Source organism: Bos javanicus, chromosome 27 (genome assembly GCF_032452875.1).
Source record: "Bos javanicus breed banteng chromosome 27, ARS-OSU_banteng_1.0, whole genome shotgun sequence".
NCBI classification, from domain to species: domain Eukaryota; kingdom Metazoa; phylum Chordata; class Mammalia; order Artiodactyla; family Bovidae; genus Bos; species Bos javanicus.
Window position 1 is genome coordinate 31,992,437 of NC_083894.1, and position 72,089 is coordinate 32,064,525.

The 72,089-nt window shown below is 41.4% G+C and overlaps 1 long non-coding RNA gene across 2 annotated transcripts; it reads right to left on the reverse strand.

Moving 5' to 3' along the window:
- Positions 1-4,677: 4,677 nt before the first annotated feature.
- On the reverse strand, positions 4,678-57,127 carry LOC133240143 (uncharacterized). Of its 2 annotated transcripts, none has more exons than XR_009734130.1 (4): positions 56,978-57,127; positions 55,410-55,515; positions 29,126-29,185; positions 4,678-4,947 (listed from the first exon to the last, which is right to left on the reverse strand). It is a non-coding gene; the product is annotated as an uncharacterized LOC133240143 (long non-coding RNA). The 2 variants fall into 2 exon arrangements; XR_009734131.1 differs by having other exon boundaries at positions 56,928-57,127.
- Positions 57,128-72,089: the final 14,962 nt, after the last annotated feature.

The window sequence follows — 72,089 nt, forward strand, 5'->3', positions numbered from 1 at the left end:
TCACTCAATTTCTAAAAGAGATATAAAAATTCTCAGTAGCAGTTCTTTATTTCTCTTAACATGCCATCCAGTTAATCCTTAATACATGCAGAGTCTATATTGTAAAGTGCATATTGTATATAAAGCTGTTGTAGAATACTCAGTTTAAGAACATAGTGTCTTCTTTGAACATTATTCTGCTTTTGTCTTAAAGGCTATTTAATCAGATCCTATGAAAAATCTATTTTCTTTGGTGTGTTTTTGTTTGAGATATCACTTTATATCCCCTCCTTTTTAACTGTTTTCCTCTTATTTTAAGTATGTCTCCTGTCAGCAGATTTTTTTGTTTAGTTTTTAATTAAATCTTAGTCTTTGCTTTTTAATTGATATATCTAGTCTGTTTACAATTACTGTTGTTATTTTTATAATAGAATATTGTTCTATCGTATGATTTCTTATTTTTCATTGACTCTCTTTTATCATTATTATTATTATTATTATTTCCTGGGTCAAATGAAAAATGAATTCAGGCTTAAGTCAAAAGAGTTTTTACTTGAAAAGACTATGGCAATAAGGGGAGAAGGACAGTTGCAATAAAGAGAGTTCTCAGGTCATGAGATCTGCTAGCATCTTAAAGGCAGAGAGGAATCTTCTTTCATAGAGAATAGTAAGCAAGCCTATAAAGAACCAGGCATGGGGGAGCGGAGTGGGATAAACAGTTGAGCAGGAAACTTTCAGCTGATACTTGGGAAGGACCATTAAGAAGGAGTCTTGTAGCCACATTGTGATCCTGGAAGGGAGATTTTCATTTGTCCTGTGTGCTTTGTACAATGACACTGTGCCCTTATATTAATTAGGTGATTTTTAAAGTATTTTTCCTTGTCAAGAACATATTCATTGGTATATTGATTATGGTTTGAAAAACAATTATCTGCTTTTCAAACTGGTTTATATCCAAACTTATTCAATTCCCCTTATTCTACTCTCTTCCTCAAAGTCACAATCTTCAAATTGAGGGAAATTAAAATTACTCATAGCTTATCCAAACCCAGGATTCTTCCAGAGGAATTCTTAAGGCCAGTAGTGTATCCTGTGTCTCATCATCTGGATATGGTGATTTCCACTGTGGGCTATGGTCCACGGGGTTGCAAAGAATCAGACATGACTGAGGGACTGAAAAGTAACAGCATTCAGCACTGCCAAAGTGTCCAGCCTCTCTTGTTTCTTCACCAGTCTCCTAGTATCCACACTGCTGGCAAAGTCACCTGTCTACAGAGCACGTCAGAGAACATCTCTTCCTTACTTATAATCAATGCGTCCCCTATGGATACTTGCAGATATTTCTCCAAACTTCTCTTCCCTACCATACTTAACTGTAGTAACTACCATAGTTACTTGCTGCCCTCTCCCTTCATCACTTACTGCATTAAATACTTTTCTCCTCCTCAGACATGGATAAAAACCAAGAGGTCTTTTATACATGCTCTGGCTCTTCTCTTTTCCCTATCCATTATGGTGCAATAAAAAAAAAACACATAGATGTTGGATAAATCACAACTGAATTCTAATCCTAGCTCTGCCAATTACAGGTTATATAATTGCTTGCAAATTACTCAGTGTAATTGACCTTTAATTTCTTCATCTATCAAATGAAAATAAAAAATACTTAATTGAATGTCTGAGAAGATCAAATCAGTTAATAGATAGAAATCATTTATTATTATGGTTACCCTACTAAGTACTCAATCAATATTTGTTTAATCAGATCACACCGTAGAGAGCAATAATTCCTGATAATCACTTCATCAACATCTACCTGTTTGCTGTTATTCCAAGCAATACAATCTATTCATCAATAATTTACTGTTTTGTTGAATTATTGAGCTTTCCAAACACATGACTTATATCAGCACTGTATGTACATAAATACATATATATATATTATATCCTTTCATATTTTTTAGAGAGCATTAATAAAAAAGTAGGTAATTAACATCTGTTAAGTGTTTATATAATTATCCCCATCTGCACTGCTCCCTAGACTCTGTTTCTCAGCCTCCATTCTCTAAGAATTTAGTTCTGGACATTATTTCAGATAAACTATTTTGTTCACTAAATACATCCATGGAAGTCATAAAACAAGGTTTTAAATTATGCCACTTTAAATGCACACCTTGTAGAGAAGAAGAGAGACTAACTTTGATAGCATTTCACTCCAGGACCCTGTGTCTTGGTGAGCAGCCGTTTTTAAAGAGCCTAACGATTTCCCAAACTGTTAAGCACATCCACTGTTTATCCATTCTGCAAATAATTGCTGGACCTGGGAATAGAAATGATTGACACAACCACCTTGATTACTAGACCTCTTTAAGCTCACAGTCTGGCATCGAAGGTACACGTTAAAGAGTTAATTTCAACAAAGTATGGGAAATGTTGGGAGAAAGTGTGTCCCAGGTCAGGGGGAGCACAGAGCAGAGGCATAGACCGGAAAAAGACAGCATTTGGGATTTAAGCCTCTCTTGGGGCTCTTTCCTGAGACGCTCCTCCAGAAAATTGCATGTTTATTGCAGTTAAACTACTCCAAATCCTGAAAAAGGAAAGATGATTTTTTAAAACAAATCTCTTAATCATTTAAAAACATCATCTCCACCATCTAATTCTCCCTCAAACTCCTGGTAATTACAGCACATTTTATCCCTCAATTGTCAGCGAAAAATTCCTTTTTAAGTCATCACTGTCCTATTGTTAGACCAGGATTTTTTTTTTTTTTTTAACAAATGAGCCAAAACAAAAGCCTGCTACAGCTTAGGTCCTGCAGAAGATACTTTCTGCCTGGTCCAAGCTGTTGTCAGCAGAAAGTCAAATTTACCTGAAAAAGGCAGGCTGCTTTGGAGATGGCAGCAGTGACGGAAGGAATAGAAGTGATTAAAGTAGAAACAGAGAGTCCATGCTCAAGGAGTCAAGGGAACAGAATTATCCACAGAATGGGCAGTTGAAAGAATGATTGGTCCCTAATGACTGCAGCCGTGCAAATTCAGATATAAATTTATGTATATTAAATAGTTAACATATTAAATATTATATATGTAGGTATATAAAGTGTGTTATGGGAATTATGAAAGCCTATTGGAACAAAAGATTAATTTTCATATAAAGGTGATAGGGAAAACCTTATGGACGAGGCATATTTGACCTATACATAAAAGTTATGAAAAAATTTTAGTGATGTCAGAAAAGAAGATACAGAATATAGAACTGTTTAGATCTTCCTGGTCCCTTCCAGCCTGAGCAGAGACTACTGAAGTTTTCTTTAGCTGAGATAAACATAGAAAGAAAAATTTAGTTGTAAAGCCACTCAAGTAAGGGGTAAGATTCTCTGAATTTTTCAAAAGAATCTGATTCACCTTCTATCCTGATTCCTTCCAGAGACTATTCATTTGGTCTAGAGCTAACAAGTATTAATTTGGGAACTGAAACTCTTTCTACGTTGAAATGAGTTCTTCGTAGGATTGAGGACTCGAAATCTGCCCTAAAATCGATTCCATACACATGAGCAGGTATTTCCTTCATATATCTGTCTCTGTGAGTTTTCACGCATCATTAGAGAAGACCCGATACACAACACTGTCCAGTCTCTTTAGCATCCTGGATGGAGCAAGACCAAAGTGGCTTATAACCAGAAGGGACAGATGTCCTCTGCTTGAACCTACCTGTCAGTAAACCTGTCGGCACGGGGCTGGGGACAGTGTAAGCCCAAGAGGACATCACACATTTCTACACTTATTGCTCTCCTGGAAGCAGATACCAACTAGAGCTACCAGGTTCTACTGGTCCTTTACCAACAGTGTCAGTAGGCCTGCCTGAAAAAGTTTTTTAAATGGGGATATATTTTCTAGAATATCTAAGATCTGCAGTTTTTTTTTTTTTTTAAACCAAACTTAAGCCAATATGGCTAAAAGAGACCTGAGAATTTAGAGTCCCATTATATTTGTACAAACACATGATATTTCATACAGTAATCTTTCAGTAGCATGTCTTAGAGCAACTATGAAAAAATAAGTTGAATTTATTGACAATAAATTAACAAATGAAAACCCAAAAGTGGAACCCAGAGCATAATTGTTCCACATTATTGAAGTGATGAGCAAGAGAGGGCTGAATAATCCGGAGACTTGGTCTCCTCAGAATGGCAGATGCAGTCTTGATTTTTAATGTTTTGGAATGGATGATAAGTATAATGCATTTAACTCACCCAAAATACTTATTGAAGCATTGCCTTGCACACTGAGAATACAGCTGAGGAAAAAAAAAAAAGAAACAGAAATTCTCTGCCCTCATGAAACTTACATTCCAGTGTGAAGCCGTCAGCAGTAAATAACACAGGCCAGTAAAGAGTAGGTCAGATGGTGATCAATACCTGTGGCGGATTCATTTTGATATTTGGCAAAACTAATACAATTATGTAAAGTTTAAAAATAAAATAAAATTGAAAAAAAAAAAAAAGCTACAAAGAAACAGATAGGGTAGGGTGCTGCAGTGGTAAAGAATCCTCCTCCAATGCAGGAAACCTGGGCTGGTGCAGGTTTGATCCCTGGATAGGGAAGATCCTGTGGAGAAGGAAATGGCAACCAACTGCAGTATTCTTACCTGGAAAATCCCATAGACAGAGGAGCCCTGTGGGCTACAGTCCATGGGGTCGCAAAGAGTCAGACATGACAATAACTCAGAGGCGAAGATGGGTGGAAACTGTTTTCTCATGTAGGGTTGTCAGGTCAGGCATTACTGATTTAATGACACATGAGCTGAAAGCTGGAGGAACCAAGCAATGAAATCAAATTACAGTTGATTCTCGAACAAATGGAGGTGCCAATGTCCACAATCCACATATAACATTACAGTTGTTCCTCCTTCTGCACAAAGGGGCTCATGCAATCCAAACCCATGTTGTTCAAAGGCCAGTCATATTATCTATAAGGAGAGAATACTTGTTAGAGGACACAGCACACTCAAACATTCCGAAGTAAGGATATACTTGCCAGGTTTAAGAAGCATCAAGGAGACTAGTGAGGCCAGAAAGAATGACTAACAAGGAGAGATGAAGGAGGTGAGATGAATAAGGTTGCAGGTGAGCCAGTTCCCCTGGGCCCCTACAGCCATGGTAAAGCTTAGCTTTTATGCTGAGTGGGATGCGGGGGAAGTCTCAGGGTTTACAATAAGGAAGGACATGATCCTACCTGAGTTTTGAAAAGACAACTGCGCCTGATACACTGAGAACAGACTCTGGGTGAGGATCAGGTATTGGGAAGGGCAGAGGCAGGAGGATCCATAAGGAAGCCATTGCAATAACACAAATGGAAGATGATGGTTTCAGGCAGAGAATAGAGAAGAAATGCAAGCATTAACCAGATTCTGTACCTATTTGGTGACATGGCTTTGCTGCATATTGCATGTCAGTCATGATAAATAAGAGGAGTCCAGGATGGTTCTGCCTTAAGGATAAATTTGCAACTAGCTGAGATGCTGAAGACTGGGAGAAGAGCATCTTTGGAGAAAAGGAAATCACAAACTTTGATGGGAGATGTGTCAAGTGTGAGGTACCTGTTCCAATATCAGAATATATATGTTGGGTAGCAAAGACAGATGGAGAAGGCAATGGCAGCCCACTCCAGTACTCTTGCCTGGAAAATCCCATGGATGGAGGAGCCTGGTGGGCTACAGTCCATGGGGTTGCTAAGAGTCAGACATGACTGAGCGACTTCACTTTCATTTTTCACTTTCATGCATTGGAGAAGGAAATGGCAACCCACTCCAGTATTCTTGCCTGGAGAATCCCAGGGACAGAGGAGCCTGGTGGGCTGCCGTCTATGGGGTCGCACAGAGTCGGACATGACTGAAGTGACTTAGCAGCAGCAGCAGCCAGGACAGAAACATTAAAAATTAGAAGTAGAGTTCATAGCCAGAGGTGTAACTTTGAACACCAGCAAGAGGATGGCATTTAAAACTCTGAGACCAGATAAATCATCAAAGAAATGGTGTTACAAAGAAAGGAAGTGTGGCCAGGAGAAAAGGAAAAACTCATCAAGTTGAGAAAGACGTTCCCAAAGTATATATGAGCACAGTAGACCTTTGCAGTCATAGTCTTTCTGTTTAAATAACATATTTGTTATTCCCAGTAGACACTCCTGATGCCAATGACTCCTGGATGATTTATTCACTCTGGACAGATTCTTAAGCATCCACTGTGTACAACGCTTCTTATTCCTCCACCAAAACAGAAATCTGCAGATTCTTTAAGACTGTTGGACAAAGATGGGGTAATGCACATAGGCAAAGATTCATTCTTATCGAAGTTGAGTCTTTTAATGGCTCAATTTTTTTAAAGACAATACTTAGTTCAGTTTATTTCTCTTGGGCTGCACGGGGTCTTCATCACTGTGTGTGGGCTTTCTCTAGTTGTGGGGAGTGGGGGTACTCTCGGGTTGTGGTTCTCGGGCTTCTCATTGGGGTGGCTTCTCATGTGGAGCACAGACTGTGGGCACACGGGCTTCAGTAGTGGCAGCACACGCTCCGTAGTTGTGTGCCTGGGCTTTAGTTGCCCTGAGGCAGATGGGATCTTCCCCAACCAGGGCTGGACCCAGTGTCCCCTGCGTGGCAAGGCAGATTCTTAATCACTGGACCACCAGGGAAGCCCCTGGTTCAATCTTCGTACTAGGTTAATGTATGATAGTTAGTTTGTTGAGGAGGGGAGGGGAGAGTATGACCACACTTCAGAAAGCAAAGCACACAGCCCAAATAATAGGATAAGGAGGAAGGCATGGATGGGTAAATAAAGATTAATCTCTAAGAACCAAGATCCTGCCTCTCCATTCCTCCAGCAGCATGCTGTGGCAGGCTGATTTTCTTTAGACTCTGGAAACATTAATTGAATAAATTACTTCTATTCATTATTGTAATTACAAATTCATGACTTTAATTTTGAAGTCATCTTTTTTCTACCCTCTGCTCCAGTGACATCTGAGTGCTATTGATTATAAATGTCAAATTAAGTTTCTAGGCATATTTTCCTTGTGTTGGGATCAATACATAACTTGAAGAGGTCCTTTGATAGGACCACTGAAAGTTATTCCTTACCCATGTGACATTTGGGCTGTTTTCCCTCCTGAATATTTTAGTTTGCTATTGACAGCTTTCACTTCCTAAATGTTTACAGGGAAATAAGATCCTTCCTTCTTCGTAAACCTGAACTTCCTAACTAACAAAAAACGATACCTTGATACATTGATACACATGGGATCTTGAGTCACATGTGTATTAATTTAACTTTGGGTTTATGAAAACCCAGATTAAAAAAAAAAAAAAAAAACTGATTAAGGTGCCCCAACTGTGTTAATTATTTATTGAATTCTTTTTACCAAAGTATTCTTAGGTTTTTCACTTTTCAATAATTTAATGTAGAATTCCTTCAGCCATTGGAAACTGCTTTATTTACAGTTTTGCAAGGACTCAGGTTTTACACATAGTTTTTCTAATGTCATAAAGTCATAAAGTTTAAGGAATTTAGAAAAAAAAAATATTTGCCTAAAATATTACTTTCATATTTAATCACTTCATTCATTCATTTACTCATTTGATCGTTTATCTGTTAATTGATGCAGCCAGTGCTGTGGAAAACATGTAGTTTCTTCAAAAACTTCAATATAGATCTACCCTATGATCAGCAGTCTTGCTTCTGGGTATATATCCAAAGAAGATAAAATCATTACTAGAAGAGATACTTGCACTCCCACATTTCTCTTCAACATTATTCACAATAGTCGATATAGGAAAACAATCAGGAACCCACTGATAGATTTAGTGAATATATACACACACACACACACACACATACATATATATGAGTAAGAAATGGCAACCCACTCCAGTGTTCTTGCCTGAAAGATTCCATGGAGAGAGGAGCCTGGCAGGCTAGAGTCCGTGGAATTGCAGAGTCGGACATGACTGAGTATATATATAGGTAGAGATAGATAGATAGATATATCACAAAGGGAAATTATTCAGTTTCAAAAAAAGAAGAAAATCCTGCCATTTGCAACAGCATTGATGAACCCAGAGGACATTATGCCAAGTGAAATAAGCCAGACACAGAAAGACAAAAAGTATGACTTCATTTATATTTCAAATTTAAAATAAAAACAGATTCGTAGTAATAGTAGAATAGTGGTTACCTGTGGCTGAGGTATGGCAGCAAAAGGGATATTTTAAAAGAAAGAAAGAAAGTAGACTGGTGAGGGCTAGGTAGCTTTGGTTCCCTCCATGGGCACGGTTGGGGCTTCGCAGATGGTGCAGTGGTAAAGAATCTGCCTGCCAATTCAGGAGATGCAAGAGATGAAAGTTCGGTCCCTGGATAAAGGAGACCCATTGGAGTAGGAAATGGCAACCCACTCCAGTATTTTGCCTGGAAAATCCCAGGGACAGAGGAGTCTGGTGAGCTACGGTCCACAGGATCACAAAGGATCAGACACGACTGAGCGCGCGCGTGTGCGCGCGCACACACACAGGCGCTGTTTGGCACCATGGTGGATGGGGCGTGCTCTCGGTGACACTCAGGGAGCGATACACAGCAAACCAGAGGCTGAGGCAAAGAAGTTCATGGAAACCATTGAGGATAACAACCGGAACTGCTTGAAGGAAAAAAAGGAAGACACCGCCTTTATTATCGTATGGCTCCTCGTCTTTTCTTCCCACCCGCCACAATCTTCTCCCTTCTCTCATGTCACAGTGTTTTGGGTTGCTCCTCCCAGTGAGTCAGTGGACATGAAGGGTATATTTGAGCCAATGTGTGTCAAAAATTTGTGTGGATGAAAAATAGACGGGTTCTAATAAACAGCCATGGCTTGTGTTCTCATCGAAAAACAAAGATACAAAAATCATGCCTAGTATGCCTTTTGCTAAAATGGGACATTACAGTTTTTAAAGACTTCAGATAATTCTAAATTAAATTCACACAGCAATTTTTTTTCAGGTACAAGAGGCAGAATAATGTAACACAACGAAAATAGAACTGGATTCAAAAAAGAGATGGAGGGTGTATCCTAGCTGACTACATATTAGGTATGGGGCCTTAAGCCCTAGACATATGACTGCTTTTAAATCTTATTGTCTTCATCTGTAAAATAGGGATTAAAAAGATCTTTCCTTTGTAGAGTAGGAATTAAATAAGAAACTGCCAAACTCCATAAAAATGTTGACCATATATTCATTCAAAATATTTATGGAGCATCTACTGTATGCCAAGCAGTGTTCTTGGCCCCACGATACAACAGTTAATAAAAAAGTGAAAACCTGTATGCTCCTAGGGTTTTTAATATCTGCGTGTAGGTGTGTATGCAGATAAATAAACAAAATGTAACTTTGGCCACCTCATGCGAAGAGTTGATTCATTGGAAAACACCCTAATGCTGGGAAGGATTGGGGGCAGGAGGAGAAGGGGACAACAGAGGATAAGACGGCTGGATGGCATCACCGACTCGATGGACATGAGTTTGGGTAAACTCCTGGAGTTGGTGATGGACAGGGAGGCCTGGCGTGCTGCGATTCATGGGGTCGTAAAGAGTCAGACACGACTGAGCGACTGAACTGAACTGACAGTATATAGTATGTCAGATGTGTTAAGTATGGAGGAAAATAAGTCAAGAAAGGCAGAGGAAGAGAGCGGGGAAGAAAGAGGAGCTGTGGTTTCAAATTGGATGATTTAAACCTGCGAGGACTTGTGGACAGTTATCAAACCTTCAGCTTTAACTCTGAGAGGGCAGATATATGAGCAGAGGAGTTACATGATGGCATGTGTAGATTAATTCACTTTCCCCCATTTTGCTGGTTAGAGAATTGAGTCCTGGGGAAGTTGAGGAAATGTCCAAAGATTATGGGTTTGATTTAACCCAAAGCTGAAATCAAGAAACTTTCTACCTCTCATTAAGAAGAAATGAACAGAGAAAGGTCTGTTCACTTTTGTGTGAATTCAAGTCAGGCAAGTAGACGGTATAACAATGCTTCAGCAACCAAGACCCTTCAGAAGGCATATGCCAACACCATGTGGGCGCCCATCTATGAGAATTGCACTCCAGTGAGAAGAAAACAGCCAAAGGGTTGGTTCTGCCCTCATCCAGTTCAATCACACTACCGCATACCTCTCAAACCATCAATCTAGCCACTAACAGCGTCTTACTCTTCTGTGCAATTCTGTATTATGGAAGCAGTGAGCTATTTCTTAGTACTCAAAGCCTAGTTTCAAATAGTTATAACTATAGCTCCTGACACCCGTCAAGGAAGGCATTTCTAAAGTGGCCATCAAAAATACATATTCATTTAGTTATTGAGAATGTAAAAGCAATCCCTTCCTTCTGCCTGTGGGGAACATCATTTCTCCTACTGCAATGTGTTCATAAAAGAGCAATATTTGTGCCTAGAACTCAAGTGAAACAAATGTCCTTCTTGATGGGAAGTGTCCACACTAATTTGGAGCTGTAAAATAAGAATTTGAAATTCACCTTTCTGTGATATGACATTTGCAACTTCTACATAATATAACTCATGTTGAGCTACATGAAAGGACTCAGTGGATGGCACTACACGATAAAATACCAGGCTGATGCTCAGAAATTTCCTCCGTACCTTTTCAAAGGTGCTTATTTCTAGAGTGTGCTCTTAGGTATCTTCTCATCCTTCTTGCTTTGAAATGTCACCCTTGTTCCATCAAAGGCTCCTGTCTGTGTGTCTGACTCGCTTTGCAAATGTCTGACAGAAAATTGTCAGAGCAAGCTATAAAGGGAGATGCCTTTTGTCTCAAAGTGGAGAAGGTGGTGAGTTTTGCATGACACCAACCCGCTGAACAAATGCTAGGCGAGTTCCCCAGCTCTTTGAAAAGGCATGAAGATAATGCCAGAGGGTTGAAGAGTTTCCCAGCCCTACTGTCTTCATGTACTTCTCTTCACTCTCCCCGTCTCGAGCGACTCCAGACAAGCTCTCTAGAACTTGCCAGGACTCTGCCAGCTTGTGCTCAAGACTTCCTGATACTGTACCAGACAAAAGAGAGCCCTGCCAATGAAGAAGATTTCCAGCACAAATAGACTCCGATCTTTAACACAATCATCTGGAGTTTAGTTTGCAGACTTTGAAGAGAAGGCTCTAAGTTGGCAAATCCAACAGCCAGGATGGAAAAATCAAAAGCGCCTCAGTGCTCTCAGAATTCTCATGAATTCTGTGGAACCACCGAGCAGCACCACAGGAGTGAAGGTTGCCAGCCTTTGAGGAGCAGCACAGAATCTCCACCTTGGAAGCAAGTGACCTATGGCACTGACCTACTCGTTCTAGGCTTTGGACACCTATGACCTCCCTGCTGAGTGGTTGCACTTTCCACATAGAACAGCACAGCTCAACTCACAGTTTAGAACACTGCTTCTCCACATTAGTAAGAAAATGATGCTTCAAGGAGTACTAGAAGGACTTGACAGTTTCTGGTTCCGAATGGAGAGAGCTTATAAGTCACCACTGCTTCCTAACAAGTAAAAATCTGAAGGGACTTAAAAAATCAACAACTCTTCTTGGATCCACAGAGAGAGCAGGAACACGGGGCAAAACACTGTCCCCCAAGACTGGAGACAGGCAAATACAGGATATCACAACTCACTGAAACAGAAATTCCCTGGCAGAAACCACCAAAGTGTTTTCATGGCCGGAAAACCTGAACTGCAATAGCTGAATTCCCAGAGGCTCAGTGTGGACAATTCTGAGAATGAAAAATTCCAGGGGGATGCAGTCATAGGGAAGACCCTCACAACACCATGAAATTTATCTCCAGACTTGACCATATTCCTATAGTCAATATCCAGGAAAAAAGCCCCCTGTGATTCTGAAATATGCCACAGCACTCTGTTTTCAATGGCACCCCACTCCAGTACTCTTGCCTGGAAAATCCCATGGACGGAGGAGCCCGGTAGGTTGCAGTCCGTGTGGTCGCTGGGAGTCGGACAGGACTGAGTGACTTCACTTTCACTTTTCACTTTCATGCACTGGAGAAGGAAATGGCAACCCACTCCAGTATTCTTGCCTGGAGAATCCCAGGAACGGGGGAGCTGATGGGCTGCCGTCTATGGGGTCTCACAGAGTCGGACGCTACTAAAGCGACTTAGCAACAGCAGTACACTTTTTTTTTTTTAATTTTTATTTTTTAGATGTGCAGCATGTGGGATCTTAGTTCCCCAACCAGGGGTCAAACCTGTGCCCCCTGCATTGGAAGCACAGAATCTTAACCACTAAAACAGCAGGAAATTCCTGTTCTTCTTAATAAGACTTGTCCTTGGGAAAGTAGGTAATCACAGTCAAACTTACAGGGGTATTATTAGAGCCTAATGATCTGGGGAAGAGAAATAACCACTGCCAGCCTGTTCTAGCCTTCCACGTGGGAGAAGGGAATTACCAAACTCTAACCCATGCTAGCCATCTTACCCCACACAATGGGGAGAGAAAACACCTGAGGAACACTTATGAAGCTCACAGGCTGGAGGCACAGATTCATTTAGAGACTGAGACCCAACCACAGTACCAGAGAACACTTCACTCCCCCATACCCCACCACCACATTAATAAAGGCCTGTTAACAGCAATTCATTCACCATTTACCTGATACATCATGCCCAGCACTCAAAAAAAAAAAAAAAAATGACAAGGTATCCCAAAGGGCAAAAACCGCCACTTGAAGAGACAGAACAAGCAGAAGAACCAGACAGGGAGTAGATGTTGGAATTACCAGGCCAGGGATTTCAAACAACTGTGATTACTATGCTGAGGGCTCTCATGGATAAAGCAGACAGCATGCAAGAACATATGGGCAATGCAGGCAGAGAGGTGGAAATGTTAAGAAAAACTTCTGTGTGTCTCTTTTACTTTCCAGAGCCATGGAATCTAAAAAAGAGATGAAGCAACTTTGAGCAATGCTGTCCTTTCCTAAATGTGGCAGAGTCTAGTTTTTCACTGCAGAGCAGAATATTGCTTTCTGTTCATTCATTCAAAAGATATTATGGAGTGTTTGTAACATGCTCTGCACTGTGTTTGGAAGCTGGAGAGGCAAGAGAAACTATGACCCTACATGGGAAGGGCTCATAGTGTCATGAGGGCTGTCTTACCAATGGCATTTATGTTGGTTGATGTCAAAATGTCATGGTTCCAGAGTCAGGAGTGATATTGGGATTAAATTCCAAGGGGAGGTGACATTTGAGCAAGATTTTATCAAGTAGGATTTTATCAATAAGGTAGCTTTGCCTTTGTCTGTCTGGGGGTAGCAGCATCTGTGTCCTGGGGAAGAGAGAAAGAGGGCAGTCCTGGGGGACAATTCCAAGCCAAAAAAAAGAGCAGATGAAAAAATGAAGTAGTTGGAGTGAGGACTGACATTCCATTGTGACGCTAGAGATAAGACAGAGGAGAAACCCTTGCTGGGACTGAAGCAGTGTCTGCATTTCTACAAACCAGCAAGATGTTTTGAATCCAGTCGTGTGGCATGACTTCCCTGAGAGTCAGAAGTGGCTTTTGGCCTCAACCTTCACCAGCTCCTCCGAGATCTCTGAAAACATTCAGGGAAATATGCAAATGTGGCATTTCCAATTCAGTATAAAGAGTGCTGTCATGGCTCTCAGGGAATGGAATTCCCATCAGAACATTACCATTCCATAGAGAGGTATTGCTCTGTTGCTTATGGCTGAAGATGAGTCGTTTTCTTGGTGTCTTCCATCCTCACCATTAAGCACATAATGAGAGAAAGACAGAGGGGCATAGAATTTTCTCTGTGTTTCCAATGCTTCAATACATGAGAGCAAAACAGATGAGTCTATTTGAATATCTAGTTTTCCTTTCTACCTGTCTCAGAAAAGTGATTGTTTCTAGAAACTGACATCAGCTCTGACATACACAAAATAAGAGCTTTCTTGTCCTATTTTATGTATGAATCCAAGCGTAATCCTCTGGGTTTGTCTGGGAGGCTAAGTCAAATATTACAAGGGACCTTTAGATTGTGAACAGAGTCAGAAATGAGTACAACACAAACATATTAAAGGGAGGCAATTAAATGCAAACAAACACTATTGCCGTTTTCTCCTAAGGAAATATAATTAGATTGCCAAGTAGATTGCTTTTGGATTATTTGGATTAAGTGCTGCATTCTTGAAAGCTTAGTGATTTTCTGGCATTTCATTCCCTTGGAAACTGTGAGCTTCCACTGTTACAAGCTATGCAGATTCTCTCATGTGCTTTGGGCATTTTTCGACTGTTTCTAAGACAGAATCACAGCATTTGTAAAAGGACATCGACGAGCATGAAGAGCAAGGATTAAGGTCAAAGAGTTCCGGCTGATTGGGTAAACAGGCAAGTGGCATCATTACTGCAGCCTCAAAATATACAGACAGAGCCCCACAGATCAAAGAGAACAAACATTCATTCTTGCTTGTAAAGTGACTTTGAGTATTTAATAAGCTGTGCCACGACACTAAACAGCCTCTGCAATAGTTACCTCAAGACCTGTCCCTTCAGTCTCATTTATGCCCACTTTCCAAGCCCAGGAGACCTTGGAAAATAACCTTTATTTACCATGTTCTTAGTTTCATACTGAGTTGAAAGTCACCTCCCAAGAGGAAACCCTCCTGAGATTTCACCTGTGTCTTATTAATAAAGTTTTCCATTTACAGAAAGAAGATCAGGCATCTAAATAAGGAACCACGCTGCAGCCACAGGAAGAGATGAAAAAGGAGAAGTCCAGGAAGATGCCAGTGCTAAAGATTTATTAGAAAAGCAAAAATGAGCGGCTGTTGATTTTCCGGCTGAACTACCCAAATCCCCCAGAGAGTTGGAACCTCAGCTAGAACACAGACTTGATGGAGTCAAGAGTCACCTGTCAAATACATGGACATACAGCCACCAACTGGGTGCAGACATCCTGACCTAACCGCTCTGATTTAAGCTGGAAGTGTTCTTTTAAAACTCTGAGTCTTCTGGGACTGATTGCTGTAACTGACATGCCCTGGGAGAGCAAGCAGTCTGTCTTCTTAACAAGGTTGGTCCTTAGTGAAATGATGACATGGGCAAGTTGAGATTGTCTTCCTATCCACTTCCCTTATAAGTTGACCACCAGGCTCAGGCATCCATTGATCTTTTTTTAAGGGCCCAGGGAAGTCTGTCCAACACAGACTGAACTGATGAGATTTGAACTGACTAGTTAGCATCCTGAACATCCAGCACCCACTTCCTCTTCTGCTTTATTTCTCCAAGCTTTGTTCACTAAGTGAATGTAATGAATTTGTTGAATGGAATCACACCAATTGCTTTTCATGTGAATGTGTAAACCCTGGTGGTATATTGGTACTTTTATTACATGATTTCCAGAAGCTTACCTTAATCTCCACGTGGGGTTTTCAGAATTGCGGCAAAACACTCTGATGAGTGAGCGATTAGTGGTAAGACGATGTTGTTCTGTTACCCATCTCTGATCACCAGAATGCAGTGTTGGGAGATGTCTGAAGACAGTTTTGAACTGTACCAGACAAGAGGACAGCCTAAGGTAGAGCTTTATGCCAGAGGCAGCAGACGTTGGCAGTAAATTGAGAGATGGTGAACATTTTAGGCTTTGAAGGCTGCATGGTCTCTGTAAGTACCCAACTCTGCCATTGTGGTGGGAAACTACCATCAATGATACATAATACATGAAAGTGGCTGCATTCCAAGAAAACATTTTTTTACAAAAACAAGCAATGGTCCATATTGAATCCACAACCTATAGTTTGCCGATCTCTGTTTTATACAAGTCAAAGAAAGACACCCATTACCCATCTGCCCCAGCTGAGAGATATTCAACATCCAGACACTTAGGAGGAAATAACAAAGTTATTTTTGAAGCAAGAGACTCTTTGTATGTATATGTGTATATACATATATATGCAAATTTAGAATATACATGTGCATGTATACATACATAAAAGTGACAAACACCTTATATACAAAACTCTCTATAATCTTTCCATCTATGATAGATTTGTGCTTTCAACTTAGCTAAGCCAGAACCATGTTTCCCAGAACCCCCATCTTTGTCTATTTCTGGGTAAGTATAGGTCACAAATGACACATTGCAGGAAGTTAGGGAGAAGGCAGGCTTGGAGAAGCAGCCACTTTTTTACACGCTCAAGGTTGGTGTGGGGCATTAGGTGTGAGGGTGCAGTCCCTGCATGATGCTGCTGATGTGCTGGCTCACCTTGTTGACATGTGACCAGGGCTGAGCCCCCAGCTTCCCCAGCACCTGCCAGACCTTCTCCTTCAGTTGTTCCAAATCCTGGCCAGGTTCGTGTGCAGCTCTGTGGAAAAGGACCCCAGCTCTTTCTGAAAATCTTGCATCAGTGAAGCTGGGGACTTGGAGGCAGGGAGAGGCAGACATAGTTTCAACTTTGTCCTCAGAGGCTGCAGCTCACATTGGGGGTTCCTGTTTATCTCATTTTATCCATACTGCAACATCTCTCCTTCACAGTTGTCAGCCATGCGGATTTCAGGCCCAGCTACAGATGTAGAGATAACTGCCTAATATGGACTCTTTAACCAGCTTCCACAATTTCATCAGGGAAGACTCAATCACCTACTTCTTTTCAGTCCTAGTGATTCTGTCTTTCTCATCAAATTCTAATTCTTGTATCATCGCAAACAAAGAAATTTCCCATTCAGAGAAAGGAAACCCAAAAGTTAACAATAGAAAGTACTACCAATACAATATTGTAAAGTAATTAGCCTCTAATTAAAATAAATAAATTTAAATTAAAAAAAAAACAATAGTACTGTATTTTTAAATATCATAATTGTGATACTCATTTCTACTTTGTGACGGTCGCAGGACTCCATTTGCCCCTGAAATTCTGTAAATGTTGGACTCTATAATGATGTTGACCTGTTTGTTCACATATGGCACGGACTCTGATTTATTTTTTTCTCTTCTGGGACCAATGATTCACATTAGTGAGGAGGCTGATGGAAGCCCAGCATAGCAGCCTCTTGCCCCAAAACTAAGCAAAGCCATCTAGCCCTTAGAGGAATTGAACCCATATCGTTGACTTCAATTAGCACCAGACTTTAACCAACTGCAGAATTAAAAGCTGTCATTAATCCAATTGTCCTCTCTCGGGTTATTCCCAATTGCAATATTCTGTTCTTATTGACCTCCTAAAACCCAAATGTTCATACTCTTGAGCAAGCAACATTGAAGACATAATATAACAGTGTCATCACTGTTATAGCAGTAAGGATTGCAAGAGATCATGTTTTCAACTGCCTCTGCCTGCCTTCACTTCAGTCATGTCTGATTCTTTGTGATTCCATGGACCATAGGCTTTCAGGCTCCTCTGTCCATGGGATTCTCCAGGCAAGAATACTAGAGTTGGTTGGCATGCCCTCCTCTGGTGACTCTTCTTGATCCAGGGATTGAACCTGAGTCTCCTGTGGCTCCTGCATTGCAGGTGGATTCTTTACCACTAAGCCACCGAAGAAGCCCTTCAATAGTCTCATTGTAACTCTATCTCCCCAAACCCACGCCACATTAGATAGGAAAGGACGTCTCAAAGATGTGAAGTTACACACTCATTTAGTGAATGGGAATCCATGTCCATGACCTCTCCATGCTTTTTTGGAGAAGGAAAACCTCCTTTCAGTTACATTTTGCTTATGTTCAGTGAATTAATTTTTTGGATTCGATGATAATTTTCAATATAAAGTATACTCATTCATTTGAGTCACTGGGCCAGTTCCATTTTTTCCCGTACTTTCTGTTGTTCTTAATTTCAACTTTGATAACTTAGAAGCTAGAGGGAACTGTCTCACTGTAAGTAACAATCCTTTCAGCTACCTGACGGCTTCTGCTGGCTGTAATGGTTTGTCTCCTAGATTCAGGGCATTGACTGTGGATGATTCTCAACAAGCACCCCACACATCTGCTTCCTGATGGATCAGCTCATTTGTGTTTGTTTCTACTTTCCTGTAGACCAGCTCCGATAAGAACTACATCTTAATGGATAAAGGTCACAGGAGAAAGATTGTTTGTTGTGTCTAAAGTTTCTTTTTCCATTTTAGCTCATGTAATGGTATACATCTCTATTAAAACCAGCAGCGCTTCTAGTTGAAAGCCGTGGCGGGATCCATTTATAGATATAGACAAATGAGTGCCAGTCTGAAGAGTGTACGGAATGATGTGTCAACTGCTGGGATTTTATAAATGGATTTTTCATAGTATGGTTGGCTAAAAATGGCCCCCAAAGGTATCGGGTTCTACATGGCCTTGAGATAGACATGTGGTGTTGAGAATATCCAGGCCGCATGTATGACTGAACCTGGGCTTCCCAGGTGGCACCAGTGGTAAAGAGCCTGCCTGCCAATGCAGGAGATGTGAGAGACATGGATTCTATCCCTGGGTCAGGAAGATCCTGAACCACCAGGAAAATGCCAAAACAATTGCCTTTTAAAAACACCTGATGAAAGCAGAAATGCCAGCGCTGGACACAGCTGGACAGCACTGGACAAGAGTCACACAGAGTTAGACATGACTGAGCGACAAGGCAGGCTCGCACGCATGACTGAATCCAGTTAAGTCTTTGAGACAAACTTTTAAGATTCTGATAATGAAGATGTACTGTCTGGAGATGAGATCCACTGTCTTGAGGCAGTAGATGGCAAGCCTCATAAGTAATTAAGCCTGCTATCTACTGAAAAAAAAGATATTGGGTCCTGATTCCTGGAACCTGTAAATGTTACCTTATTGGAAAGAAGAGTCTTTGCAGCTGTAATTAAGGATCTCAAAGCTGGGAAATCACCTTGGCTTAACTGTGAGGACCCTAAATACAATCACAAGGGTCCTTATAAGAGAGAGAAGCAGAGGAAGATTAGACACAAAGAAGAGAAGGTGCTGTGAAGATGGAAACAGAGACTGGAGTGACGCAAGCACAGCTGAGAAATGCTGGCAGCCAGCAGAGACTGCAAGAGGCACAGAAGAGGTTCCCCTCTAGAGTCTCTGGAGGGTGCACAGTGCTGCCTGCATCCTGGTTCTGGGCCAGTGATGCTGATAGCAGCCTTCTGGCCTCCAGAACTGAGACAATACAGCCCTGTTGTTTTAAGCCACCTGGTTTATGGTGATTTGTTATAGCAGCCTTAAGAAATGAATACACAAATTTTGGCACAAGTTGATAATTTTCTGTGGGATTGATCACCCAGAGCCAATGGGAAGCTCCTCTGAATCTGGAACCTCAGAACACCAAGAGAGAAGGTTTGGTTTAGGGAGGCACTGATCACTCCCTGTATGAAAACTGAGGCAGTGTAGGGACATGCTTCCCAGGATCACGTACCTTAAATCCCAGTGATGAGAATCTGGATGTTCATTTCAGATGAACATCAGATACTCAAGTGAAGTGAAGTGAAGCCCTACCAGGCTCCTCAGTCCGTGGAATTTTCCAGGCAAGAGTACTGGAGTGGGGTACCATTTCCTTCTCCAGGGGATCTTCCCAACCGAGGGATCGAACCCGAGTCTCCTGCACTGCAGGCAGACGCTTTACTGCAGGCAGACACTTTACCGTCTGAGCCACCAGGAGGCCCAAGATAGAGACTCTCAAATCTCCCTAGCCCCAGGGTCTTCGCCCAGTAAAACCCTTCAATACTAGCCATTATTCTTATGGTGTGAATATGATTTCATGGATTTCTGGCTCGAAAGATGACAGAATAAGATATTTATGCCCTCTCTTCTCAGGACTAGTCCACAAGTGAAAAGGATAAGAACAGGAATGCAATATTTCTATAAATTGGTTGATTTTCACGTATTAATACAGGCAGGAGGTATCCCGTGGATGTGTGGGAAGAAGTCTGGACACCAGTGTGGAGCTCAGTTTTCTGAAGTAGGTACCATATGTTAAAGAGAAAACTCAACAATCTCATTCTGGGGAAAAATAGGCTGAAAGGTAGAAGCTTCCATCTTTCATTTTTATCTCATTTCCCCACAGGGAAAGTGAGGGAAGTGGACCACACAAACAAGCCAGGTTTACAGCAGGCCGTTTGCAGGTAACCTGGAGTAGAGAGGATAAAATATGAATTTGGAGCAGTCCTGCAGCTGCTGGTATATGTTGGGTGGGAAAAGGCAAGATAAACATTTCACGGATAAAACTGTCCCTGAGGACTTCTGGAAATCAAGGAAAATTGCTGCTGTCCCAGAATGGGGGCCAAAATCCTCCACACCTCAAATACTTCATCTGGGAAGGAAAACACACCTCATTCATACATAAAATAATTAAGAAAATGATCCCAACACACAATTAATCAAGGCAAATCTATACCATAAATTATTGTTTAAAAACAAAACAAAATTTAAAAATTATAAAAATAATATATGACAAAGTAGCAACTAAAAAACTTGTTAAGGTGTCAAACTAAGATAAAGATAAGTGTCAGGGGGCATTCACTTCAGAGGATTTCCATATAAAAGTAGATTAAAAACCAATAAAACTAATAACCATTTAATGATTAATAACCAAAAAAATAATAAAACAATTGCCTTTAAAAAAATTTTTTTTAAATGTGGGCCATTTTTAAAGCCTTTATTGAATTGCTTACAATATTGTTCCTGTTTTATGCTTTGGATTTTTTGGCCATGCGGCGTGTGCGGATCTTAGCTCCTTGACCAGGGGTTGAACCTGCACCCCCTGCACTGCAAGATGAAGTCTTAACCACTGAACAGCCAGGAAAATGCCATAATAATTGCCTTTTAAAAATACCTGATGAAAGCAGAAATGCCAGCATTCAGGGATATTTTAAGCAAAGAACAACTGTGAGAAGAAAAGTAAGCTGGTAGAACTAGGGGAAGATATAAGAAAAACAACTGTCATGGAGATAGAGGTCTCTTTGGAAGCTGGAGCAGAGACACTTATTTAAATGCAGCAATTCAATGGTGACAGTAAATGTGAGACACTGAGGGCGGTCTCCCTGAGATCAGGAGCAGGCAAGAGGCCTGCTCTTAATGATACTGGAAGTTTTACTTGCCACTATCCCATGGGATGGAGGAGCCTGGTAGGCTGCAGTCCATGGGGTCGCTACGAGTTGGACACAAGTGAGCGACTTCGCTTTCACTTTTCACTTTCATGCATTGGAGAAGGAAATGGCAACCCACTCCAGTGTTCTTGCCTGGAAAACCCCAGAGACGGGGGAGCCTGGTGTGCTGCCGTCTATGGGGTCGCACAGAGTCGGACACGACTGAAGCGACTTAGCAGCAGCAGCAGCAGCAGCAGCAGCAGCAGCATAGGCAAGAGAAATAAGTGAAAGCCATGCTGACTGGAAAGGAAAAATAAAACTGCTCCCATTGCCAAATGACATTATCATATAGAAAACTGAATGCTCCTAGAAATAATAGAATCAGCCATGTCACAGCATACTAGATCAACAAACAATAATCATATCTGTGTACTGACAATTATGCAAGGAAACCTAAATTAAAATCATTAACACTGTTTATAATCATGACAAGAAGCAAAAGTTAGAACTGGACATGAAACAACAGACTGGTTCCAAATTGGGAAAGGGAGTATGTCAAGGCTGTATATTGTCACCCTCATTATTTAACTTATATGCAGAGTACATCATGAGAAATGCCGGGCTGGATGAAGCACAAACTGGAATCAAGATTGCTGGGAGAAATATCAATAGCCTCAGATATGCAGATGACACTACTCTTATGGCAGAAAGTGAAGAAGAACTAAAGGGCCTCTGGGTGAAAGTGAAAGACAAGAGTGAAAAAGTTGCTTTAAAACTCAACATTCAGAAAACTAAGATCATGGCATCTGGTCCCATCACTCCATGGCCAGTGGATGGGGAAACAATGGAAACAAAGACAGACTTTATTTTGGGGGGCTCCAAAATCACTGCAGATGGTGACTGCAGCCATGAATTAAAAGACGCTTGATCCTTGGAAGAAAAGTCATGACCAACCTAGACAGCATATTAAAAGCAGAGACATTACTTTGCCAACGAAAGAGTTGGACTATAAAGAAAGCTGAGCACTGAAAAATTGATGCTTTTGAACTGTGGTGTTGGAAAAGACTCTTGAGAGTCCCTTGGACTGCAGGGAGATCCAATCAGTCCATCCTAAAGGAAATCAGTCCTGAATGTTCATTGGAAGGACTGATGCTGAAGCTGAAACTCCAATACTTTGGCCACCTGATGGGCAGAACCAACTCATTGGAAAAGACCCTGATGCTGGGAAAGATTGAAGGCGGGAGGAGAAGGGGATGACAGAGGATGAAATGGTTGGACAGCATCACTGAAGCGATGGTCATAAGTTTGAGTAGGCTCTGGGAGTTGGTGATGGACAGGGAGTCCTGGCATGCTGCAATCCATGGGGTTGCAAAGAGTGTTGGACACAGCTAAGCGACTGAAATGAACTAAACTGATAATAATGACAAAAGGTCAAATCACTTAGATATATACTGAGAAAATAGGTATAGAATCTGTATACTGGATGTTATAAATGAAATCAAAGAAGAATTTTTAAAATGTAGAGAGACATATCATTTGCATGGTTTGGAAGATTCAACAAAGGAAAGTCACCCAAATGGATCTTTTGGTTCAACGTGATTCATATCCAAGCCCCAGTAACACTTGTTTGTAGAAATGGACAAGAGAAACAAACAAAAAAAAAAAAAAACAGAAAAGAAAATGGAAAAAAATAGACAAGGAAAAACTATTTGCAAACCTCCTAGCTGACAAAGAACAAGTATCCAGAACAACGAATCCATTCAGAAAATGCATAAAAGATATGAAGGGATATTCCACCTAAAGGATATACAGATGACAAATAAGCACATGAAAAGATGTTCAACATCATTAACCTTGTAAATAAATGTAAATTAAAATAATATTAAGTGTAATGCAAGTTAAAAAAATTAAAACCCCAATGAGATATCCCTACACATTTGCAAGAATAGCTAAAAAAAAATACTGATAATATGAAGTGCTAATACAAATACATAGAGACTAAATCACTCAAACACTAATAGTGGAAGTGTAAAATAATTAGTCATTTTGGAAAACAGTTTAGCAATATCTTAAAATATTAAACGTGCAACTATCCTAGAAGAGGAACTAAAAAGCCTCTTGATGAAAGTGAAAGAGGAGAGTGAAAAAGTTGGCTTAAAGCTCAACATTCAGAAAACAAAGATCATGGCATCCGGTCCCATCACTTCATGGCAAATAGATGGGGAAACAGTGGAAACAGTGTCAGACTTTATTTTTCTGGGCTCCAAAATCACTGCAGGTGACTGCAGCCATGAAATTAAAAGACGCTTACTCCTTGGAAGGAAAGTTATGACCAACCTAGATAGCATATTCAAAAGCAGAGGCATTACTTTGCCAACAAAGGTTCGTCTAGTCAAGGCTATGGTTTTTCCTGTGGTCATGTATGGATGTGAGAGTTGGACTGTGAAGAAGGCTGAGCACCGAAGAATTGATGCTTTTGAACTGTGGTGTTGGAGAAGACTCTTGAGAGTCCCTTGGACTGCAAGGAGATCCAACCAGTCCATTCTGAAGGAGATCAGCCCTGGGATTTCTTTGGAAGGAATGATGCTAAAGCTGAAACTCCAATACTTTGGCCACCTCGTGTGAAGAGTTGACTCATTGGAAAAGACTCTGATGCTGGGAGGGATTGGGGGCAAGAGGAGAAGGGGACACCAGAGGATGAGATGGGTGGATGGCATCACTGACTCGATGGACATGAGTTTGAGTGAACTCCAGGAGTTGGTGATGGACAGGGAGGCCTGGCGTGCTGCAGTTCATGGGGTCGCAAAGAGTCGAACACGACTGAGCAACTGATCTGATCTGATCTGATCTGATCCTAAGACCCAACAGTTGCAGTTCTAGGTATTTTCGGCAGAGAGATGGAAACATTTCATGCAAAATCCTGGCCAGATGGAACAAGCGAGAGGTATCCTGACCAAGTGGCCTGGACTGGGAAGCCTTTCAGTGTTGGTGGGCAAATAATAATTCACTGGGCAGGTTGTCTTTTAGCAAATCCGTGGAAAGAATTTAAATGCTCATATGTATAAAGACTGGTTAAAAATGGACTACTGTATAATGGTTAAAATGATTGACATAGTTTCATATACCCTAATAAGTTCAGGAGTAACAGCAAATTTGGCCTCTGAGTACAGAATGAAGCAGGGCAAAGGCTAATAGAGTTCTGCAAAGAGAACGCACTGGTCATAGCAAATACCCTCTTCCAACAACACAGGAGAAGACTCTACACATGGACATCACCAGACGGTCAACACCAAAATCAGATTGATTATATTCTTTGCAGCCAAAGATGGAGAAGCCCTATACAGTCAGCAAAAACAAGACAGGGTGCTGACTGTGGCTCAGATCATGAACTCCTTATTGCCAAATTCAGACTTAAATTGAAGAAAGTGGGGAAAACCAGTAGACCATTCATGTATGACCTAAATCAAATCCCTTATGACTATACTGTGGAAATGAGAAATAGATTTAAGGGCCTAGATCTGATAGAGTGCCTGATGAACTATGGATGGAGGTTTGTGACATTACAGGAGACAGGGAGCAAGACCATTGCCAAGAAAAAGAAATGCAGAAAAGCAAAATGGCTGTCTGAGGAGGCCTTACAAATAGCTGTGAAAAGAAGAGAAGCGAAAAGCAAAGGAGAAAAAGCAAGATATACCCATTTGAATGCAGAGTTCCAAAGAATAGCAAGGAGAGATAAGAAAGCCTTCCTCAGCAATCAATGCAAAGAAATAGAGGAAAACAATAGAATGGGAAAGACTAGAGATCTCTTCAAGAAAATTAGAGATACAAAGGGAACATTTCATGCACAGATGGGCTCAATAAAGGACAGAAATGGTATGGACCTAACACAAGAAGAAGATATTAATAAGAGGTGGCAACAGTACACAGAAGAACTGTACAAAAAAGATCTTCACAACCCAGACAATCACGAAGGTGTGATCACTCACCTAGAGCCAGACATCCTGGAATGTGAAGTCAGGTGGGCCTTAGAAAGCATCACTACAAACAAAGCTAGTGGAGGTGATGGAATTCCAGTTGAGCTATTTCAAATCCTGAAAGATGATGCTGTGAAAGTGCTGCACTCAACATGCCAGCAAATCTGGAAAACTCAGCAGTGGCCACAGGACTGGAAAAGCTCAGTTTTTATTCCAGTCCCAAAGGAAGGCAATGCCAAAGAATGCTCGAACTACCGCATAATTGCACTCATCTCACACGCTAGTAAAGTAATGCTCAAAATTCTCCAAGCCAGGCTTCAGCAATATGTGAACTGTGAACTTCCAGATATTCAAGCTGGTTTTAGAAAAGGCAGAGGAACCAGAGATCAAATTGCCAACACCCTCTGGATCATCAAAAAAGCAAAAGGATTCCAGAAAAACATCTATTACTGCTTTATTGACTATGCCAAAGCCTTTGACATTGTGGATCACAATAAACTGTGGAAAAGTCTGATGTGATGTGTGATGTGAAGTCACTCAGTCATGTCCAACTGTTTGCGACCCCATGAAGTATAGCCTACCATGCTCCTCCATCCATGGGATTTTCCAGGCAAGAGTACAGGAGTGGGTTGCCATTTCCTTCTCCAGAGGATCTTCCCGACCCAGGGATAGAACCCAGGTCTCCCTCATTGTAGGCAGACGCTTTACCATCTGAGCCATCAGGGAAGTCTGAAAAGTCTTCCTTTCAGACTTCCTTCCTTTTTTCATGTGGAAAAGTCTGAAAGAGATGGGAATACCAGACTGCCTGTTTCTTGAGAAACCTCTTGAGTATACAAGTCGGGAAGCAACAGTTAGAACTGGACGTGGAACAACAGACTGGTTCCAAATAGGGAAAGGACTACGTCAAGGCAGTATATTGTCACCCTGCTTATTTAACTTATATGCAGAGTACATCATGAGAAATGCTGGGCTGGAGGAAGCACCAGCTGGAATCAAGATGGCTGGGAGAAATATCAATAACCTCAGATATGCAGATGACACCACCCTTATGGCAGAAAGGGAAGAGGAACTAAAAGCCTCTTGATGAAAGTGAAAGAGGACTGTGAAAAAGTTGGCTTAAAGCACAATATTCAGAAAAGAAAGATCATGGCATCCGGTCCCATCACTTCATGGGAAATAGATGGGGAAACAGTGGAAACAGTGTCAGACTTTATTTTTCTGGGCTCCAAAATCACTGCAGATGGTGATTGCAGCCATGAAATTAAAAGACGCTTACTCCTTGGAAGGAAAGTTATGACCAACCTGGACAGCATATTAAAAAGCATATTAAAAACCCTTGCCAACAAAGGTCCGTCTAGTCAAGGCTATGGTTTTTCCAGTGGTCATGTATGGATGTGAGAGTTGGACTGTGAAGAAAGCTGAGTGCCGAAGAATTGATGCTTTTGAACTGTGGTGTTGGAGAAGACTCTTGAGAGTCCCTTGGACTGCAAGGAGATCCAGCCAGTCCATCCTAAAGGAGATCAGTCCTGGGTGTTCATTGGAGGGACTGATGTTGAAGCTGAAACTCCAGTACTTTGGCCACCTGATACAGAGAGCTGACTCATTTGAAAAGACCCTGATGCTGGGAGGGATTGGGGGCAGGAGGAGAAGGGGACAACAGAGGATGAGATGGCTGGATGGCATCACCGACACAATGAACATGGGTTTGGGTGAACTCCAGGAGTTGGTGATGGACAGGGAGGCCTGGCGTGCTGTGGTTCGTGGGGTAGCAAAGATTTGGATTCGACTGAGCGACTGAACTGAACTGAACTGAGTAAGTTCTACTCCAGAATAAATTAAGTAATTAAAAAGTTAAAATCAATTTTTATGTTATTCTACGTATCTGTTAAATCATACAACATATCTAAATCATATATTTGTATATATATAAGTATGCATGCATACACATGCATCTATATATATGTATATGTATGTATCAGTAGATATTTCTTAAAAATTGTTCAGGAAGAAGGTATCAGTTCAGTCACTCAGTCATGTCCGACTCTTTGTGACCCCATGAATTGCAGCACACCAGGCCTCCCTGTCCATCACCAACTCCCAGAGTCCACCCAAACCCATGCATTTAAAATGAATTCCTCTCTTTTTACAACAGTGTAAGTTGGATTTTCTTTTACTTCTAATTGAACATATTCTAATGATATACTCTGTAGTCTGAATATAGTAATTGAGGAAACATACTACTCTCAATTTATCCATATCCAGTGGTACTATACATATTTATTCCTAGTATAAGAGCATAATATAAAGAACAGAATTACATGGATTGACCTTAAGTATTATTTGCTCAGTCATGCCCAACTCTTTGCAACCCTGTGGACTGTAGTCTGCCAGGCTCCTCTGTTCATGGAATTTTATAGGCGAGAGTACTAGAGTGGGTTGCCATTCCCTTCTCCAGGGGATCTTCTCAACCCAAAGATTGAACCTGGGTCTGCTGCATTGGAGACGGATTCTTTACCATCTGAGCCATCAAAAAAGCCCAGCTGACCTTAATTCACCCTCTTAAATGAACTCTGGGGCTAGGTTTTGACCAATAATGTCAAATTCACTTTCTCTCCTAAATGTAAGACCAGAGATTGTTTCACATATTTTATTTTAATATCTTCTTTTGAAGCCTCTGAAACCATATAAAAGGATTCTCTCTAAACTATACTGTCTTTTATCAAAGCCATAACATTTTGCATCTTTACATCAATATGTGGGCAGCATGCAATTAGAATTTTTAAGTGGGGCAAACTTTATCTAATCTACTATCCTCTATTTTTTATACTAGCGAAGTAAAATGACTTGCCCAGATAATAAGTTAGAGAGAAGAAGATCTAGACTCTTAAATTCAAGTTTAATATACTTCCCATTGTACCATGTGGCCAAATATCTAAAAAAGTGTTACATGCTGAGTTGCTTCAGTTGTGTCCAACTCTTTTGTGTCCCTGTGGACTGTAGCCCACCAGGCTCCTCTGTCCATGGGATTCTCCAGGCAAAACTACTAGAGTGCTCTCCTCCAGGGGATCTTCCCAATCCAGGGATTGAACCCCCATGTCTCTTACATCTACCTGCGTTGGCAGGTGGGTTATTTACCACTAGCTAATGTGCTTTCAAAAGACAAGTGTGGATTCCACATCCATGAAACATTGATACATTTCAGTGACTCTTGTAAGTGGTCCGGATGACAATGTGTGGAATCTCCACTGTGACCTTAAAAACAAAAGCTGGGGGTTGTTCAAACCAACAACCAGCATATAGACATTGTTTAATGAATGAGAACAAATAGCCCATGTTCTCATTAAAGAGCCTTTTGTGATGGCTCCAGAGTATGCTCATAAATGTAATTTACTCTCTGGCTGTCAAGGCTCCTAACTAATTGTTCGCTGGTCCCTTGATTGTTTTGAATACATAGTGTTGACTGGCTTAAAATACCAGGTGACACAATTGAGCAGCAATATAGACTTCATATTTTTCAGAATAGTCTTGTAAATCTGTGTAGTACATCATTTCCATCAAAAAGATAAAACAGCCCAGAGATGTGTCAGACTCAGAAATAAACACTTGCAACCAGTCACAAGGAAAGAATAATATAAATCCAAAAATTCTCAGCCAAAATAACCAGATGTTGTATCCTCCAGATTGTGTGGCTTTATTATGAGTAAAGTTCCCTGCAATCTTTCAGATCACATGCCTGTGTATGCCGTTGCTATACAGATAACCTGGAAATAGAATTGTGTTGGAATTCTAGCTGCATCACTGTTACCTAGCCTTTTCTTCTGTACAGTGGAGTTAATAATAGTTTCCATTCCAGGTAGCTCAGACGGTCAAGCGTCTGCCTACAATGCGGAAGACCTGGGTTCAATCCCTGGGTTGGGAAGATCCTCTGGAGAAGGAAATAGCAACCCACTCCAGTACTTTTGCCTGGAAAATCCCATGGACGGAGGATCCTGGTAGGCTACAGTCCATGGGGTCGCAAAGAGTGGGACATGACTGAGCGACGTCACTCACTCACTCATTCCAGGTAGTTAGCTTATTTGTGATCTAGCACTCACCAAGTCTGTCTGCAGTCAACAGGTGCTCAGTAAATGAATGTCAGCCAGATGCCAGGCACTCTGTTGGGGCAACATGGAGATGAGTCAGACACGGTCTTAGCCTTGCTGTGGAATGGAGGAGAAAACAGATGAGGTAGGTGCAATAAAAGAGTCACCCCCAGAGGAACTCCCTGGGGGCCCAGTAGTTAGGACTCTTGTGCTTTGACTGCAGGGGTGTGGGTGTGATCCCTGGTCAAGGAACTTGGATCCTGCAAGTTGCTTGGTGGGGGAAAAAAGAGTTGCATGTTAAGTTCTTTAAGGATTCAGAGTCATATTCAACCAGAGAGAATTGGAAATTTCTTCATGAAGAGAGAATGATTTGAGACAAGCTGGATAAAATTTTGAAAACATGGAAATGCGGATATTGAATACACATATCTTTTGAACACATTGCAAAGTCCAGTTTGGTTAAAATGAATAGTAGAGGAATGATGAGACATAATATAAAAGCTAGGCGAGGACTGCATCAGTTCACCATTGTGAGGAATTTTGACTCCATTCTGTATGCAGTCAGCTACAGCTTAATGTATTGAACATAGCAGGTCATGTGATTGCAACTTGTCTTTAGGAATATTAATTTAACCGTGGTGCATGCATATGTAAATTGGAAAGAAGAAACTGGTACTAGTAATAGACATGCTGCAGGGACTGTGACTAGACCAAGCCCCTGATGACACCAGACAAGATGCCTGCCCTCACAGAGCTGGCATTTTGGTGGATTCATTTGTATTATTTATGTCACATATGTTACACACACACATAAATTAATAATAATATTTTTGGTGCTGCTAAGTCGCTTCAGTCGTGTCCGACTCTGTGCGATCCCATAGACAGCAGCCCACCAGGCTCCCCCATCCCTGGGGTTCTCCAGGCAAGAACACTGGAGTGGGTTGCCATTTCCTTCTCCAATGCATGAAAGTGAAAAGTGAAAGTGAAGTCGCTCAGTCTTGTCCGACTCTTAGTGACCCCGTGGACCCTACCAGGCTCCTCCACCCATGGGATTTTCCAGGCAAGAGTACCAGAGTGGGGTGCCATTGCCTTCTCCAAATAATATTTTTAGGTCATGATAAATAAAGCAGTTTAAAGACTGGAGTGTGATGAAGGTTAATATTATGTATAAAAGTGACTAGGGACAAATACTGTGAGAAGGTGGATTTTAAACAAAGACTAAAATAAAGTCTGATCCATATCAGTTCAGTCTCTCAGTCATGTCTGACTCTTTGCAACCCCATGAATTGCAGCATGCCAGGCCTCCCTGTCCATCACCAACTCCTGGAGTTCACTCAAACTCACGTCCATCGAGTCGGTGATGCCATCCAGCCATCTCATCCTCTGTCGTCCCCTTCTCCTCCTGCCCCCAATCCCTCCCAGCATCAGAGTCTTTTCCAATGAGTCAACTCTTTGCATGAGGTGGCCAAAGTACTGGAGTTTCAGCTTTAGCATCATTCCTTCCAAAGAACACCCAGGACTGATCTCCTTTAGGTTGGACTGGTTGGATCTCCTTGTAGTCCGAGGGACTCTCAAGAGTCTTCTCCAACACCACAGTTCAAAAGCGTCAATTCTTTGGTGCTCAGCTTTCTTCACAGTCCAACTCTCACATCCATACATGACCACTGGAAAAACCATAGCCTTGACTAGACAGAGCTTTGTTAGCAAAGTAATGTCTTTGCTTTTCAATATGCTATCTAGGTTGGTCATAACTTTCCTTCCAAGGAGTAAGTGTCTTTTAATCTCATGGCTGCAATCACCATCTGTAGTGATTTTGGAGCCCCCCAAATAAAGTCTGACACTGTTTCCACTGTTTCCCCATCTATTTGCCATGAAGTGATGGGACCAGGTGCCATGACGTTCATTTTCTGAATGTCAAGCTTTAAACATGTATATATATATATCAATTCTATTGGGGTCCCTAGAAGCATTCCTAATGAATTTGAGGCTAGAAACCAAACAGCAGCAGGTTGTGAGTTGGTATCATTCTTGTGGTCTACCGTTAACAAAAACGTAGATTGGATAAACTATATCTGCTATGACCCACAGAGGTTTGTTAACTATTCCAGAGATGCTCTAAGGGGAGTAGCAGAACAGTTAGATGCTACCAGCAAAATGGCATGGGGAAATTGGCCTTAGACATAACTCTGACAGAAAAGCGAGGAGTATGTTATAATGGGCTTCCCAGGTGGTACTCGTGGTAAAGAACCCACCTGGCAGTGCAGGAGATGTAAGAGATGAGGGTACACTCCCTGGGTTGGGAAGATCCCTGGAGGAGGGCATGGCAACCCACTCCAACACTCTTGCCTAGAAATCCCATGGACAGAGAAGCCTGGTGGCTACAGTCCATAGAGTCGCAAAGAGTCAGACATGACTGAAGTGACTTAGCATGCAAAATAAAGTCAGTCTTTCAGGCAGAAAAAGATTGGCATTGTTGGAAAAGAGCAAGACAGCCAGAGTGGCCAGCATGGAGTGAGTAGCACAGGAAAAAGTAGGAGATGAAGTGTGACAGGAAAGAGAAAGTTCTGTGAGGCTTTCTTAGATTTTTATCCTGAGACCAGTGGGGGCATTTGGATTTCTCCCAAGCTCTACAATTCTTTGATCTTATTTTGTTCTCTCTCATTTTCAGAGCCATTGAGAGCAAGGTGGACGTTAGCACAACTCCCTCTGGCATTCCATGTTTGACTCTCTAGTGAATAATTTGGACTTTTAAAAAATAATTTTATTTATTTACTTATTTTTCCCTGGGCTGGGTCTTCATTGCTGCGCTCAGGTTTTCTCTAGTGGTGAGAAGGGGCTTCTGTCTAGTCGTGGGGCACAGGCTTACTTGCTTTGCAGCATGTGGGACCTTGTTAGGTGTGGTCATGTGGCTATGTTCTATCAAAGGAAGCTTGAGCAGAAGTAGTGTCTGCTGTCTGGCGCCTGGTCTGTCAAAGACTTTCTGCTCTTTCCTCATCTTCTGGATTGATGTAGACATGCACAGAAGCCACTTGCTCAAGAAGGAAGGATGCTGGGTTTCTCAATAGCAACTGGGAAGGGAGTTACCCACCAACTGAGAACACCTGTTTTGAACCCAAAATGAAAGAGAAATGACCTTCTATGTGTTAAACTGCTGAGCTTTAGGGCAGGTAGTGTTGCCCTGATATAGCGCTCTGAAAATATGATAAGATAGAGATTACACATTTATGTACCAACGCAGCATCTTCCACAGCAGCAGATAGAGACATTCTCTCAATTAGAAGGTCATCTGAGGGTCAAGGAAGACCCTGTTCAGCTGGTTCACCAATTCTCAGACTGCTGCAGAATCAGTTCCATATTCCCAGTGATCAGGTGGCTAACATTCTTGTGGCTCATGTGGGCTATAGTTTCTACTTTGGTTTCCTTTTTCTTTTTTCTTTATTTGTCTCTGTCAGGTCTTAGCTGTGGCATGTATGATCTAGTTCCGGCACCAGGGACTGAAGCCAGGCCCCCAGTGGAGGGTGGCGTCTTAGCCACTGGACCACCAGGGATGTCCATTTTACTTTCATTTTGGAATAAGAGTAGTGAGCCCAGTTTCCTCTCCTGCAAGAACAGGATGGTTGAGAGCTGAACAAGAGGGACACGATCAAGTGGGACAGAACGCTGTAAGCAGTGGTCCAGGCACTGCCCCCCAACCTGCTATGATGTTGTCTTTGCACCTGGACTTTTCTCTTTCTCACTAAATGCAAGCCAGGCCTCTTTTGGCAGGGCCACGTGTGTGACCTGGTCCCACATTAGACTGTTTGGGTCATAGAACTTTCTAGGTTTTCTCGTTGTGAGGTGTTTATCTGTGTGGGGCACTGCAGTAAGTACTTTGCCTGCATCATCACAGGCAGTGCTCAAAACTGTCCTGTAACCAATCCAGTTATTGTAAACACAGCCCTACTACTGTTCCTGTCTTATGACGGAGGAAATTTTAGGTTCATTATTGGTGGCCAGCTTTTCAACTAGAGAGAAACATAACCCAATTAAGGAAGGAAGGAAAGAATAGGTAGTATTCTCCCAGCTGGGCTGAGAAGCATCCCAATGAACAAGAAACAAGGAGATACAGAAAGGGAGGAGACTTAAAGCAGTGATAAAGGAGACTTGCCTTTATCGGAAGAAAGATCACTTTAGATTGTCACTGTTGCTGATTTTTAATCTTAGAGGTGGTTTGCTGGCCCATTTCCCTGGTTATGAGGAATCCACTTATACATGGGAGAAAGGTCCTTTGCTTGTGTATAAAGGGAACAAGTCAGCTTTTCTCAACTGATCCAAAAGTCTACAATTCATTTTATGGCATGCAGATAATGAATGGACACATTAAACACAACATCTAGCACTCCCTTTTCAGGGGGAGACAAATTAAAATGCCCAGCTACTAGCTTATATGGGCTTCCCCAGTGGCTCAACAGTAAAGAATTCACCTGCAATGCAGGAAAACTGGGTTTGATCCCTGGATCGGGAAGATGCCCTGGAGACGTAAATGGCAACCCACTCCAGTATTTTTGCCTGGAGAATCCCATGGACAGAGGAGCCTGGTGGGCTACAGTCCATGGGCTCTCAGAGTCAGACACAACTTTGCAACTAAACACCACCACCACCACCAAGCTAGACTCTATCTTATGACTCCAATATATCCTCTCCACAGGCACAACAGGACTGATCAGAGACACCGTCCTCTAGCTTCATTCTTCTTTATCGTGCAGAAGAGATGAAATACAAGAGCAGACTGGGGCTACAATAGTAGGTATCATCCCCAGCCTACACCAAGGCTCCTCCTATCTCCCCCCACCCCACAATTCATTGTTGGAATTGGAACTCCTCAAACTCAGCGCTCTGCCAGCAGCCCCTTCTACTTCCTATCTTTTGATTTTTAAATAAATATCCTATATGAGGTAGCCTGAAAGTTTTCTGTTGTTGCAGATCTTGGGGCTCTTATTCAAACAACACAGGAGGAATGAAGTGCTGCCTTAAAGTTCTTCAAGAAAGAATATTCGCTCTCATTCATGTGTGTATCAGCCTTTATTATCAATGGTAAGTCTCTTTATGTTACCATAGACCTTCTGAATGTTAGGAAATTATGTACTGTTATAGGAGAAGACTCTTGAGAGTCCCTTGGACTGCAAGGAGATCCAACCAGTCCATCCTAAAGGAGATCTGTCCTGGGTGTTCATTGGAAGGACTGATGTTGAAGCTGAAACTCCAATACTTTGGCCACCTGATGCAAAGAGCTGACTCATTGGAAAAGACCCTGATGCTGGGAAAGATTGAGGGCAGGAGGAGAAAGGGATGACAGAGGATGAGATGGTTGGATGGCATCACTGACTCAATGGACATGGGTTTGGGTAAACTCCAGGAGTTGGTGATGGACAGGGAGGCCTGGCATGCTGCAGTTCATGGGGTTGCAGAGTCGGACACGACTGAGCAACTGAACTGAACTGATAGTTGTTGATTTGGTATATATGCATTGGCAGAGGGGTTCTTTACCACTAGCTCCACCTGGGAAGCCTATGTCATGTCTCTTAAAAGAATATTGTGTATTTATTTGGCTGTAGTAGGTCTTAGTTGCAGCATGCATGATCTAGTTCCCTGACCAGGAATCAAACCTGGGCCTTCTGCATTGGGAGCACGGAGTCTTAGCCACTGGGCCACCAGAGAAGTCCTTTTTCTTTTCTTTTTTACTGTTTTCCTTACTTACTTGGCTTTACAGGGTCTTAGTTGCAGCATACAAACTCTTAGCTATGTCATGTGGAATCTAGTTCCCTGACTAGGGATCAATCAAAACTGTGTCTTTTCTTCTTTCTCCAAATTTTTATAAGAATTTCAAGGAAATTGAAAATGGTAAGATCACCATCTTGAACATGAAACTTACCACTTTATTTCTCAAGAGGGCTTAAAATGTGTGATATTTTTCAACATAAATTATGTTAGTGAATTCAAGACCTTTGTGGTATTCCCTGATGGATGTTTTTGCCCTTTGGTCTGAGGCTCTTAAAGCCTATTTAAGTAGGAAAATGGTCCACTATTACTCAAATACATGTTTCTCTTGGCCCAAAGAATCTGGCCTCCTGTTGAAAACACTGTGAAAAAATCCAGACAGACTTCACATTCAATGATGGGAAGTATTCTCCTGAAAGACTTGGAAGCTCTCTTTCAGAGATGGGGTGAATCAAGGTTAATTTACGTTTCTGAAACTATTGTCAGCTTTGTTGTATGCTGACACAATTGAGTTTCTAAGAGACAACTAAAATAATATGGTAACACACAAAGTGAATGCTAATTGAAGCCAGGAATGGTGATGATTAATTACCACCAAAGCTGAAAGAAAGAGGGAAGACACCAGAAATTATTTTAATTAATCACTCGGTTTAGAATTTTAAAAATTCCTTTAAGCTTTGTGAAAGGGAAGGATTGATAGAGAATCAAGAGTGTTTGCTATTCGAGAAATTGATAGCCAAATTTTTCTCGCCCTAGAAGTGGTCTCTTCTCCTTGGAACTGCCGTAAAGCTCTCTGCACTTTGGTCTTGTCTCCCTGGCACTTTATCATTTTCTACTTTGTGTCAGGCTCCTCTGTGTCCATGCCTTAGTTCTTCCATTCTAAATCAGTCCCTTGAGTCTTTTATTTGATATAAGGTCTTCGCTGTCTTTGTTTTACCTTCATCTCCAGTCTACTCATCCAGACTTTCCTTCTGCCATGAGCCTAGTCAGATGTGATAAATGAATGAGTAAATAAATAGTCACAACTAATTATGTTGATCATACCACTTTCATCCTCATTTTTTTTTTTTTTTTGCAAAAGAAGGAGCTATGGCAGCAATAATGAGCTAAGAAATAGTTAATACTAGAAAATAGACTGATGGGTATCCTTAGGTTTATGCTTCTGGGTTTCTTTTATGCCAAGAGTTAGTTCTGTCTGGTCTGAGTGTATTGAACTGAGAGTTGATAAAACTCTCACTGGAGAGTAACAGTCATCATATTAAATAGCTAACACATGCTTTTGTTCAGCAGCACCTGTGCCAAAGCATTCTGTGTGCATTTACAGGTTCTTCATAGTAACCCAATAAAGCGATATCACTGCTAATTTTACACCTGAGAAGACTGCCTCGTAGCGAGGTTGCATAACTTATTTAAGATCACACAGCTAGGTAGCAGATCTGGGAGTGGAATCCATGTCTGTCTGGCTCAAAGCTTCAACTTTTAACCACGGTTCTCCTTTCTTTAGAAGTTATTTTTCGGTCTGATGTTAGAACCCAGCTGCCTTACCATAGTAGAAAAGGAACAGTAATGTCCCATTTTTTGAAGATTTATTTAAAGCAAAGTTTCTCAACCTTAGCAAAATGAGCACTTTTGCCTGCAGAACACCTTGTTGTGGGGCTCTGTCTCGTGCCTTTTGGAACATTTAGCAGTATCCCAGTAGTATTCCTGCAGGTCCCTCCCATCTCCATCTTTGGCAACTAAAAATGTTTCCAGTTGTTACCAAATCACTGCTGCAGAGAATCACTTGAAGAAAGAGGTCCTCCTTGTTAGGATGCTGCTGCTGCTGCTGCTAAGTCACTTCAGTTGTGTCCGACTCTGTGCGACCCCATAGATGGCAGCCCAAAGGATAGCATGTCTCAATCACAACTCAGGTAAAATACTAAATAGAAATATACTGCAAGAGAAGAAACTTAGATGAAAACAGTTAATCTCAGCTGACTGGCCATTAGGGAGAATTTCCTGAGGTGTTTTCTTTGATATTCGTAGCTTTCTGGGAAGTGTGTATCAGAACCTTGGACAGCAGTTAGAGCCGCTGAGGCAGTAACATAAATCTTCTCTCAAGAGATCACCGAGGACCAGAAGCATTCCTGAGACATTAAGTACACGTGAAGCTAACTGCCAACATTTTTACCCTAACAAAATCCGGATAAAATGGTTTTTGAGAACACTTTTTCAGAGGAGTAATTAAAAAGGAGCTGACGGGAAATATGTGGAAAGTAGGGAGGTCACCCTAAATTTGCCATTGTAACAAGGCCAGGTGTTTTAATGGGTGGCTCACATGTGAATCTCAGTTTTGTTTTGTTTTTTAGTTAGTAATAGGGCAGCTCCCTCCCAAACCTCCCATCCGTCACCTCTACAAGGAATGGAGGCATCATTCTTGGTCGTGGATAATTCTGCTATAGTTCCCAAGAAAAGATTACAGATAACTGATATCTAAACAAAAGATGAATTAGCTGAATTCACTGAAGAACCTTTGCATTTCCAAAAGGGACAAAAGCTGAAAAGTCCAGGATTTTTAAATGTCCTAATGGGAGAAACAGGCAACGACTTTGGAATTTTAGGCTTTGAGTTGGATGTATTGAGAGCAGTCTTTGTTTTTTTCTTTTAAAGATTTTTTTTTTTTTTAGGGGGATGTGGACTGTTTTTTAAGTCTTTATTGAATTTCTTAAAATACTGTTTCTGTTTTATGCTTTGGGTATTTTGGCTGTGAGACATGTGGAATCTTAGCTCCCTGACCAGGAATCGAACCTGCACCCTTAGCATTGGAAAGCAAAGTCGTAACCACTCGACCACCAGTGACATCCCTAAGGGCACTCTTCTGATTAGCTCCTTGGGGCTGTCCCTTTAGTCTTTCTGCTCGCTAGAAGAAATTCCATGATAAAAAATGGAACTCTTAAGCTGACCCAAATTGTGATCAACAAATACAAGGGAACCCTGAAAAGTACTAGCTGTAGAGCTTACTGGGAAGACTAAGCGGAAGGAAAGGCAGCCCTGTGTTCCCCTCATAAGTACTTGGTCACATTTTTGAAGAATGTTGGTTTTGAAACCTACTGTCATAATAAAACCATTTTGAAAATTATGTGGGAAAAGTCCTAGCTTCTCCTTTTATAGCTCTGTGACTTCACATATGCCACTCAATTTCTTTGTACCTCAGTTTTCTCCTCTGTAAGATGAAGATAGCAACATCTTCAACTGCATGCTGCTAAGCTGCTTCAATTGTGTCCGACTCTGTGTGACCCCATGGACTGTAGCCTAGCAGGCTCCTCTGTCCTTGGGATTCTCCAGGCAAGAATACCGGAGTGGGTTGCCATGCCCTCCTCTAGGGGATCTTCCCAACCCAGGGATGGAACCCACGTCTCTTATGTCTACCTGCTTTGGCAGGTGGGTTCTTTAACACTAGCGCCACCTGGGAAGCCCTATCTTCAACTGAAGAGTTGCTAAAGGATCATGTGAAGTATTTGTCCTCTTTTTCTTTCTGGGCTTTTCCATGTTTGTCAGGAAGGGTATAAGCTATTTAAGGACATCGTGTATGCTATTATTACAGTACAAGATGGTTTTTTACTCCCTTTCTGTGTATTCAATGCTGCATTCATTCACCCAGTAGATTGATCAGTAGATTGATTTTTCTCTGCTGCCAGCCAGCAGTTACACACAGAAAGAGGTCCTGAATACTCCATCCACTTTGGGAAGCTCTTTCATATATTCTGTGCCACACAAATATCTGTTATTTTGTATTATTTATGCGGCTGTCATTTCTGTAAGACTTCACATAGCTTATACTTTTGTCAGAACAGGGACACCATTCAGATTTCATCTGCCGACACACTCGGGCATCCTTGGAGAAGCTGGGAGGCAATGTACGGAGCCATCCACACGGGGCTCAGCAGTTCCCTGGGCTTTCTCTTTCTCCCATTTCCTGCCCTGCCTTGTTCCCGTCTCTTGTCTCAGTGTTCTGTCTTATTCAGTGAAATAATTTACTTCTATGATTTCAATTATGGTGCTAATGACTCTTAAATGTTTCTTGCTACCCTGAGTAGTAGACTCACAGGTCTTCATCTGTACTGACCGTGGGCACCTCAATTTCAAAATGTCCAAAGTCTATTTTCTCATCTTTCCTATAAACCTAGTCTCACATTTTTTAGTGTCATCATCACCCCACCCTCTGCATAGTTGCCCAGGCTTGTAACATAATCATCATCATTGATTCCAGAATCTTCAGCTTCATCTTCCCTTTTCTCCTCCCTCATATATAATCAATCAATGGGCATCATGTTGACTCCTAAGTATTTCTCATATCTTCCTGTTACTTTTCTTCTCCACTTCAAGCTCTAAGTTTCACCCACTTTCGCCTATCATTGAAATGGCCAAAGTGACTGCCTAGCTGGTCTCCCAGCATTGAGTTGTGCCTTTTATTCATTTTCCATACTTCAGGCAAATTGATCTTTCTACAACACAAATTCAATTAGATCTATGCTTTAACACTTTTTAATTGATTCTCATTTTTTCTCTGATGTATTCAAACTCCTTTAATATGGAGTATAAGATAGTATAGATGATTACTCCAGCTTAGCTCTAAAGCCTTATCTCTTGGTATTTTGTCAAAATGTGAATTACATATGTTCTTTGTTCTATGGCCTTCTCATGTGTTACTCTTGCCTTTAGCAGTAATGGTCTTCTTCCAATTCTTTACTTAACTAACCATGACTTAGTCTTCCACTCTCAATGTACACATTGCTTTCTGCAAGAAGTATGTACTATTTCCACAAGCCTCGCTGAATTTCCCACCCACGTGCTCCCATAACCACCTTTCCTTTTTGTAGATGAGAGTTCATCCCTTTGTATTGCCATCGTCTCTTTAGCTTTTCTATCCCTTACCTAGACTCTAAACTTAAAGAAGTCAGAAACCTGCTATATCCCTAGCATTTAGTAGTGTGGTTGACTTTTAATGAAGAATCCCCCTTTAATGAACAAATGAATCACCTCTAGAGAATAAAGGGGAACAGGTCTTAGATTAGAGACTCAAGATAGTTGGCATTTGAGATGTGTGAAAAGAAGAAGCTAATAACAGGCAAATAGCGGGGAATTTGGTTCCAGCATGAAAGGGATCATTTAACATCTTAGGAGTATAAGCCTTGTAAGCCATATAAGACAAGTTATGCATGAATTAAGGAGTTTTGGAATTGACCATAGAGATGCAAAACCAGGCTAGGTTTTTAAACTGCATGTCTGGGACTCATATGGGAGAATAAATGTTAAAAGGGGTAAACCTGAAAAGCAACAGAGACTCCCAAATATAAGCTCATTTTGGAGGGAACCATGCTCAATCAATAACTACTTGACAAATATCTTCCATAAGCAAGAGCTATGCTAGGTCCCGAGGATTCAGAAGGGAACCGCTCAGTCTACTTTTCAGGGAGACTTCCCTGAAGAGATGATGATTGAACTAAGCCATGAAGAACAGATGACTGGAAAAGAGGTGGGGGAACTTTCTGTGCATAGAATTCAGCAATCCTGGGACAAGAATTGACAGGAAAATCTGGCATATTCAGGAATGGCAAGCCAACTCATGAAACCAGTCATAAAGTTCATGGAGGGTAGTGCAGAGTAAAGAGGAAAGGCTGGTAAAACTGTCTGGATTTTTCACCCATATCACAGTGACTAAAGACATTGAGTAGACATCAAGTTTTTTAAGGAAATTGGTGATATTTGTTGTTGTTGAGTCGCTCAGTTATGTCCGACTCTTTGCAACTCCATGGACAGCAGCATGCCAGGCTCCCCTGTCCTTCACTATCTCCTGGAGTTTGCTCAAAATTGATGTCCATTGAGACAATGATGCTATCTCACCATCTCATCCTCTTCTGCCCTCCTCTCCTTTTGCCTTCAGTTTTCCCAGCATCAGAGTCTTTTCTAATGAGTCAGCTCTTCTCATCAGATGGCCAAAGTATTGGAGCTTCAGCTTCAGCATTAGTCCTTCCAATAAATATTCAGGGTTGATTTCCTTTAGGATTTTCTGGTTTGATCTCCTTGCTGTCCAAAGGACTCTCAAAAGTCTTCTCCAGCACCACAGTTCGAAAGCATTAATTCTCTGGTATGCAGCCTTTTTTATGGTTCAGCACTCACCTCCGTACATGACTACTGGAAAAACCGTGACTTTGACTATACGGACCTTTGTCAGCAAAATGATCTTTGCTTTTTAATATGCTGTCTGGGTTTGTCTTGGGCTTCCCCAGTGGCTCAGACAGTAAAGAATCTACCTGCAATGCAGGAGACCTGAGTTCGATCCCTGAGTCGGGAAGATCGCCTGGAGAAGGAAATAGCCACCCACTCCAGTATTGTTGCCTGGAGAATTCCATAGGCAGAGAAACCTGTTGAGCTACAGTCCATGGGGTCACAAAGAGTAGGACATGCCTAAGCAACTAACACTAGGTTCATTATAGGTTTCCTTCCAAGGAACCCCTTGATTCATGGACCTGCCACTCCAGATTCCTATATAATACTCTTCTTTACAGCATCGAACTTTACTTTCACCACCAGGCGAACTCAAAGTCACTCAGTCGTGTCTGACTCTTTACAACCCCATGGACTCTAGCCCACCAGGCTCCTCCATCCATGGAATTTTCTAGGCAAGAGTACTGGAGTGGGTTGCCATTTCCTTCTCCAGGGGATCTTCCCGACCTGGGGATCGAACCCGCCAGACACATCCACAAATAAGCATTGTTTCTGCTTAGGCCCATCTGCTTCATTCTTTCTGGAGCTATTAGTAATTGCCTTCTGCTCTTCCCCAGTAGCATATTGAACACCTTTCAATCTGGGGGGCTCGTCTTCCAGTGTCATATATTTCTGCCTTTTCATACTGTTCCTGGGATTTTCAAGGCAAGAATATTGGAGTGGTCTGCCATTGCCTCCTCCAGTGGATTGTTTTGTCGGAACTCTCCACTATGACCCGTCCATCTTGGGTGGCCTGCATGGCATAGCTCATAGCTTCACTGAGTTATGCAAGGCCCTCTTCCATGACAAGGCTGTGATCCCTTAAGGGGAATTAGTGATATAAACATGCATCATTTTTAGAAAATGTCTCCTCCAATCGATCGGAAAATAGAGATGCTAAACAAGCAGTGCTTAGATGAGTTCTAAGGCAGCTCCATGGGTCTTTGGGCACCTTTACATGTAAATGGCTCACTTGTAGAAATGATGGTGTGTGTTTGTGTGTGTGTGTGCTATTGAACCCAGGTCTCTGGCATTGCAGGCAGATTCTTTACAAGCTGAACCATGAGGGAAGCCCTAGAACCTGACAAACCTTGGTTTATCCAGTTACCAAAGAAGGGAAGAAAAGCAAATACATCTTTTTATTTTTTTAAGTTACAAATCAGAGTCTATTAACCTACCAACAAGGGAACATACAACAATGAAGAAATTGATTTATGCATCGGATAGAAAAAGAAATCAAGGGATTTTGAGCGTTGGAAAGTCAGAGTTAATGGTGGCTGTGATAGTTAACTGTTAACTAGAATAGAATGAGTCCATGGATCCAGCATAATTAGTTGAAATAAGCCTCATTGTTCACTTTTTGGCCAATGTCTTCAGTTAGGTCCAGTAAGTGTTAGTTGCTCAGTTGTGTCTGACTCTTTGTGACCCCATGGACTCTAACCTGTCAGTCTCCTCTGTCCATGGCATTCTCCAGGCAAGAATACTGGAGTGGTTTGCCATTCCCTTCTCCAGGGGATCTTCCTGACCCAGGGATTCTTTACCATCTGAGCCACCAGGGAAGTGTTTGTGTGTATGTAGGGTGGGGTGAAGGGGCGGCAAAGAGGTGGCTGTGCATGTGGTGTGTGGGTGTATTGAGGAGAGTGGCTGAAGTACAATCGTCACTTCTCCAAACCCTGCATTTTCTTACAAGTGGTGCCTTAGCAATCTTACTCTTTCACAGTGTGAGAAGGAAGGTCAGATTTCTGAATTAATTTCATGAGATGAAGGGCAACTTGAAGAAAAGACAATGAAGCATATCACATCAAATAAAATAATGTATTTCTATTTTTATTGGGATATAATTGCTTTACGATGTTGTGTTAGTTTCTGCTGTACAACAGAGTGAATCAGCTATCTGTATACCTATATCTGCTCCTTCTTGGACCCCTTGTCCACCCCGGTATTCCACCCCTCTAGGTCATCACACAGCATGGAACTTAACTCCCTGTGCTATTCAGCAGCTTCCTACTAACTGTCTATTTTACCCCTGCTAGTGTATTTATCTCAATCTCAATTTCCCAATTTGTCACTCCCTCCCCTCCCCCCCATCCACATATCCTTTCTCTACGTCTGCATCTCCATTCCTGACTTGGAAATAGGTTCATCCATACCATTTTTTAAATGCCACATATATGCGTCAATATACAATATTGAAACAAGGTATTTCTTTGAAATAATTGTGTGCTAATTAAATCCATCTGCCGGATTTCATCTTGTCTCTTCAGAGCACCTTCCTAGGTGCTTGGGCAGTATTTTCCCTCAACATATTATATATGAAATATTAAAATCCCTGGTACATTCAGAAGACTATGATCCCTGCATTTGTTAAAATATCAATACAACAAGAACAGCTGGCTTGTTCCTCTCCCTGGGAAAAAAAAAAAGTCTTCCTGAATATTCCTGGCAGATCTGTCATCTCTTCCTCAAGCCAAGTGACAAGTGAGTCATGCAAGGGGGCTTCAAAAGGTTTAACCATATTGCACAGCAGATGCTCTGAAACTATTATTCAGAGAGCCTGCCCAGGACCCCTGTTGCCCCCTGATTTCCTTAAAGCAGTTTATGGCCTACTCTTTCTTTGCATCAGTTACATGGTGCCTGCATTAATCCAAAAGATGCACTAACCTCACCTCTACTTCAATTTCTCTGAATCCTCACTCCCCCCCACCCCACACACACATACCTCACATCTCACCACCATATACACACACTATGCTCTTTCATATGTTGTCTAAAGCAAGATTATTTTCAGAAATGTATTAGTACCAAAACGACCAGTTTGATATATACTGAACTTTTACCTAATTCACTAGTCCTGGTATTTTCTGCTTTTGTGTCACCATAAATCCTCCAGTACCTTTCATTTTGGAGGATAATGATCTTTTTTCTCATTTCTGTTTCATCTTATTTCCCAATCAATCTCAGCTGAAAATTAACCTGGGTTAGCACTTTATATGATGCTCATCCTATATGAAATTCTATAGATTGTCCTTCGATCCACATTTTAGAAGTACTCAATAGTGTGCATTCTAGTGCTACTTTCAATGAAATCTTATCTTTGACATATTGAGACTGCAAAATACTTTGCATTTATAGATCTCATTGAATTCATGACTGTTACCTACACGGCAGCAAATCATGAAAATGAGAGTTGGAAAAGTCTTATTAAGATGGAGAGTCCATCCCCAGAGGCTATGTAAGAATGTTAACTTATAATTCAACATTTATTAAGCCCCCCAAAATGCACTAGACTCTTTAAAGAACAAAGAACCAGACAAAGTCAAAGCCTAAGTTATTTGCAATAAGGCAACATCATCTTGTCCATTTTTCTTTTTAAAGGACTCCAGATATGGGACTTCAAATGTTTTCCACAAACAATGATTCTATGTCTTGATAAATTTTTCTGATGAGAAGTTTATTCCTGGTATCTAGCCTATGTACTTATCTGAAAAGAAGCTTAATTCACCTTATGTCAGGTAATCAGATCAGATCAGAGATCAGATCAGTCGCTCAGTCGTGTGCGACTCTTTACGACCCCATGAATTGCTGCACGCCAGGCCTCCCTGTCCATCACCAACTCCCGGACTTCACTGAGACTCACGTCCATCAAGTCAGTGATGCCATCCAGCCATCTCATCCTCTGTCGTCCCCTTCTCCTCCTGCCCCCAATCCCTCCCAGCATCAGAGTCTTTTCCAATGAGTTAACTCTTTGCATGAGGTGGCCACAGTACTGGAGTTTCAGCTTTAGCATCATTCCTTCCAAAGAAATCCAGGGCTGATCTCCTTCAGAATGGACTGGTTGGATCTCCTTGCAGTCCAAGGGACTCTCAAGAGTCTTCTCCAACACCACAGTTCAAAAGCATCAATTCTTCGGCACTCAGCCTTCTTCACAGTCCAACTCTCACATCCATATATGACCGCTGGAAAAACCATAGCCTTGACTAGACGAACCTTTGTTGGCAAAGTAATGTCTCTGCTTTTCAATATGCTTTCTAGGTAGGTCATAACTTTCCTTCCAAGGAGTAAGCGTCTTTTAATTTCATGGCTGCAGTCACCATCTGTAGTGATTTTGGAGCCCAGAAAAATAAAGTCTGACACTGTTTCCACTGTTTCCCTATCTATTTCCCATGAAGTGATGGGACCGGATGCCATGATCTTAGTTTTCTGAATGTTGAGCTTTAAGCCAACTTTTCACTCTCCACTTTCACTTTCATCAAGAGGCTTTTAGTTCCTCTTCACTTTCTGCCATAAGGGTGGTGTCATCTGCATATCTGAGGTTATTGCAGAATCAAAATGAACCGAGGACATGAACCCTGGAAGTAACTTAAGAGCTTTGTCCAATTTCTTTTCCTATCTTGAAGCAGGACAGAGGAAAACCAACACACAGAAAATGTTTGTTTACATATTTCATACAAATGGAATGGCTGAGTAATTCTTTCATTTCTCCCTCTTTTGATAAAAACTACTTTTGTAAATATACCTGTCACTTAATACAGGACATTACACAGTGCTTGACACACAGTAAGCATTCAATAAATTTTTGTTAAGTGAATGTATCAGACAGTTTTTTTCAATAACATGACTGTGGTATGCTCGGCTTATCTCTATATTGTTAAACTGAGAATATAGGAAAAATATACTAGTGATTTGAATATTGACCATGCTGTATAATGTCCACTGGTTCAAATACACAAATATATATATATATGGAAAATAAATCTTGCAGTTTCTTTAGGTTCACTAAATCACTTCATGGGAAATAGGTGGGGAAACAGTGGAAACAGTGTCAGACTTTATTTTTTTGGGCTCCAAAATCACTGCAGATGGTGACTGAAGCCATGAAATTAAAAGACGCTTACTCCTTGGAAGGAAAGTTATGACCAACCTAGATAGCATATTCAAAAGCAGAGACATTACTTTGCCAACAAAGGTTCGTCTAGTCAAGGCTATGGTTTTTCCAGCGGTCATATATGGATGTGAGAGTTGGACTGTGAGGAAGGCTGAGCGCCAAAGAATTGATGCTTTTGAACTGTGGTGTTGGAGAAGACTCTTGAGAGTCCCTTGGACTGCAAGGAGATCCAACCAGTCCATTCTGAAGGAGATCAGCCCTGGGATTTCTTTGGAAGGAATGATGCTAAAGCTGAAACTCCAATACTTTGGCCACCTCATGCAAAGAGTTGACTCATTGGAAAAGACTCTGATGCTGGGAGGGATTGGGGGCAGGAGGAGAAGGGGACGACAGAGGATGAGATGGCTGGATGGCATCACTGACTTGATGGACGTGAGTCTCAGTGAAGTCCGGGAGTTGGTGATGGACAGGGAGGCCTGGCGTGCTGCGATTCATGGGGTCGCAAAGAGTCTGACACGACTGAGTGACTGAACTGAACTGAACTGAAAGAACCTTCAAGATATGTAGATTCCCAAATCATAGAGTGTCAACTGGCATTCACACCAGGAGTTTTGATTGACATTCAAAAATTATTTTGACGAAAATATACCAATGTCTACGGCATGAGAAATTTTAAACAAGGTCTCTGGGGAGGAGGGGTGGTGGGAATTGTCAAGCAAACTAATCTTGTCTCTTTTTTTCTTTCACTGAGTTTACTGAACTGAGAAGTTACTGGTCTCAGATGCAGACATTATTTAAATAATCAAGCAGATGTTGTAGAAACTATATAGCCAGTGGGTGAACTGGATATATTATTACATCTCATGACTATTTCAGTGCCAGGATCCATGTACTTAATGCAAATATCTCAGGCTGCAATTTATAGCCCATTCTGTCTTCTTGGCTTTGGAAATAGAGGGATGATTATACTTAACTGAAAATTGGAAAAGGTCAGTTTTCATTCCAATCCCAAAGAAAGGTAATGCCAAAGAATGCTCAAACTACCACACAATTGCAGTCATCTCACACGCTAGTAAAGTAATGCTCAAAATTCTCCAAGGCAGGCTTCAGCAGTACGTGAACCGTGAACTTCCAGATGTTCAAGCTGGCTTTAGAAAAGGCAGAGGAACCAGAGATCAAATTGCCAACATCTGCTGGACAATCAAAAAAGCAAGAGAGTTCCAGAAAAACATCCATTTCTGCTTAATTGACTATGCCAAAACCTTTGACTGTATGGATCACAAGAAACTGTGGTAAATTCTTCAAGAGATGGGAATACCAGACCACCTGACCTGCCTCTTGAGAAACCTGTATGCAGGTCAGGAAGCAGCAGTTAGAACTGGACATGGAACAACAGACTGGTTCCAAATAGGGAAAGTAGTACGGCAAGGCAGTATATTGTCATTATTTAACTTCTATGAAGAGTACATCATGAGAAATGCTGGGCTGGAAGAAGCACAAGCTGGAATCAAGGTTGCCGGGAGAAATATCAATAATGTCAGATACGCAGATGACACCACCCTTATGGCAGAAAGTGAAGAGGAACTAAAAAGCCTCTTGATGAAAGTGAAAGAGGAGAGTGAAAAAGTTGGCTTAAAGCTCAACATTCAGAAAATGAACATCATGGCATCTGGTCCCATCACTTCATGGCAAATAGATGGGGAAACAGTGGAAACAGTGTCAGACTTTGTGTTTGGGGGCTCCAAAATCACTGCAGATGGTGATTGCAGCCATGAAATTAAAAAACGCTTACTCCTTGGAAGAAAAGTTATGACCAACCTAGATAGCATATTGAAAAGCAGAGACATTACTTTGCCAACAAGGGTTAGTCTAGTCAAGGCTATGGTTTTTCCAGTGGTCATGTATGGATGTGAGAGTTGGACTGTGAAGAAAGCTGAGCACTGAAGAATTGATGCTTTTGAACTGTGGTGTTGGAGAAGACTCCTGAGAGTCCCTTGGACTGCAAGGAGATCCAACCAGTCCATCCTAAAGGAGATCAGTCCTGGGTGTTCATTGGAAGGACTGATGCTGAAGCTAAAACTCCAATACTTTGGCCACCTCATGCGAAGAGTTGACTCATTATAAAAGACCCTGATGCTGGGAGGGATTGGGGGCAGGAGGAGAAGGGGACAACGGAGGATGAGATGGCTGGATGGCATCACCAACTCGATGAACATGAGTTTGAGTGAACTCCGGGAGTTGGTGATGAACAGGGAGGCCTGGCATGCTGCGATTCATGGGGTCGCAAAGAGTCGGATACGACTAAGCGACTGAACTGAACTGATACTTAACTCTAAGACAAGTTTAAAAGCTCATTATATTTGCCATATAATAAGTGAGACATTGATCCTCGATTCCCCTGCCACAGGGAAAATGGACACTAGTCAGTATTCATTTTCCAAATGTTCTATCGGTCACGTCCTTTTGAATGTCTCCTTTACTCCATGCATGCATACTAAGTCACTTCAGTTGTGTCTGACTGTTTGTGACCCCATGGACTGTAGCCTGCCAAGCTTCTCTGTCCATGGGATTTCCAGGTAAGAGTACTGGAGTGGGTTGCCATGCCCTCTTCCAGGAGATCTTCCCGACCCAGAGATTGGACTTATGACTCTTACATCTCCTGCATTGATAGGCAGGTTCTTTACCACTAGCACCACCCAGGAAGCCCCTGCTTTACTCTCTCCTCACCCTAACCCAGCAAGGGACACCTGGAGATGTATCACTAAAGTGTTTGCCTGAAAACAAAAAAATATCTGTCCCAAAGCAAATCTAATATTCTTAAATCTATAAGTCTATAGCCACTGGAGGTGAAGAAATGAAGTTTTGTGAAAATGTTTGCAATTTAAAGTACAAGATCTTCACTATCTAGATTCAGTGATGTGTGTGCTTAGTCACTCAGTCATGTCCGACTCTTTGCAACCCCAAAATTGCAGCCCGCCAGGCTCCTCTGTTCGTGGGATTCTCCAGGCAGGAATACTGGAGCTGATTGCTATTCCTTTCTCTAGGGGAACTTCGAAACCCAGGGATCAAACCTGGATTCCCTGCATTGTAGGCAGATTCGTTACCATTTGAGCCACCAGGGAAGCCCAGATTCAATGGTAGGGAATTGCAATAAAGCTTCAACGTGAGAGAAAGCCTTGCTAGGAATTTAGCTGAGATAAACCCGTAATAGCTCTGATATGTAGTCACAGACACGTGGTCTTAGATCTTCTATGAACTAACCATAGCTTCAAAAACAGCACACCTGCCTTTTCTTAGTTTCAGTTCATTTGCTTGTAAAATAAAAAGATTCAGATCAGATCAGATCAGTCGCTCAGTCGTGTCCGACTCTTTGCGACCCCATGATTGAACTAGATTATTTCCAGGGTCTTTGCTGCTAACAAATCCCATGTATTTTTTATGCCTTACGAATATTTTACAGATCTTGATATGAAATAAGGATATGAATTGACTCTTGATATCATAACTATATCCAATAAAAATCTGCTATGACATTAAGCATCCATAAGGTACATACGAGGAATGCCATTCCCCACTGAGTATTGGCATTTAATCCTTGTCACATTGTCATGCCTCTGTAAGAAAGGTATGGGTGCCTTTACTTCAAATGGTGTACTAAAAGGTGTCACACAATCTACTGAGCACTGGAGTTCCTTAGAATCCAGGTCTCACTGTAAATTTTGTGCTTTATGTATCACACCAGGATTAGTGTTAAGCAACAATTTAGAGTCTGGTCCTGTATTTCCAATTTCCACTTTTTCATTCCAGATGGGCACTGAGGCGTAGTAATGATACCTAATATGCGTGAGCCTTTCCATTGTACCAAATACTGTTCAAAGAAATTTTATCTGTTATGTCACTTAAATTTACAATAATCCCAAAGGGAAACAGAGGAGAACAAACAGATAGAGAGGTCAAAGTCCCAGAAGTAAGGAGAGTTAAGATTCGAATCCCTTTGTCTGATGTCAGAGCACGCCACCCTATACTGTCTCTACACAAGACGCCTCTAGACTTGAAACTGAAGTTCTCTTTAAGAAAGTAGAGAAAATGCTTACAAAGCTGGGTCGCTGCATCGTTATCTGCAAGAAAACCATTTCTGACTGTCACTGGGTCTTACTTTCAGGTATCTCCCAAAACAAGAGTGCTCTCATGCTTCAGGCGCTCAAAAGCATTTCCATCTGCTCGTCGCCCGGCTCCACTCCCTGTTTTGACTTCAGAACTTATGCCTAACCTGTCCCCATTCTGAATAGAGCCCGCGAAGGGTCCCTGAAAATTTTAATAGGTTTGTGTGTACATTTCAGTGGTGAAGACAGCTTCAGTATCTTCAACAGCTGAGCATTTAATAAGTGATGGGGAAACTGGATATATGTAAACTGAATCATACTTTAGTTCATTGTAACATACAGAAACCAAGGAGTGTCTATATATATGTGTGTGTGTGTGTGTGTGTGTGTGTGTGTATACACACACAGAAGAGACTTTTTTAAAAAGTCTTTATTTGGCTGCACGGGGTCTTAGCTGAAGCATGTGCTATCTTAATTCTAGCATGCAAAGTCTAAGTTGTGGCATGTGGGATCCAGTTCTCTGAAGAGGGATCAAATCCAGGCCCCCTGCTTTGAGAACACAGAGTCTTAACCACTGGACCACCAGGGTGTCAAGAAGAGACTCTTTTTGTTTTCTTTTCATATGTATCTGCAGTGGGTTCTCAATTTTTTTTTTCACATATCAAGTCATTGTAAAGGTTAACAGCAGAAAAATTGAATGTTTAGGAAAGATCAATTCTTAGGTTTGCTTTCTAAAGAAAAGAATCATTTCAAACCCTGCTGTCATGCCACCCTTTGGTAAGATTTGCATTTATACTAAAGAGGTCTGAAGTATCATCTTCAGAGGGTGGAATTCAGCATCCTGTGACCTAGAAGTGCTCAACTGTTCATTTCTGCAGAAGGGTTATACTTCTGGCTGTGGCACAGTGAATAAATCCATCATACTTTTGTCAGAAAGCAGTATCCCAATTTATATTTCTTAACCCAAACAATCATACTGCATCCAAAGATTAAAAACTGACATGAAAGAAAACTAGTCATTGACCGAATTCAGCTATGGCGCCCTTTCACCATCTTCAACCAGCCAGTTCATGAAATGTATCCACTTTGCCAAGCCAGACTGTATATGTTGGGAGAATCTGAAAGACCATTTGGCCCCGAGAGTATTTTCACCTTACACAGTGAAAAGGACAAGTGGCATTTACCCTTATTTCCTCCTTAATGTAATAAATACTGGCCACCTGTCTTGATCTTCCGAAATGATTAAAATCTGGGAAGACCTAACTCCATGGCTCCACAGAACTGCTCCCTTTAGTAGAAAGGCTCATACTTCCTCTTCTCTTTCAAACCTTTGCACACCATTACTTTCTCTGTGAGGCTTGCTCTGATTGGATCCTTTTAACCCACCCCTGAACTCTCTGTCTCTTCCCAATTCATTCTTGTCAACAACAGTGCTGTTAACATCTGACGTTCTGTATATTGTCTTGTTTTTCTTGTCTCCCCAGTGAACATATGAATTCCCTAAGGGCAGATGTTTGCTCACTGCTGTCCCTATAGTTTGTAGGACAGTGCTTCATCCATAGTATGTGTGTGTGTTAGTCATTCAGTCGTGTCCAAATCTTTGTGATCCCGTGAACTGTAGCCTGCCAGGCTCCTCTGTCCATGGGATTCTCCAGTTAGGAATATTGGAGTGGGTTGCCTTTTCCTTCTCCAAGATCCATAATAGATGCTCAGTAAGGATTTGCTGAACAAGTGAGGGAATGATAGCCCCAAATAAAGACTTGTAACACTTTTGGTATATCTTTAATGTCCCAGATTTATATCTAAACATACTTTCTTATCAGGGAAACAGTCTAAAAAGAGATTACTTTCTTTTCAAAACAGTTACAAAAATGCTGATTGGAACATTTAGCTTCTTTTTGCAAAGATCTCAAATGTCCAGAAATCTGGGAGTTGCACAATTTGTCTCCTAGTTTTGATCCACCGTTGTCTCCAGCACTGACTTGGTTCAAACCACTAATATCTCAGAACTTCAGTTTCATGGGAATGCAAAGGAAAATGCCTAAACTACATGACACCTGATTTTGTTCCACACTCTGGTATTCTGTGATTCTTAGGATAATTTCTTCTGTCTACCCCATGTTCTCAGCATTTCATGTGTATAGAACATGTACTGGTTGATATAGATAAAATATAAAACCTAAGTGTTCACTCAGTAGATATAGAAAATAAGAAATCTGGCACATCTATTACCCAGGTTTTTATATGTAAATTTATGTGAAAGTTATTCAATAAGTCAAATGCTTCCTCACCATTACCTCCACCATTGACAGTTCTGAACTTGTGAATTACACCCTACATAAGCACAGCTCCACGATTCTTTTTTTATCCAGATTACAAAGCCACTGAACTGTCTTTTCATCTTGGATGCTCTATTGAACATACTATACAATTTTTCAATACCATAATTTGATCTGAGAACATCTGCAAAAAATCTGTAACACATTTTTTCCCCTTCTCAGCACTTGACTTATAAGCCTCTCCATATCAGGCATTATTCCATAGTTTCTGTGACATATTATTGGGCAAACCACTAGAAACACTTTTGAAGGACCAGAAAATAGACCAGAAAATGAGCCCAATTAATGACGTCATTAACAGAAGTCTTAATTACCTGCTCAATTTTTGTATCAGTTCTTTCAGAAATAAAGAGTCGTGATAGTTCCCCTTTGTTATTTAAATTCCTTCTTATCTGAGGACTTCCCAGGCAGCTCAGACAGTAAAGAATCTGCCTGCAATGTAGCAGACCCAGATTTGATCCTTGGGTCAGGAAGATCCCCTGGAGCTGAGAATGATTACCAACTCTGCCTGGAGAATTCCATGAACAGAGGAGCCTGGCAAGCTTCAGTCCATGGGGTCACAAAGAGTTGGACACAACTTAGCAACTACACAACAGCAACAATATATAATCAAGATTATCTCATGAGTCTATTATTTCCTCAAGCTATCTAAGTTCCCTGGCAAGAACTAACTCCAAGGCTTTCCTGGAGTTGGTGTTTCACAAAGTGAGGAAGTTCAGCTAAACGCTCCAATGTTATTGCAATCATGCACTCATGAAGCCCGCTGTGTGCCTTCTCTGGCTGCATTCATTTATTCTGTGCCTGCTAGTCTTCCAGGTTTCCTTCCCTCCTTTCCCTAGAAATTCAGCAAAAAATGCCTCCATACCCTTTCACTTGACCTCTCCACTCTCTTCCCATCCTTATTACGAGCATCCTATTATTTGTTTATCTTATTTTCTTGAGGATTTCTAGCTATCTGCAACTTTTCTCTATTCTTTCTATTCATCCTTGGAGGATTTTATTTTCTGCGTCTGACAATCTGGGTGGCTTCAACAACAGAAATTTTTTTTCTCTCAATCCTGGAGGCTAGAAATTTGAGACTAAGGTGTCAGCAAAAATGGTTGCTTCTGAGGCTTCTTGGCTGTAGTTGGCTGCCTTCTCCCTGTATCTTCAAAAGGTCTTCCCATTTTGCGAGTCTGTGTCTTAATCTAACATTCTTATAAAAATTTAAGGTATATTGGATTAGGGCCCATCCGTACGACCTCATTTTACCTTAATCATCACTTTAAGTACCCTGTCTCCAAATACAGTTACATTCTGATGTACAAGGGATTAAGATTTCCACGTATGAATTTTAGGGGAAGCAATTCAGCCAATAACTGATTCTCTTCTTTTTCTTTCTCTTTTATGAATCTGCTACTGTTTTTCTGTACTTTCATAGTTCATATTTTATCATTTGTATTTTTACTCTGCTCTCTGTTCTTCACGTCCTTTTCATGCCTCATGGGCAGTCTTATCCTCATTCATCTCCAGGGCCTCTCACCCCCTGGAATCCCAGCAGAAATGAACCATTGTAACTTTTGGTCTTGAGACTAAAGAAAGAAATTAGAAATGTATGCTGACTCTACCCTGAACCAGGTGCTGGGAGGTCTTTTCCAGCCAAGCCTGCTGCCGCAGTCAGGAACACCAAGGGAAGCAAAAGACCAGGCGGCCAGATTTGATTTTGATATTTGTTTCCATGAAGGACTCGATGTATATTATCATTTGTGTTCATTTCAGACTTGCTGATTCTTCACACTTAATAGCTGAGCAGACATACATCTGTTCTTTCATTGCCAACATCTTTGCAGAAGGAAACGCTGCAGAGCTCACCAGTTACCTGTTGAGGCACACTGCTCAGTGATAGAGTAGCCACAGAACCCTGGAGAAGCTCTCCCTGGTTTTCTTACTCAGAGGTACAGGGAGACCAACACCCAGTCCCTGATTAACCTTTTCCTCTCTGTGTGTCCAAATCCATGCTCTTGCCCGCAGTGACTGTTGAATCTGAGCCTCCATTCTTTTCTCCCCTCCATGAGTACAAGAGAGGAGACTTTTCTGGAGGTTCAGTGGTTAAGACTTCACATTCCAGTGCGGGGGGGTGAGTTTGATCCCCAGTTGGGGAGTTAAGATCCCACATGCCTTATGGCCAAGAACCAAGACATAAAAGAGAAGCAATATTGCAACAAATTCAATAAAAAATACTTTAAATTGGTCACCAAAAAATAATAAAGACTACAAGAGGGATGCTACCACTCTTGGCAGGTGTCCTGCTGTGTTCAGTCACAGCTTCCCACCCGGCAGAGGAAACACGTGTAGGGCCCTCTGCAAAGCAGGATCACCAGAAAGATGCTTGAAAAATCTTAGATTTAACAAGGTTATTTCCTAATCAAAGCATTAAATGAGAACTCTTTGGAGGGGAAAAATGAGATTTTTTTAAAAATTAAACTTAGTTTTATTTTAAATCTTGGTATTGTTGTTTTGTAATTTTTAATCACATACCTGGAAAGAATAGGCACCACACAAGATGTGCAGTGCCGTTCTTTCTAACTGTCTTAGCCCAGCTTGTTTTCTATTTAAAGTACAATCAGAACTGATTGCTTCTTCCTTTTAAGAAGACATGGAAGCAACCTGAGTGTCCATCGACAGATGGATGGATAAAGAAGATGTGGTCCATACATACAATAGAATATTACTCATCCACAAGGAGGGATGAAGCTGGGTCATTTGTAGAGATGTGGATGGACCTAGAGTCCATCATACAGAGTGGAGCAAATCAGATAGAGGAAAACAAATGTTGTGTATTAACACACATATGTGGAATCTAGAAAAGCGGTACAAATGAACCTGTTTTCAGGAAAGGAATAGAGACACAGATGTAAAGAACAGATGTGTGGACATGGGGCGAGGGAGGGTAGGAAGAACTGCAAGGTTGGGATTGATGTACGTACATTTTGTTGTTGTTTAGTTGCTAAGTCGCGTCCTACTCTTTTGTGACTCCATGGACTTTAGCCTGCCGACTTCTTTGTCCATGGATGTTGGAGCATCCCAGGCTCCCTAGTGGAGAAGAGGAAGCTCGTACTGGCTCCTACTTGTGACCTCTCGCTCCACTCTCATCCTTATTACATCACTTACAAAAGCCCAGTGTAATGAGAGCCTAATGCTGATTCTGGTCCATGCAAACTGAAGGTGACTTTAGTTTAACTTCTCTTACTTAGCAATTTATAGCTCGATTTTTGTGTTTGAGCTACAAAAATTGGAAAGTAAATACTAGAATAATTTAAGAATCAGTGTTGCATTTACCAGGATTCCACTTTAAGTTTATCTAAATATTTTCCACCCAAATGAACTTTAAATGACTTGTATACTGTGTGTGTCTCCATCTCTACAAGAACCACTTGAATAATGTTGTCATTAATATGCACAGTCACAGAAACGTGTCCCATGAATGTAAATACACTCTCCACATTGTGTACCTACATTTATACTTATTCTCTAAAAATAAGCATCAATTGACTTAACTGAAGTGATGGGGACAATCTGTAGCAGAATACTGAGTGTGAAAAATATGCCAAAAAGGATGCCTAGGTGATAGAGCCAGTGTTGGGTATGTAGCAACCTGAGTGATGGGCATTCTGCAGAGTAAAGCCCCCAGGATGGGGAGCATCTTTCTGTCTGAAGAGCTTGCAATGTGTGAAAGCGAATGTGTAACAGATGTAGGAGCACATGATTTAAACAAGTCTCCATTAGAACCTCCCGAGGTCTATAACTGATTCTTAGTTTTAGTTTTAAATCAGAGCAAAGCATGAACAATTTAATTAACTGTTTAAAGCAGAGCTTCCTTTTTGCCGCTGGACTTGTCACTTGCTGGAAAAAGGGCTGAGTGGCCAGAGCACCAGCTTGCTAACTTTCCTAGCAGAAAAGGAGGAAGAAGGCAGATGTATGTGTGGCCTTGGGGTCCAGTCTGCTATAGGATGATGCGTTTGGCAAGTGGTGGGGGGTTGGGTGTGCTGACGCCTGTCCTCACAATGTGGTAGGAAATAGGAACAGGGCACTGGGGGCATTTTTCCCAATTATGTTTATTTTGCATATGTATATTTTGAGATCCAAAAAAGCAGTGTATCTGACTTGCGTGTGTGTGTGTGTGTGTGTGTGTGCGCGCTAAGTCACTTCAGTCGTGTCTGACTCTTTGCGACCCTATGGACCATAGCCCACAAGGCTCTTCTGTCCATGGGATTCTCTAGACAAGAATACTGGAGTGGGTCGCCATGCCCTCCTCCAGGAGATTGCACAGTAAGTGAATGGCATATCTGGGACTTTAATCCGGGTCTCTGAATTCTCTGCCTCTGTATGTTTGATATTAGGAGACGAAGTAGGGGATGAAGATAGTCAACTGAAAGCTGACAATATGAGGCTACAAAATAATTCAGATATGAAAAATCTCTCTCCTTTTATACTGATGTACTGACCTCCAAAAATGAGGTGGAAAGTAAGCCCTGATATCCAAGGGACCAATTACCATTAAGAAATCTGTTCTTCCCATCTGCTCCAAGCACTGTTCACACCCAGCTTCACATACTCACAGACCTTCAATCAATGGGAACAGGCCGCTCATCTGTTAACAGTTATAAGCACAGGCAGAATTTCTAGGTCAGGAGGATCTGAGAGACCATCTATACCATCACAAAACCTTCCCTGCTATGATTACTAAGCGTTGATAATGATTTAAAGTCTGTTCTAGAACTTGCAGTGGCAGAGCTAGCTATATCCTGTAATAGTGTGATTTATCAAATTATGCTGTTTATATGGAAATTGGAGCTCAGGACTACAAAAATGCAATTACAGCCTCACCTTGAAATCTGGGGGGACTATGTCATGCCGAGCAAAGAGAGTTGTAATCCAATATGGTAGCCTTGTGCCCTGCAAGTGATGGCATCTACCTGGATGAAGGGGGATTCCTGGTACAATAGCATCTTTGAATCCCAAACCAGGTATCAGAGGGGCTGTCAGTGGTAACAGGAGAGAAGCAGGGCAGGTGTGGGAGGGAGGAAGTTCAGTTTTTTCCAAAGTACACAGACACAGTATAGACTACTGGTGGCCCTAGTGGCAATATATACATGCTCCTAGACATCAAGCGAGAACTGAGAAGATAAAGCTGTAAGAGGGAACACTAACCAGTGTCCTGAAGCCCAGAAGTGATTTCTCCAGTGCGGGAAGTAGGTCAACCCATCCTTCGGTCTTACACCATCAGTGAGCTTCTGTCCTCAACAGAAGCAAAGGTTTGTGGACCCACTTCAGAATGAAAGGAAGACTCTGGTTGGACAACCTCGGAGGTGAAAGGGAAGATTGCATTGCTAAAGACGAACACACACACACACACACACACACATATATACTGCCATGTGTAAAACAGATAGCTAGTGGAAAGCTTCTATATAGCACAGAGAGCTCAGCTCAGTGCTCCGTGATGACCAGGAGGGGTGGGATTGAGGGTGGAAGGGAAGGCTAAGAGGGAGGAGATATATATGTATATATATAGCTGATTCACTCTGTTGTACAGCAGAAACTAACATAGCATTGTAAAGCAACTATACCCCAGTAAAAAATAATGTTAAAAAAAGAATAAATAAAGGCATGCTCTTCTAGGGGGATTGGGAGCAATGTAGCTACATACTAGACTGCTTCAGTTCAATTCAGTCGCTCAGTCGTGTCCGACTCTTTGCGACCCTATGAATCACAGCACGCCAGGCCTCCCTGTCCATCACCAACTCCCAGAGTTCACTCAGACTCACGTCCATCGAGTCAGTGATGCCATCCAGCCATCTCATCCTCTGTCGTCCCCTTCTCCTCCTGCCCCCAATCCCTCCCAGCATCAGAGTCTTTTCCAATGAGTCAACTCTTCACATGAGGTGGCCAAAGTACTGGAGTTTCAGCTTTAACATCATTCCTTCCAAAGAAATCCCAGGGCTGATCTCCTTCAGAATGGACAGGTTGGATCTCCTTGCAGTCCAACGGACTCTCAAGAGTCTTCTCCAACACCACAGTTCAAAAGCATCAATTCTTCTGTGCTCAGCCTTCTTCACTAGATTGCTTAAGCATCTCCAACCTTACTTCTCAACCCCACTTCTTGCCATTTAGACCCCTGTTTTGCCTTACTCAGCACTCCTCTTCATCAAACTGATGTCGTCTGTGTTCCAGCCACACTGTGCTTCTCACCATTGCACAAATATCAGGCTCTCTTCCTTCCCTCTGGGCTAAGCTCTTCCTTCCCATCAGTGTAGCTTCTCCCCTGGAATTGACGTGATGTCCTCCCATCCACAATCCTGACCTAGCGCTACACGACGGTTACCCCACTGGGGACAGACCCTCCCCCAACCTGTTCCATTGTACTCAAGTCTCAATGATGGGTACCATTTCTTCTTTTTTTTTTCCTTTATCTTTCATTTTTATTTTTTTGATTATGAAAAATGATAACATATATACAGGAGACTTGGAAAGTACAGAACAAAGTTACATATAGTTCTACTATATATTATAGTTGTTTGTTTTAAGTAGATAAATTAAGAATTTTAGTTAGAGTTTCAATATCAGTTCAGTTCAGTTCAGTTGCTCAGTCGTGTCTGACTCTTAGCGACACCATGAACTGCAGCACACCAGGCATCCCTGTCTATCACCAACTGCCCGAGTCTACCCAAACCCATGTCCATTGAGTTGGTGATGCCATCCAACCACCTCGTCCCCTTCTCCTCCTGCCCTCAATCTTTCCCAGCATCAGGATCTTTTCAAATGAGTCAGCTCTTTGCATCAGGTGGCCAAAGACTGGAGCTTCAGCTTCAACATCAGTCCTTCCAATGAACACCCAGGACTGATCTCCTTTAGGATAGACTGGTTGGATCTCCTTGTAGTCCAAGGGACTCTGAAGAGTCTTCTCCAACACCACAGTTCAAAAGCATCAGTTCTTTGGTGTTCAGCTTTCTTTATAGTCCAACTCTCACATCCATACACGACTACTGCAAAAACCATAGCCTTGACTTGACGGACCTTTGTTGGCAAAGTAATATCTCTGCTTTTTAACATGCTATATAGGTTGGTCATAACTTTCCTTCCAAGGAGTAAGTGTCTTTTAATTTCATGGCTTTAATCATCAAACTCTCAGAAATTAATAGAAGGAATGTACATTCTAAAGGAGATCAGTCCTGGGTGTTCATTGGATGGACTAATGCTGAAGCTGAAACTCCAGTACTTTGGCCACCTCATGCAAAGAGTTGACTCATTGGAAAAGACTCTGATGCTGGGAGGGATTGGGGGCAGGAGGAGAAGGGGATGACAGAGGATGAGCTGGCTGGATGGCATCACCAACTCAATGGACATGGGTTTGGGTGAACTCCGGGAGTTGGTGATGGACAGGGAGGCCTGGAGTGCTGCAATTCATGGGGTCGCAAAGAGTCAGACACAACTGAGAGACTGAACTGAACTGAACAGAGAAGTAGAAGAATATAGTAGACCTGAAAAGCATTATGAGCCAATTTGACATAATTAAAATTTATACAATTTTCACACAACAGTAGGATACAAATTCTATTCCAGTTCCCATAGACTATAAACTAGGAGACACTGGAACATATCCAGAGATATAAGACCAGGTGCAGAAATTTCATGGTCTAAAGGTATTGAAACCATACAGAGGCTGTTCTCTTATTACTGTGGAGTTATGTTAGAGATCAATATTGAAAGATATTTGAAAGCAAACCACATATTTTCAAGTGCAGTGTGACATTTGCCAAGAGAGATCTTTGACTTAGCCATTAAAAGCCTCAATAAAGTTAGAAGACTGAAAATACATAGAGGGTGGTTGCAGAGAAGAAAGCATTTAAATGAGAAATTAATATCAAAGATACTTTAAAAAGTGATGGGGACAATTCCTTATTTCTCTGGATGTCCTTGATATTTAGAATGAAGAATGAATACCATGTATCCATCTCCACATCAGGGCTGTCCCACATGATCTTTCACCAGACTCTACTTTTATGTGGCTACAATTTTCCTACATGATCTTCTACTTGTTTTATTATCAAGTTATTGAAATACCAAATCTAGAACTTCACTTTCCTTATCTAAAATTGAAGAAAAGATATAAATATCTCATCGGTTTAGAAGATCAAATGAAATCTGTATGCACAAGACTAAGCACGGTACCTGGTAAATTAGCAGGGGTTAGATTACTATTGCCATATGTATTGCATTCCCATGGCACACATGCTTTTGAAAGGCCACACTTCTAAAACTAAATGAAGAAACTACTGACATTAAATAAAAGAACAATAAGAATAAAATCACAGAACATGAATTTTGCTTTAAATGTGACCCACATCTATCACAGAAGATAGTTGATTCTCTGACATTTTGGAGAACTCACTTTCAGTTCTCAAAGGCCATGAATGGCTGTCAAAGACTCAGCACCATTCATTCTAACTAGAAGTGAGGCATGTAGTGTGGGGTAAACAGCTAGTTTACTCCTGATCCAGTTTCCACTGTAGCTTCCTTCTATAAGCTAAATATCCGCATCATAGAGGAAGCCTTCCCAATGTGGAGTCTAAATATTTCATGTCATACTTAAAATCCATAGCTCTGGATTTGGTTGGCATTGGGATCAGGCCATCATCATCCACATAAAATTCACTTTAATTTTAGATCATAGGTCATGATTAAGCTTTTCTTTCATGAGGCACACTCATCTCCATTCCTGAGAGATCCCATTTGCATCAATTCTTTCAAGATCTTTTTAAAATAATTTTATTGGTTTATTTTTGGCTTTGGGGGTCTTTGTTGCTGCTCAGGCTTTTCTCTGATTCCGGTGAGCGGTAGCTTCTCTCCTTGTGGTCTTCAGTCATTGTGACACGTGGGCTCAGTAAGTGCAGCCCCCAGGCTCTAGAGCACAGGCTCAGTAGTTGTGGCTCACGGACTTAGCTGCTCTGCTGCATGTGGGATCTTCCCAGACCAGGGATCAAACCCACATCTCCTGCACTGGCAGGCAGAATCTTTACTACTGAGCCACCCGGGAAGCCCCTGCGTCGTGTTTTTTAAACTCGACCTTACTTAATTTAAAATTACTCTAAAGTTTATTAAAAGGGACCCCAACTACATTTTCTAGTTCATGAAAACCAGTATCATTGCCACATCCACATGATCTATCCAGATCTGCTGCGATTATTTGTCCGACTGAGCACTATTGATTATCCACGGCAATTACTGGCTTAAGAACTCCCTCCCCAGGTTCCCAATTTGAAATCACAGCACCTCCAGCTGGCTGGCAGAGGCTGTTTCTGGAACCGAAGAAAGAAGGAGGGAGCAATAGCAGCCGGTCTTCCCTCCGGGAGGCCTCCGAGGAGATGGATGAAAGCACAGATAGTCTTTAACCAAATACCAGGCCTACCCGACAGACAACGCACAGCAACTCAGAGGATCCAGGAGCAGGAGCGATGCATTTTAAACGTACTCCCAGCTGACTTTCTGTCAGTAACAAATGAGACTTGTCACTTTCTCCAAGCAGATTTAGTGAGGACATTACCAATGTTAATGATCTGCGCTTGCCACGGGAGGAAAAAGCCGGAAGCAGAGTTTGGTAGTGCCCAGGGACTGCTCAGTTTCTTTTCATCTCTTCTCTTTTGGCTGCGTGGTAGCAAAGGAGTCGCTTTTCCACAATCATTCGTCTCTCGAGTTTGGAAAATGTCAGATGGTATGAAAATCTGTTAATATATTCTGCTCCTCTGAAGACAGGCCAACACTTACCCATGGTTTACACCTATGCCTGAGTTTGATTTAGGAAGTTTAAGGGAAATAACCTCTAAGAAGAGTGCATGTAAACGAAGGGCCTGATTTACAGGGTGCTGGTTCTCCTACCTCCATGGACAGGTGGTGTTTAAGAGGAGTGTGCTTCCAGCAAGATCCACATTCTCCTGGACTCTGCTTCCAGTAAATCCCATTTCTAAAGGAAGAAACTTAAAACTGAAGGACAAGCAGGACCCCAGGGTTATGGTGATGAACTGTCTACTCATAGAGTCTCGACCTTTAAGAAGGAAAACTCCTTTCATTTATGCCGAATAATTAAAGACTTTTCTCTAATGCATAGATGCAATACCAATGATAAGAACTCTTAGCTCTCTTGAAGCATTTTTAAAAACGAGTTCAGAAAGACAAACGGCAGAAAACAGGATGTCTCTCCACCCCAGTCCCAACTCTGTAACTTGTAGTAGATGCATAATAGATCATGAAAGTCAATCCATCTTAACCTGCTAAGTTCCAGCAATTATTTCAGTCACCCAACCAAAATTGGGGGAAAAAATTAATCTTGACGGCTCAGGTTAAAACTGGTTGAAAATTTAAATTTGCCGTATGCCCACAGAGACAACTAAGTATACAATAGGCTAAAATATTGCATTACATTAAAGGACATAATGAGTTTCAAAAGAAGACTCTAAGGCTGAGTATATTGATATTGGGCTGTTTTGTCAACCAACATCTTCTGAGTTTATCAATAGCTTCGCACTTAGTTTTGAAAATAAGCAGCCCCTCCCACAATAGGAAGGTCTGGACCCAGCGATCCACAAATGAGTTTGCAGAAACCAAAATCAAAAATGATTCAGAAGGGAAATTTATTCTGTGTTCTTGATAGTATGGGCTGTTCATTAATTGTTATGAGTCTTTGGGTTGTAGGACAAAACAGATCCGTGGTGAACAGAGTATAAATCAAAGGGGTAAATATTGCTGCACTTTTTCCTGTAGACTTACAGAGTCAGATTTGCTTTCAAGACCTGAGTTTGCAGCAGCCTGGTAACTGGAAAAACACCAAGAACACAGAGAAATCAAACCCACAAAAGCCCAAACAGGCAACACCAAGGAAGGCTTTCAGAAGGAGCCCTAGTTAATTCTCACTCCTTCCAATGAAGTGCCTGCCTAGCACCAAGGCAGTGCGGGCTATGCGTTCGTCTCTCACTGTAGGCTAACACCTTCTCTGCTTTGATTCTTTAGGCTTTGAAGTGCTTTACAGCACACATGCACACAAAGTTGAGTTTCTACAGGGCAGATTTTAGTGGGTTTTTTTTTTTTCAGGGTTTTTTTTTTTCTTTTTTTCCCCTCCTTTTTCTTCTTGCCTCTTTCTCATCTGTATTTGTTCAGCATGCATTTCACCCCCGAACACATTTTCCTTCTTAGAGCTGTCATTCCTAACTAGCCTTTCTTAGTCAAGAGATAAGTCAGTTCTGTGAGGCATCTCCCACTGGGAACCTTGCCTCTGTGCGAGCAGGTTTGAATTGCAGACTGGCTGCATTTTTGATAAGTCCTGAACATAATGTACTATCAGCTGGGGATGGAAGAAGCCAGTGGCATTCGGACTGAGAGGCTCAAGGAATATATTTTTCAGACACTGGAGTTTTCAACACTTGCATTGGATTTTGCCCCACAGGTAACCTATTTATTTATTCCTTTAATTTCCAGGTCTTTGTGGATTTAAGAAAGCCTGAATCCATAGGAGCAAGTGACAATGAAACCTTATAAAGTTCAGCTTAAATCCCAAAATGCAAAGAAAAATCTAAATGGATGGCAGTTCTGAATTCAATGAAACATGATTTATTTCAAACATGTACAACTGTGTTTAAAATCCAACAGTAAGCGAAGGATAAACATGAAGTAATGCATGTTGATGTATACATTTGTCAACTTTTGCTGTGGCAGCAAGCAAACTCCAGGTCTCAGCAGTTTATAACACAAACAAGTCTTTCTTACTCATGGCTCTGGGAGTTGAGTATTGTTCTCAACTGGACTTGGAGTGACTTGGCTCCACGTTACACTCTGGGTTCAGGTCCACTCTACTTACTGGTCCTTTTTCTGGGAACCAGGCTTAAGGGGCAGCCACTGTCTAGGGCGTGCTGTTCTGTGACAGAGGGCAGAAATTCAAGAGGATGAGCGAAACCATGGAATTCCTCTTAAATCCTTCACTTGGAACTGGCACACTGTTACAGCGGCCCACATTTCATTGTTCCACGCAAGTCAGATAACCCAACCCAAAGTCAGTGGAGCCTGGAGAGTATGCCCACATCTGTGTATATGTGGTCCTTGTCCCTGGTTCCAGGCACACAACTCCCCAGGCTCTTGGATTTTATTGGGGTTTTCAGTTTTCATGTGCTAATGAAGTGAATCATAGGGAAGGAGGTCCCTTTAGGAGGACCCTAAAGGTAGCTTTAGGAGGAGGATGGGTCACCAGAAAAACCAGCCATGTGAATGCAGCATAAGAACTTTCAGCCCACCCTGCCCCCAGGGAGGGAGAAGAAAGGGGGGGCAGTTGAGTTCAGTCAAAGATGTCAGAAGGTTTAATCTCTTGTAAAACCTCCATAAAAAACCCCTCTGATGGATTCAAAGAGCTTCAGATTTGATGCAATGTTGATATGCTTGGGTGGTGTGCCTGGAGAAGGCACAGAAGCCCCCTCCCGCCTTGCCCTACCCATCTCTGCCATTTGGCTGGTCTTGAATTGCATCCTTTATTTATTTATTTTTTACTTCTTAGGTCAATCTTTTAAAAAATATTTTATTGGAGTATAGTTGATTTACTATTTTGTGTTCGTCTCAGATGGACAGCAAAATGAATCGAGGTGCACAGATACATAGATCCACTCTGTGTTTTTAAGATTCTTTCCCCCTATAGACCATTAGAGGGTATTGAGTAGAGTTCCCTGTGCTACACAGCGGGTTCTCATTAGTCATCTCTTTTACGTATAGTGGTGTGTCTATGTCAATCCCAGTCTCGCAATTTATCCCTCCCCTGTCTTATCCCCTGGTAATCATGTTTGTTTCCTATATATTTGACTCTACTTTTTATAAATAAGTTCTTTTGTACCCTTTTTTCCCCTTAGGTTCTACATATAAGGGATATGACGTGATATGTGTCTTCTGTGTCTGACTTCACTCAGTGTGACAGTCTCTAGGTCCATTCATGCTGCTGTAAATGTCATTATGCTGAGTCACTTCAGTCGAGTCCAACCCTGTGCGACCCCATAGACGGCAGCCCACCAGGCTCCCCGTCCCTGGGACTCTCCAGGCAAGAACACTGGAGTGGGCTGCCACTTCCTTCTCCAATGCGTGAAAGTGAAAAGTGAAAGTGAAGTCGCTCAGTTGTGTCCGACTCCTAGCGACCCCATGGACTGCAGCCCACCAGGCTCCTCCGTCCATGGGATTTTCCAGGCAAGAGTACTGGAGTGGGGTGCCATTGCCGTCTCTGTAAATGTCATTAGTTTGTTCTTTTTATGGCTGAGTAATATTCCATTGTATGTATGTACCATATCTTCTTTACCATCCATCTGTTGATGGACACTTAGATTGTTTGCATATCTTGGCTATTATAAATAGCCTTGCAATGAACATTGGGGTGCATGTGTCTCTTCAAATTATGGTTTTTTCTGGGGATATGCCCAGATTGCTGGGTAACATGGTAGTTCTATCTTTAGTTTTTTAAGGAACTTCTGTACTGTTTTCCATAGTGGCTGCACCAATTTACATGCCTTCCAACAGTGTAGGAGGGTTCCCTTTTCTCTACACCCCTACCAGCATTTATTATTTATAGGTTTTTTTGATCATGGACTTTCTGACTGGTATGAGGTCGGAATGCAGTTTTGATTTACATTTCTCTAATAATTAGTGATGTTGAGCATCTTTTCGTATGCTTTTTGGCCAGCTGTATGTCTTCCTTGGAGAAATATATATATTGATATCCACATAACATTGAGCAGAGTTCCCTGTCCTTATTGGTTTCCCATTTTAAATATAGCAGCATATACATGTCTATCCCAAACTCCCTAACTATCCCTTCCCCCATCCTTCCACCCAGCAACCATAAGTTTGTTCTCTAAGGCTGTGAGTCTGTTTCTGTTTTGTAAATAAGCTTATTTGTATAATGCATTTTTAGATTCCACATACAAGGATATACGCTATTTATCCTTCTCTGTCTGACTTACTTCACTCAGTATGACAGTCTCTAAGTCCATCCATGTTCCTGCAAATGGCATTATTTCATTCTTTTAATGGTTGAGTAATATTCCATCATGTATATGTACCACATCTTTATCCATTCCTCTATCGACGGACACTTAGGTTGCTTCCATGTCTTGGTTATTGTAAACAGTACTGCAATGAGCATTGGGGTGCATTTATCATTTCCAACCATATGTTTTTTTCTGAATATATGCCCAAGAGGGGGATTGCAGGGTCATATAGTATCTTTTTTGATGGGGTTAGGACTCTGCACTGTGTATCCTTTCTAATAGGCCAGTAACATAAGTGAAGTGGTTATCTGAGTTCTGTGAATCATTCTAATGAATTATTGAACCTGATCAAGGGGATTGTTGAAGCCCCTGCTGAATTGGTAGTCAGCAGGCAGAAGTGTGGGTCAGCCGGGGGCCCCATTTACAGCTGACCCTGAAGTGGGGGCAGTTTTGTGGGACTGAGCCCTTAACCCATGGGACCTACATACTAACTATTGGGTTATTAGTGTCAGAACTGAATTGAATTGTTGTTCACTCAGGCAGCATTGAAGTATTGGAGACTTAAAATGACGTATTTACCATTAGAAACTACTACACAGAAGGGTATTCTCATCAGGGGAAGCCAAGCTTAAGAAATGTATAATTACTTATGAACAAATAATACAATTGACCACATGGACTTTGGATCAGGTTTAAATGTATTAAAAATACTTAGTACTATTGAAGATCCTCAAATCCCAATTTCCCAGCCTACCGCCCACCCAGCTGTAGCAAGCAATATCATCTCTTTTTTTCATAAAAACGTCAACATCACTCAGCATTAGCCAGAGGAGGTCTTCTGTTTCCAAGTAAACATTTCATATAAGTTGAAATAATAAAAAGAGAAGGATTATGGGGATATATACTGTGTCCCTAGTGAGGCTTCAGATACTTGAAATAAGATTCTTCATCTTATGTATTCCCTGGGCTGATTTATACATCTGGTGCATAGTGCAACGTACCTTTCGTTCACTGGCATCTGTAGTGCTAGGTGACAGAAATTTTTTCACTCTTCTAATTATAAAGGCATCTACTTTAAAAGTATTTAAAAGAATTCCCTGAAGTATATCATGTATTTCTTTTCTCAGGCCCTGTACACATCTCTGCTTGTCTCCCACTGAAATTACAGAGAGGGGGGAGGAAAGACAAGGAAATTGAAAACAACACAAGTTTAATACAGTCCTGGATGCTTCTCTTTCCTTAGCTCCTTTTGATACTCATGGCAGCTCTGTAAAGGGAGAGCCATCACCCCACACTGACCCCCCAGTTGTCCAGATAGAAACAACTAAGACTCAGACATAAGGGATTTGTCCACAGTGACTCAACTAGCCTGGAATAGAACCAGCATTCAAACTTAAAAGTGAAAGTGGAAGTCACTCAGTCGTGTCCGACTCTTTGTGACCCCATGGACTATACAGTCTATGGAATTCTCCAGGCCAGAATACTGGAGTGGGTAGCCTTTCCCTTTTCCAGGGGATCTTCTCAACCGAGGGATCAAACCCAGGTGTCCAGCATTGCAAGGGATTCTTTACCAGCTGAGCCACCATGGAAGTCCAAGAATACTGAAGTGGGTACCCTATCCCTTCTCCAGAGGATCTTCCCAACCCAGGAATCAACCCAGGGTCTCCTGCATTGCAGGAGGATTCTTTACCAGTTGAACCATCAGGGAAGCCAGTCCTGTTCAACAGGTTTTCTCTCTATTCAGCTTTTTTCACAGTTAAGGTCCCAGACTTAAACTCATCTCAAGAAAAGACCAAAGTAATACTGTCACGTATACCATGAAGTCTATCAAATGCATCTGGAGAAGAAAGAGGTAAAGTAGCACTATGTTAACCGAATAAAGGAAGCTGGCACTCAATATCACTGATACTGTTCACAACTACGTGTGTTTGCTTCTTTTCCAGAACTTTCTTTGTATGTTACTATGCACTCTCCAAATACACAAGTAACCACCAAAAGTGGGTCAAAGATCTGAGCAGACAGTTCACTGAAGGTAAACAGATGGCAAATAAGCAGATAAAAAGACACCTGACATCACTAATCATTAGGGAAATGCAAATTAAAGCAACAAGGAACTACTACAGCACACATATTAGAGTGGTTGAAATGAAAAAAGAACAGACAGTAACAAGCATTGACAGGTTTGTAGAGTAACTGGAACTCTTATGCACAGTTTCAAGGCAAAATTCTATCACTGAAATTGTACAACCACTTTGTAAAAGAGTTTAACAGTTTTTTAAATGGTAAGCAAGCCACAGGACTCATATATTTGACTACTAGCTATTAGACAATAAAAATAAAAATAAATGTATAAAAATATTTGTATACAAATGTTTATAGCAGCTGCATTTGTAACAACCAATAATTGTGCAGCTCAAATATCCATCAACAGTTGCATGTATAAAATTTGCTTATACATACAACGAAGTACTACTCAGTGATAAAAATGAATGGGCTCCACACAGACCACATGGATGAATCCCAGAATATTTATGCTAAGTGAAATAAGCCAGATTCCCCCAGACAACTATATGATTGAATGTATGTGAAATTCTGGAAACTTTAAGTTGACCTATGGGGATAGAAACAGGTCAGTGGTTGGAAAGAGATATGAATGTGGAAATACAGGAAGGAGGAATTGCCAAAGAGCAAGAAAGAACTTTTGGAGTGATCCATGTTCTTTCATCTTGATCGTGATAATGGTTTCATCTTGATCATGATGATGGTTTCAGGGGTGTATACATATGTCAAAACTTATTAAATTGTATCCTTGAAGTATGTGAAGTGTATTACATATGTCAATTATACCATAAGAAAGCTTTTTAAAAAAAAAAAAAAAAAAAAGATTTTTTGGGGGGAGCCATTTTAAAAGTTGTTATTGAATTTGTTACAATATTGCTTCTGGTTTACGTTTTGGACTTTTGGCCACAAGGCATGTGGAATCTTAGCCCAGGGATCGAAACCAAACGCCCTGCATTGGAAGGCAATGGACTACTGGACTACCAGGGTAGTTCCAAGCTTTCTTGGAAAGTATATAACATAGGCATATTGTGAAGAATAAGTGATGTCAGACTTGAAAACTTAGAACAGCATCTGACACATCATGGGCATTCAATGCATGCTAAGATCTTACTCCTATTACTTTCATTGTTTCAAGAAGTGTGTTGCGCAGTCATCACTGGCTTTAAGTAAAATCTGCAGTGATCTACTTTCTACTTTCTGTAGCAATTGCCTTTTTATGTTACTGCTCAACCACGGCAGCATTGACAAAGTCTAGGGTAAAGCCTTAACACTAACCCTGACCAAAGGACAGTTTCTCATGTATGCATTTAACCAATGTGAGAGTTGTTTTAGAAAAACACAATCTCTTCAGTGTAAATTGTTTCTGCTGAGAAAGGCTTTTGATAATTCCTAATGAGCCACAATAATTTAGCACGATTGAACTCAATGACTTATCTCTGCCAAGCCCCTTCCCTTTCACCCACCCTGAATGCTGACTGGGACTCAGAAGTTTCTGAATATTTCACTGTTTCTTGGGGAACTGGAAGAGAAGCTAGCCCAACTCTCAGGATAAAGAGAATCCACATGCTTTTTCAGTGGTGTCAATTGTCCAGGTATTAAAGAAGCGATTATTTTCTTTTCACTTCTCTATGCATGCACCATGGGGCTCTAATAACATTGCTGGGCAGTTCACATTATAGAGATTCCTGTTGAGATCTTCCAAACCCTGTAAGAGGTGGCCTTGGAAATTTAATAATTTACCAGTTTGTCTTCAGGTTCAAGCTAAAGGTTGAAGCGTTTTTAGGTTCAAGCCATGGGCAAGTAAAGGCATTTGTTGAAAGTGCTGGGAACTGGCCAGGAAAGTGACAAGCAAGGTGGCTGTAAGCTGAAGTGAGTATGTGCAGGTGACTGCGTTTGAGAGTTAGATTCAAGCTGAACAGTGAACTAAAACACAAAGAGGAAACCAAAATTCTACACAGGTTTGGCTTGAAGAACACCAGGGCCATCAGCATCATCAAGCTTTCTAAATACACTACCCTGATAATTTTCATCTTCATTATTTAACCACAAGATCTCTTGCTTTCAGCTTTTTCCCAGCTACCTTATGCATACTGTCTGTATCACAGCGAGGGGACAAAGCAGGGGAAAAGGTGAAATTTATATCATTTTTTTCTTTATCAAATATGAATTGAATTGCTTTTTGCCACTTTCTTAGCAATTCTTTGTGTGGAAGTTAAAAGAGAAGGTTGAGTTCAGGTTGGATCAAATGTGATCCTTGTCCTCATATCTATACATAATGAAGCAAAATGCAAGTTTATTGCAGGCGGGGGAACTGTCTGGTTCATCACTGCACCCACAGAACCTGAAACACGTTGACTAATTGGCCATGGTGTGCTTTAAAGAGAAAAAGAGACAATTCTATTTCACATGCTGTGAAATAGTTATTCATTCATGTCTGTTTTAGAGATAGGAGAAATAAGATATAGAAAATCACTACAGATGGTGACTGCAGCCATGAAATTAAAAGACGCTTACTCCTTGGAAGGAAAGTTATGACCAACCTAGATAGCATATTAAAAAGCAGAGACATTACTTTGCCAACAAAGGTTCATCTAGTCAAGGCTATGGTTTTTCCTGTGGTCATGTATGGATGTGAGAGTTGGACTGTGAAGAAGGCTGAGCGCTGAAGAATTGATGTTTTTGAACTGTGGTGTTGGAGAAGACTCTTGAGAGTCCCTTGGACTGCAAGGAGATCCAACCTGTCCATTCTGAAGGAGATCAGCCCTGGGATTTCTTTGGAAGGAATGATGCTAAAGCTGAAACTCCAGTACTTTGGCCACCTCATGCAAAGTGTTGACTCATTGGAAAAGACTGTGATGCTGGGAGAGATTGGGGGCAGGAGGAGAAGGGGACGACAGAGGATGAGATGGCTGGATGGCATCACTGACTCGATGGACGTGAGTCTCAGTGAAGTCCGGGAGTTGGTGATGGACAGGGAGGCCTGGTGTGCTGCGATTCATGGGGTTGCAAAGAGTCAGACATGACTGAGCGACTGATTTGATCTGATTGATAACTGATTTTCCAAAGAACAAAAAGCTGGGACGTCACAGAGCCAGTATTTTTACAAGTAAACTTTTTATTGAAATATAAGCACATGAAAATATCCACCCATCATAAGTATCTATCTGGGTAAATTTCACAAACTGAATATTTTATGTGACTGTCACCCAAATCCAAAAATTAAAAAAATACCTTCACCCAAGAACCTTCCTCAGAAAATACGTTTCTACCAATTAACCATTATTCTGACAACTAGTATCATAGATTACTTTTACTTCCTTTGGAACTTCATATAAACAGAATGATATAGTATGTTTTTCTTGTTGTAACTAGCTTCCTTCGCTCAACATCACATGTATGAGATTCATACATGTATGTGTGACAGTTGTTCACTCTGCTTGTTGTCTCATAGTCAAAATACACCACCATTTATTTATCTGCTGATAGACATTAGACTTTTTGCAGTTTGAGGCTATTACAAATAGTGCTACTCTGGCTACG